This window comes from Aedes aegypti, chromosome 3 (genome assembly GCF_002204515.2).
Source record: "Aedes aegypti strain LVP_AGWG chromosome 3, AaegL5.0 Primary Assembly, whole genome shotgun sequence".
Taxonomy (NCBI): Eukaryota; Metazoa; Arthropoda; class Insecta; order Diptera; family Culicidae; genus Aedes; species Aedes aegypti.
Genome location: NC_035109.1, coordinates 235,026,778 through 235,098,866, shown reverse-complemented (window position 1 = coordinate 235,098,866; position 72,089 = coordinate 235,026,778). Strand labels below are relative to the sequence as shown.

The 72,089-nt window shown below is 39.5% G+C and overlaps 1 protein-coding gene and 2 long non-coding RNA genes across 4 annotated transcripts; 2 read left to right on the top strand and 1 right to left on the bottom strand.

The window, feature by feature from the left end:
- Window positions 1-22,782: 22,782 nt before the first annotated feature.
- LOC110678670 lies at window positions 22,783-23,366 on the top strand. Its single transcript, XR_002501822.1, has 2 exons — window positions 22,783-22,830; window positions 22,892-23,366. It is a non-coding gene; the product is annotated as an uncharacterized LOC110678670 (long non-coding RNA).
- A 4,734-nt stretch (window positions 23,367-28,100) lies between these two features.
- LOC110679557 lies at window positions 28,101-42,981 on the bottom strand. Its single transcript, XR_002502585.1, has 3 exons — window positions 42,872-42,981; window positions 36,217-36,220; window positions 28,101-28,110 (listed from the first exon to the last, which is right to left on the bottom strand). It is a non-coding gene; the product is annotated as an uncharacterized LOC110679557 (long non-coding RNA).
- Window positions 35,831-71,015, top strand: LOC5576220 (inositol-3-phosphate synthase). 2 transcript variants are annotated; one of them, XM_001655947.2, is made up of 7 exons: window positions 35,831-36,139; window positions 58,425-59,123; window positions 59,194-59,436; window positions 59,498-59,606; window positions 69,066-69,424; window positions 70,246-70,407; window positions 70,469-71,015. In XM_001655947.2, exons 1-6 carry the CDS (start codon window positions 36,023-36,025, stop codon window positions 70,390-70,392), a joined length of 1,674 nt encoding a protein of 557 aa, XP_001655997.2. In that variant the 5' UTR covers window positions 35,831-36,022; the 3' UTR covers window positions 70,393-70,407; window positions 70,469-71,015. The 2 variants fall into 2 exon arrangements, with proteins under 2 accessions (XP_001655997.2, XP_001655998.2); XM_001655948.2 differs by having other exon boundaries at window positions 70,246-71,015.
- Window positions 71,016-72,089: the final 1,074 nt, after the last annotated feature.

Below are 72,089 nucleotides of genomic sequence, written 5' to 3'. Positions count from 1 at the left end.
AGACATCTGTACAAAACTTTCCCAAACTAATCAAGTGTGTTCATTCTACGAGTTGGGTGTGGTGAGAGTTCTCGGGACCGCTCGAGGTGATAATAGAGTTCGAGGCACTCGACTAGAATAAGGTGAGGCTCCATCTGATTTACACGGCGAATCACTTCATTCAGTCGGGTGTTGTCACCTCGCTATACGAGACCGAGATTTCTCTCCCCACTCCAAAGAAATTGAGCGGAATCGCATTTGAATTCGTTAGAATCCAATTTTTTTTTCACCGTGAGCTATAATATGCTGAAACAAGAACAGAGGGTCTCAGGAATTTCGGGACAACAATTCCGGGAAATCCAAAGCGTTTTTCTAAAAGTTTCTGTGGGGATTCTTCGTAACGTTACGTCAAAAATGTCTACATGTGTTTATTGATTTTCTTCAGAAATCTCATCAGAATGTTATTCAAGTAAATAATTAAAGTTCCTTTCAACTAACTTTAAGTCGAAGGCTTCATTCAGCGGAGTTTCTTGAGCGATGTGTTCACAAACTGTCCAAGGCAATTAGCCGAGGATTTTCGTTCGGGATACCTTGAAGAATTCAACTAGATGTTTTTCTAAACATATTTTTTTTTCAAAGATATCCTCAGAAAATTTCACAAGAAGTCCTCAATTAATTTCCTCTAAGATTTCTCTAAGAATTTGTCCAAGAAGATTTTTTTCAGAAATGATTGACGTGAATTCCTGAAAAAAAAAATCTGGAAGATATTCCTAAACGAAATATTAAAGATGTCATTGATGATTTACAGGATAAATTCCTACAAGAGAGAAGTTTTTTCAAGGATCACAAGTTCTCCTAAAATAATTATTGGGAAATTTACCAAACGATAATCCTGCAAAAATTTTCCGCAGGATTTTCTAGAGGAAATTCATGAAAAATCTCGTATGGAACTCTTGGAGAAATTATAGGAACAATTTCTGTAGCATTTTATGGGTTTAAACCCTGAATTCAAGGAATCTTTGAAACACAGTATTTTTTTTTTCTGGTAAAGCTCACTAAATTTTTAGGCTGTAAAAGATAGAACTATAAATATAAATGATTTGACATTATATTGTTGGTAATAACTATCCCACATAGTTGTTGAAAACTGTATATTCACTGTGTTTATTGACGAAAAATCTTTAAAATGTAACACGAAAAATATTTGTGTGGTGAAATGTATCTAACAAATTATTTCTCAAAATTGAGAACTATAGTCAACTCTCCCTAACTCGATATTGAAGCGACCATAGAGTTAGGAAGGTATCTAGATACAGAAAACATATTTTTTAATCTTTTGAAATTTTCATTATTTTGACAAAGTACATTCAGAATAGTATTTTAAATGTGAAAAATAGTGAAATTTCAGTACATTTATCAATGTGACACTTTTTAAAAACCCTTGTCAACCTTTATTTCACTATCAGTTTAATGGGGCGATTCATTAATTACGTAAGACAATTTTGGCGGGTTTTAGACCCCCCTTCCCCCATAGTAAGATTTTTTGTATGAAAATTAAAAATAATTTGTATGGCGCGTAAGAAATCTCAAACCCCCCCTCCCCCCATAAACCCTTACCTTATTAATATACGACCCTCAATCATAAATACAAAATTTATAAAATTAAATTACATTTGGAGGATATTTTAAAAATTTCAGGGAAATCTCGAGAGAGGTAAACTTGCATAGGAAATCGAAACAGATCGCATCCAGTTAGGGAACATCGAGTTAGAGAGGTAGATTGAAGGGACCACGCATTCCATCGAGCTAAGGGAAATATTGAGATACAGAATATCGAGTAAGGGAGATTTGACTGGATTTTCGAAAATTTGGTATCTGTTATGCGTAATGATGGTAATACCAAATATTTTTTCGATTGAAGCTTTCATTTACGAGAAATTTGCAGTTAGATGCCTTTCCCCATGCAAAATGAAATGAGATAACTTCTGCTGATCAACTGTGGACATGAGCAAAGCTGGTAATCCATTCAGTATAAAATGTTTGCAATGCTTAAGCAGCAGTTTGTTCTATTTATCAACGTATCTGAAAAGATTCGTTGCTGCTATATACACCTAAAAACCCATTTGTTGAGAGCAGCAAATATTGTCCATGAACACATACACTTAAAACAAAACCACAGTTATTATACCCTCAGATTATCCCTAAGATCAGTCGAATAAAAGCCATCGTGAAGTGAAGTGCGCGTTTTACACTCTCTCGAAGTCTCACGGTCCGAGAACCAAGTTCTCACCAGTTTTTCGCGGTCAAGCCAAGCTTGTCCGTAGTCGAAGCTCTCCCACACGTGTCCGAAAGTGTCGAAGGCCAGAGTCCGGTCGATTTTCGTCGTATTTAGCAATCTTTTCCCGTAACATTTTGGTGCCGAAACCCGGGATTGAGGTTGCAAGATAAGTGAACCTAACCTCACCACCACGTGGCTCGAAGGTTATCTCGTGTTCCATTGTTCCAACGATCAGGATCTGGTTCATTGGCTGATCGAATCGTCATCGCATCATCTCGTCGTCATCGTCGTCGTAGCCGCTGACTGGTCATCACCATCAGCGTGCTGGCTGTGCTCCTCATCGGTAGCACACCATCCTCATCATCATCTTCGTCGTCGCCGTCGTCATCTCGTTGCCGATTGCTCCAGTAGCAGCAGTGTGCCCTATCGGCATAATCATCATCGCTTCGTCGTCATTATCAAGAGTGTGTCTCCGTGCAGCGTGCGCCGGACGAGAGGTACTCAGCGCCCAAAGGGGAGATTGTGGTAAGGTAGCAGCAGTAGCGGAAAACACAGGTACTTGATTCATTTTTTCTGTGAACGGTGCGATAAAATGATGCCTACTGAGAAGGCGACCGCCAAGCAAACGAAGTTAAAACTTCTTTACCGTCGGCGGACAAACATTTTGGGTTCCGCAAATGTCATCAAAAAGTTTAACGACGAGTTTGATGCAACCAAGCAAGATCAATTGCCAATACGCGTTCAACACCTTGATGCGTTGTGGCGTGAATTTGAGGAAACTCAAGAAGAAATTGAGGTTCTGGAGGATGCACAAGAAGGGTTTTTGCAAGAGCGGGAAGATTTCCAAACCCTTTACTGCGAGTTGAAAGCGTCGTTGCAAAGTAAAATGCCCACGCAACAACCTGTAGCACCCCCCATTCCTGTACAACCAATCTCTTCGTCAGTACCGATCTCGTCGTGCGTTCGTCTGCCAGAGATCAAACTGAATGAGTTCTCTGGGAATCTCGATGATTGGGTTTCATTTCGCGATCTGTTTGTCTCGCTCATTCATACGAGCGTGCAGCTTACGCAAGTACAGAAAATGCACTATTTGCGTGCTGCGCTTTCTGGCGAAGCAGCTCGCATCATTTCTTCGCTCGAGATATCAGCCAACAACTACCTCGTAGCATGGAATTTGTTGAAGGAACGTTTCGAAAATCCATGCTTATTAGTGAAGCGACACATGTCTGCATTGCTTTCGATTCCTTCACTGAGGAAAGAATCTGCGCAGGGTCTTGCAGATCTTGCCGACGAATTCAATCGTCACGTACAGCTGCTGGATAAACTCGAAGGGGCTGAGAACCACTGGAATTCTTTTCTGGTCGAGCGTTTGAGCCAATGTCTCGACCCCGTTACACTCCGTGAGTGGGAAACACTGGTTTCCGAAGATGGTGAATACCCGAAGTTTCAAGAACTTCTAGAGTTTATCCACAGAAGATCGCGTGTTATTCAAACCCTTAAGCTCTCCCATTCGGCAAATACCCAATCCGAGATAAAACATCCTAAATCACGAATCGTTTCCCACGTTACTTCGGACAATGTTCCCAAATGTGTCAGCTGCAAGCAGGCACATTTCCTGTTCCAGTGTGAACAATTTCGAACGCTCTCTCCCCAACAACGGTTCGAAGTAGCGAAGAAGCACGGCCTGTGTCTTAACTGTCTGAAGGGAACACATCAAGCGAAGAATTGCTCCAGCGGTTCCTGTAAAAGTTGTGCAAGGAAACATCATTCGTTACTACATCTGCCACCGTTTTCGTCAGTTCCTGGTTCTCAACCAGCAACAACATCAAGTAGATCCGCTGAAGCAAGCAATTCGCAATCGTGTCAAATGTCGCATTCCGTTCCGAACGTTGTCGAAAGCTCTCCGTCGGTAGAGCTCGCCGTTGCCTCACCACCTGTCTCGTCGTCGTTTCGTTCAAAGTCGTCGCGCGGTAATCCTTTCCCAAGTTCGTCGGTTGATTTCGTTGCCAATTCTCCATCCACTTCCTGCCAAAGTGCAGATGTTACTACCCAACCTCGTCAGTCAACGGTCATTCTGTCAACAGCAGTGATAAAAGTGAAAAATGCAGATAACCAGTATGTTTGCGCCAGAGCCCTATTGGATAGTGGATCACAGCCAAGTTTCATCTCTGAATCACTGTGTCAAAAACTCCGTTTGAAGCGAACAAAGCTGAATTCACCGGTCAGTGGGATCGGACAATCCGTCGTTAATGCGCGTTATGCTGTGACACTATCGCTAAAATCTCGTTTCGAAACCTACACTGCTCAATTAGACTGCCTAGTATTGCCGAAGTTAACCGTTACATTGCCCAGTCACCACATCGACGTCTCACGCTGGAGAATCCCGAAGAATCTTCCTCTCGCTGATCCACAGTTCAACATCAGTCAAGGTGTGGACATCATCATCGGAGCTGCCCTGTTCTTCGATCTTCTAGAGCACGATCAAATCTCGCTCGCCTCGGGGTATCCGACGTTGCAGAAAACGGCTCTTGGATACATCGTCTGTGGGAAAGTAGAGCAGCAAACGCCCGATATCACTAACATGCAGTCCTGTAACATCTGCGTTGAAGATCGGCTCGATACCCAGCTTCAGCGATTTTGGGAAATCGAGAACTTCGATACAGGTAAAGCATACACTCCAGATGAACAATACTGCGAAGATCACTTCCAAAGCACTGTCGCCCGTGACAATTCAGGTCGCTATGTTGTTCGTCTTCCTCTCAAGGAAGAAAAACTGTCGATGCTTGGAGATTCGCACACCACTGCGCTCCGAAGATTCCAACAAATGGAAAAAAGGTTTGCCGTCGATGAAGGTCTGCGTCACAGTTATACGGAGTTCATGGAGGAGTATGAGAGGTTGGGTCACATGGAGTTGGCTCCCGTCGCGTCGCGTAACCCACAGTTTTTCCTCCCACACCATGCCATCCAGCGTCCAGAGAGTTCGACCACCAAAACCCGTGTGGTATTCGACGGTTCCTGTCGTGGAGCTGCCTCACTATCGCTGAACGAGGCTCTATATGTCGGACCTACTGTTCAGCCTGCGCTCTTTTCAACTGTCGTTAATTTTCGTCTGCCTCGCTTCGTCATAACAGCCGACGCAGAGAAAATGTTCCGGCAGATTTGGGTCCACCCAGATGACCGTAAATTTCAACAAATCCTCTGGCGTGGAAGTTCAACTGAACCGATCCGCACGTATCAGTTAAAAACCGTCACCTACGGTCTTGCAAGTTCGCCGTTTCATGCTGCTCGAGTCTTAATCCAGTTAGCCAACGATGAAGGTCATCGCTTCCCGCTGGCGGTGCCAGTGATACTGAAAGGCACCTTCGTAGACGACGTTATTACCGGACACGACGATCACGACAAAATGGCTGAAACTTGTAAGCAGCTTAGTGAGATGATGAAATCCGGCGGTTTCGTACTCCGTAACTGGGCTTCGAACTACAAAACAGTTCTCATCCACATTCCTGAAGAACTTTGGGAAACCTCTGCAGAATTGGAGCTCGATCGCTCGGAAGCTATCAAAACCTTGGGATTGTTATGGTTCCCCCAACGGGACGTTTTCAAGTTCAAGGTCCCTACTCTACCAGATCTTCCCGTCGTGACTAAAAGGATTGTCGTCTCAGAGATGTCCCAACTTTTCGACCCACTCGGACTTCTTGGACCAGTGGTCGTAAACGCCAAGATGTTCATTCAGTCTCTCTGGGCAGCTAACTTGTCGTGGGATTCTGAGCTTGCAGAAGAGTCAGCGACCTGGTGGAGAAATTACCGTGCTGATATCAAACAGCTTCAACAGCTGGTAGTCCCGAGGAGGGTACTGTGGAACACTCAACACAAATATACGATCCACTGCTTCTGCGATGCTTCACAGAAAGGCTATGGATGTTGTGTGTACATCGTATCGCCGGATGAGCTAGGCCAGCTCCATTCGCATCTACTCACATCGAAGTCGCGTGTCGCACCTCTACGTGGACAGTCAATTCCACGCTTGGAGCTTTGTGCAGCTCTCCTCGGAAGTCAATTGGTGGATAATCTCCTGGCTAATACTAATATCGATGCGTCAGTCACGTTTTGGACCGACTCGTCTATCGCACTTCACTGGATCAAATCCAGATCGAATTCCTGGAAGGTCTTTGTTTCAAACCGAGTCGCGGAGATTCAGCGGCTGTCGAAGAATTCAACGTGGATGCACGTACCGACTGATTTGAACCCTGCTGACCACATCTCCCGAGGAATGCTTGCAAGCCAGATCCTTACAGACAAGCTGTGGTGGCATGGTCCAGCGTTTCTCACATCCCCCGTCGAACAGTGGCCAAATTGTGCGGTTTTGATGCCGACCAAGTCGGAAGTGGAAGAAGAGATGCGTCCGTTGGTATCCCTACCTTTGATGAGCGAAGATGCATCCATCTTCAGCGAATTCTCTGAACTAGCCAAGCTAATAAGAATCGTCGCTTACTGCTTCCGATTCCGAAACAACTGCAAATTTCCCAAGAATCAACGAGTTTTTTCATCACTGTCGCCTGAAGAAGTGGATTTTGCACTGAAGTCAATGATTCGTCTTGCCCAGCGCCAGGAATTTCCGACAGAAATAGGCTTGTATAGCCGCAATAAGTCAGACAGTACTGCTAATATCGCATCGAAATCTCCACTCAAGAATCTCAATATTTTCATAGACGAATTCGGACTTCTTCGGATTGATGGACGGCTGAAGAAGCTGAATGCCCCTTTCGACACACGTCATCCGATTCTGTTACCAGCAAACCATAAACTTAGCTGGTTGATTGCAAGGTCCGTACATCTGCAGACTCTTCACGGTGGACCTTCGCTGTTACTCGCTACAATTCGTCAACGCTTTTGGCCACTTCGGGGTAGAGACTTGGCTCGTAAGGTTGTTCGTCAATGCGTTACCTGTTTCCGATGCAATCCAACACCCGCAAGTCAGATTATGGCACCGTTGCCATCAGTTCGCCTCAGACCGGCCCGAGCCTTCACTTACGCTGGGATGGATTACTGTGGGCCGTTTTACGTTCGTCCGCTAATTGGGAAAGGTACGTCGGTAAAGGTTTACGTCGCGTTGTTCGTCTGTTTGGTGGTGAAGGCCGTACACCTTGAAGTTGTGCCGGATCTGTCGTCCGTCGCTTGCATCGCCGCAGTCAAACGCTTCGTGGCGCGTCGCGGTCGTGTTCTCGAGTTGCATTGTGACAACGCGACTACGTTCGTCGGTGCCGATCGCGAGCTCCGACAACTACGAAAGGAGTTCCAGCTGCTGTTCAAGTCACCGGAATGGGGCGATTACTGCTCCGGAAATGGAATCACCTTCCGCTTCATTCCTGCACGCTCTCCACACTTTGGAGGCATTTGGGAAGCTTGAGTGAAATCATTTAAGTATCACTTTCGTCGTATTATGGGACAGAAGGCTTTCTCCATGGACTAGCTCCTAACTGTCGTAGCCCAGATTGAATCTGTCCTTAACTCCCGTCCCCTCGTTCCCATTTCCGATTCTCCCGATGATCTGTCCACCCTAACTCCTGGGCATTTCCTGATTGGAGAGCCTCTTGTCTCCATTCCCGAACCGGATTTGCTTCAGAAGTCGCCTAATCGCATCACCCGTTTTCAGGAGATGCAACGCTCGGTCCAAGACCTGTGGCGCTGCTGGTCACGGGACTACGTTAGCCAGCTACATCAACGCAGCAAGTGGAGACGCCCATCCGTAGACGTTCGGAAGGGTCAACTGGTACTACTGAAACAAGACAACTACCCTCCGCTACAGTGGCCTCTCGGCCGCATCGTAGAAACCGTCGCCGGTTCTGATGGACGAGTGCGTGTCGTTGTAGTCAAGACGGCTTCGCGAGAATATAAGAGGGCTATCACAGAGATCGCTGTTCTACCAATCGACTCCGAAGATGAACATAAGGAATCCTCGCTAATGCCATCAACGAGCGACGTGGTGGATGGTTGAAACGGACGGTTTCAACGGTGGCCGGCATGTTGAGAGCAGCAAATATTGTCCATGAACACATACACTTAAAACAAAACCACAGTTATTATACCCTCAGATTATCCCTAAGATCAGTCGAATAAAAGCCATCGTGAAGTGAAGTGCGCGTTTTACACTCTCTCGAAGTCTCACGGTCCGAGAACCAAGTTCTCACCAGTTTTTCGCGGTCAAGCCAAGCTTGTCCGTAGTCGAAGCTCTCCCACACGTGTCCGAAAGTGTCGAAGGCCAGAGTCCGGTCGATTTTCGTCGTATTTAGCAATCTTTTCCCGTAACACCATTGCAAAAATCAAAACAAAGTATCGGCAAACTTGATATGTGGTCCCCGCGTGAAAGCCGGTTGTCTTATCACACACTATTCCTCGCAAGTTATAAGTAAGTAGCTGCGCATGATTTGATATCTAGGGATGTAATTTTATTTTGGATAGTGGTAATTCTCCAAATTATAATTAATACATCCAAATTATAATTAAAGTACAAGTGAATAGCTGAACCAATAAAGTTCGTGTATTTAATTTGACGTTAATTAAGTGTTGGCGTGAGTTAATTTTACTCCAAAACAAATATTTTAGCGTAAGTAAAAGTAATCAACAGGGTTGCAATAAACATAAAGAAATTCTTCTGCTTGAAGAACTTGAAATTTTAAGAGAAATTTATAAGGAAAACTTGGGTGAATTTATTGTGCAATGCGTGGAAGAATTCCTAAGAGATTTCGAGAAAAATCCATGGAATAGTGTTGTTGAGCGATAAACGAATCTTGATGTTTGTGAATTTATTTCGTCGGGAGGTGTTAAATTACAAAATTCCTGTGGAGATTTCAAATAACTTATTAGTTAAAGTTATTAGTGGATAGTCATAACGATTCTTACTTTTGGTGATTCGTTTTCGCATCTGAGGATACACTGAAGTGTTTGATTGAACTTCAAGTTTTGCGCTTAACACCTAGATTTAGAATAAAGTTTGATTGAGTTCAGTTTATGTTGAAACAGATTTCATGTCCTCACCTTAAGATTAATAAGATTGAAAATAATGATGATCACATCAAAACTTAACAGCAATCTTTCAATTAAGCAACTAGACTAAGAAAAATGATATTGAGCTTCAGTTATAAGTGAAATATGTCGCTTAAGCTCACCTTAGCAGTAGATAAATTAGGTTAACAATCGATGATATTGTTGTTATAATGATATAGGTGATAATTCAATTTTGGCTGTAAGCGTTTATAGGAGAGTAAGCATTATTTAACCATAATCTTATTGCACGAATTAGCTTCCATGAATCATGAAGCATTCGTACCTGTTACGCCACTTTTAGATACTAATTGTAAATATAGGATAAGATAAATTTAAGATAGAATATAAGCTCAATTCAAAGAATAATATTTCGCTCCACAGTACTTCTGATCAGTATTGAATGTTTACAATCCTTGCCTTTTAGTCTACCTTCCTACTACTGGTTATGCCTATTAAAAACTTTTTTTTTCTCTTATAAGCAGGTGAAATCAACTCACCTGTAAAAAATCTGAACTGCTACGGCAAATGAAATGTAATATGTTGTTAACAAAATGTTAATAAAATCTTAGATTTGTTTTACCAAATTAGGATGATAGTGTTGTCTAATAACACAGAACACCTAGATATAAGAATTAATGAATGTAATGTTTGGAATGATACTAATAAAGAAATTAAAAAAAAAAAAAAAAAAAAAAAAAAAAAAAAAAAAAAAAAAAAAAAAAAAAACTACTGGTTATGCCTAACAATCCCTCTTTCGGGTATATGGGTGTGGTAATGCTTGGCCACCGGGGCTTAAAGCAGAGGGATCGTAGGGCTAGACGGGTTTGTTGACGTGGCGGGAATAACACTCCCCCCCGGAATACGCCGATGGTCATCATGAGGTGTATCCTTACGAACGCCTACGTCAAGCACGGTGAGTCTTACGGCTGGGCGCTCATAGATTCCGCTGCTAGTCTGCACTGTAGCCCACCTTACCTGGCCATCAGCTCCGGGTTTCGTGGCAATAACTCGACCTTTCGGCCAGCAGTTTCTTGGTGAACTCGGATCTACGATGATAACGATATCCTCTACTTCAATTGGTTTTGCTCGAGAGAACCACTTAGTACGGCGTGTAATTGTTGGTAGATAGTCTCGAACCCATTGCTTCCAGAATTGGTTTGCCAACGTTTGCGAAAGTTGCCAACAGTTTCTAAGCACCTTGGAATTATCATCGTAGGGTACCCATGGTCTTAATCCATTAGAGGATCCCAACAAAAAATGATTTGGCGTCAGAACTGGAGATTCATCGTCGTCTAATGGAATACTTGTCAGTGGACGCGAGTTGATTACGTTCTCTACTTCAATCAGTACATTTTCCAAAACTTCGTAGGACGGTGTAACGGTAGGCAACAACTTGTTGAGATTTTGCTTGACCGTGCGTATCAGGCGCTCCCACGCACCCCCCATATGCGGAGAGGCGGGGGGATTGAAGCTCCACCTGGTATGGGGAGTGGTGAATTCAGTCATTAAGCGTTCCTTCTCTAGACTCTCCACCGCTACCTTCAGTTCCCGGTTAGCACCTCGGAAATTTGTGCCTTGGTCACTGTATATCATTGTTGGTGTACCTCTTCTAGCCATGACGTTGCGAAGCGCTATGATACAAGAATCGGTGCTGAGATTGTGAGCAATTTGCAAATGTACTGCACGGATTGTCAGGCAAGTAGCTATCAATACCCAGCGTTTCTCGGTTCGACGTCCGATCGATATCGTGATAGGTCCAAAGTAATCCACTCCCATGTGCGTGAATGGACGTGTGTAGGCAGCTAAACGAGCTTGAGGCAGATCACTCATGGCCGGTGGTTGCGGAGTTGCTCCATCATTCTTACATTCTTGACAAAGTTTACGAACTTTGTAGTAAACTGATTTGAGGCGTGGAATTCTGTAACGCTGACGAATTTCATTTAGGACAGTGTTGTGATTTTGGTGATGATAGAGACGGTGATAATGAAGCACTATCAGGCTAGTAATGTGGTGATTTCTGGGAAGAATTATAGGGTTAGCCGCATCAAAGTCGATTAGCGTACAAGCACCAGTCCTGCCGCGTACTCTTAGCACATCGTTTTCATCAATAAAAGGACAGAGGTAGGCGATATGGCTACTTTTCGGAATTCGCCTTTTCTCCGTCTGACCGGAGCGATTGCTGACAAGCACTGCCAGCTCTTCGACGTATTCAGAAATCTGAGCGGAGCGATAGAGGTAGTTCTCAGCTCTTGCCAACTCTTGCTGTGAAAGCGGACCACTTATTCGTTGCTTCATTTTAATCATCTGTTTTGAGTTGCTAATGTAACGAAAAACGTATGCTGTACTACGTAACATCGTTTTCCATTTGGAGAAGTTTTCGGGTGTCACGATTGGTTCGGTTGTGCAAGTGTGAGTCAAAAGATGCGCACGAAGCTCAGTATCCGTCGATCCACACAGTTGCATAGAAGGCCATTGGTCCTTTGGATGTAGAAGGAAATCTGGTCCTTTGAACCAACGACTCGAAGCGCTGAAATCTGGTAAACGTGTCCATTTGGTTCCTTCGTCGGCCACATTCAATTTTGTTGGGACCCATCGCCACTCTTTCCTTTCAGTAGTCTCTAATATCTCACTAACGCGGAACGCTACAAACTGACTATATCGTCGATGGTCAGCGTTCAGCCAGCAGAGAACATCTCTGGAATCAGTCCAGAAGAAACGGTCTACCACGTTTACGGAAAGTGACTGGGCTACACTGTTTGCTAAACGAACGCCGAGTATACCAGCTTGTAGCTCCGAGCGAGGAATGGAGAGAAATTTCAGTGGAGCGACCCTCGTTTTTGCACTAACGAACGATGTTTCTACCACGTCATCTTGTTCGAACCTTAGATAAACCACCGCTGCAAATCCGTTCTCGCTGGCGTCGACGAAAGTATGCATTTGAACGTTGTAGCCGTATTCTAGCGAAACAAGTTTTCGGTAACAACGTGGAATTTGGATGTTTGCTACTTCGGGCAGGACCTTCAGCCATAATAACCACTTGTCAAACTGTGACTCTTCAATGGGACTATCCCAGTCAATCGAGGACTGTAACCTCTCAAAACGGTTACATTTGTTATTTTGTAAATATTACCTTAATTTTTTTCATTACTATTCTTCATACTTATTATTATTTTCCTCATCATACTTATTTTTATTATTGCTTCCTTCATTACGATTACTTGAAATATTGAAATAAAGAATACACACTGAAATTGAAATAAAAGAATTTATATCGAAATTATCCCACCTGAACATCCCCATCCCGATTTCCATAACGCCGACTACACACCGCCGCTACCAACGACAAATGTCACAGACATTGGTAGCCGTTCGAGATCAGCGATGACATAAAACTGCTTGTCACCGGAGAGAAATCCTCTAATAGGCCTATTCACATGACGTCTCAAATCAGCTGATCGGGAAGCACTTTGACAGTTCTTCTATGAAAATGACAGGCCCGTGTTAGCACCGGTCCTCCCGGTCCTCCACCGATGTAAACAAATGCATAGACGGATCTGTCACATGAAAAGGCCTATAGGTGAACCACCGTCAACACCGATAGTGCGGTTATTTTTATCCGTTCTTTTCTTGTTAAATAGTGAACCGAATTTGCGAACGGGATCGGCCATTGTGCTGAGGAAGACCGCGTTGTGAAACACCCATCGAGGAAAGTGTACCTGAAGCTGGAGTCAGCCGGCCAAACGGCGTTGAAGTGTTGCGAATAGACCCGCGAAGGCGAAGGGCCAATCGGTGTTCAAAGAGTGAGATTCGTGGAAGACCCAGTCACCCGTCCGGGCCGCTTCTGAGTGTGCTGGTCGTTCGGGCCGAGTTTGGTGTACAGGAAGCCACCTACGCCTGAAGAATTCAACCAAGTCCGGGTCATCACAGCTTGCCCAAAATGGTCGTCGGAAACGTCCTCCAAAAGGAACGGATTTGGCGCCCAACTAAAAAGTAAAAGAAAAGGTTTCCATTTTATTCTTAAAGTGGAACCCTTTTCAAGAAAGCTCTGGGAGGAATTGGAATCCTTTATTCCCAATTGTTCTTAAAATAATAGAGATTGAATTGTATCGAAATAGTATTGTTTTCAGTGAAAGTGAAATTCTATTGGAAGTGTTCGGATGATGAGAATTTCTGGTATTGCTATTATAGTTCGTTCTTTTGAATCCGCTTTAGAATTTTAACCTTTTGTTCTAGATTAAATGCCTGAATCAAATTAGTGAATTAGCAGATTAAAACAAATATTTAGTGACTTAGTTTCATTTTTCATTACACAGTGCTTCAATATTTTTTTTTTCACAATTATTTATTTTCGTGATTTATTTATTTTTATATTATAGTGTTTAATTTAGTGGATGTTAGAATAAGCTAGTTCTTGTTCTCTTTCCATTCCTTGTTGCATTTATTTTTTTTTGTAAATTTATGAATACCTAATTTTAGCTACTTTTCCGCATAATTTAAAGTGAATATTGGCTTTTTAGTTTAATTAGGTGTTATTTGGGTGAACTTTAAAATTTTTATTATGCTTTTTTTCCTATTTTAGCATATTTTTAAGGAATAAAAGCTCTCTTATATAATTTAGTTAATACTTTAGATAATTATCTTTATCTTTCATTATTTTTTTTAAATTTATTTGTTTTTGTTATTTTTTATATTTATATTACAGTTTATTTCTTCAGTTGATATATTTTTTTGGATATTTTTCTTGTTTTTTCTATTTTAATAACTTTTTTGTTTGAAAATGGCTGAAGCACGTAGCGATGAGTACACACGCGCAGTAGAACGAATTCGTGAATGGTATCACCATTTAAGGGTGGACCATCTTCCAACCGATGAGCTTGATTTTGAGCTCAACATCCGCTCAATTATAATTAGGGAAGATCCAACCTATTCGCGAAGACGGAGGAGCCTACGTGAGCATTTAAAGGCTGAAAAATCGCAAAAAGCGATTATTGAGGTAGAACTTGAGGTTGATTGGGAGGAAACACTTCGGTTTTGTCGACAAAATTACGAGGAAATTTATGCGGGCCTCCAGCAGAATGAACGTAACCTAAAAACAAGAGGTCAAGCAAAATTGTTACATTTCGGTCATCGGATTGTTCTTTTGTTGAAGCGTGCAGAAGGGGAAGCAGAAAGTTTTTTGAAGGCGATGCTCATTGATGTGGTGAGACTATTAGATCACTATTTTTATTCAGAACCTGAGGCATCGGGAGCGGGTCTTCGAGAGATACTGGGGGATCAAGACTTATTAGTTCTGTTTCGCCCTGAAGATGACGCAGTGGACCCAATGCACCAAAATGTGGCAAGTGGGAACCAAGCAGCGAATACGGAGCGCCCAGAAAGCACTACTTCGGTGTTAGAAGCTTTGCTGTCTCGTATCAACGAGCTTGCAGTGGAATTGTCAAAACGGGACAAGCCCATCGGAGAGTCCCAGAATAGAGAATCCGTGCTTCCAAGTGGAAGCCAACAGCCGTTGGCGAACTCACAGCTTTATAATGAGCTCTCTTCATTTGTTCCCATTTCTCTCCCCTCAAGTTCACTGCAATCTCAAACGATCAGCTCGGCTAGCATGGGTATCCCTTCAAGGCCGGTCACTAGCGTGACTTTTTCACTACCGCAGAGCAACTCAACGTCACAGCCTCAAACTTCTTCATCGTTTCAAAATCACTTTTTGAAAAATCCCTCGTTTCAACCGTCTAGCAGTGCACACACTTGCAACCCTGGATGGGGAGTTCCATCTTCAGGAAGTGTACCGCCTCTAGGTCAATGGCATGGTGCTTCCGCAGTTTACAATGCGCCGAATTCTAATCCTTGGCAAGGAAACCTAGCTCCAGGCTTTCAACAGGCGTTCCATCCATGGGCCGGAACTGCGATTCCATTTTCTAATCCTAGTTCTAATCCATCATTCACTCCCTTCAATTCCGTTCGTCCAGGTAATCAGGTGCGCCACACCTTACCTGTGTCTAAGTGGACGATAACGAAGTATGATGGTGAAGACCAGGGTTTGAAGTTGAATCAGTTCTTGGGAATGGTTCATGCTATGTCGGTGGCTGAACAGGTTTCAGAGCACGAATTATTCGAATCCGCGATTCACCTTTTTAAAGGGCCGGCCATGCAATGGTATATGACCATGCGCGCCTCGAATCGTCTCATGAACTGGCAGCATCTAGTATTCGAGCTCAGGAGGACATTCATGCATCCGGATTTAGATACACTGATAAAAATGAAAGTTTATCAGCGCCACCAGTCTCGAAACGAAACTTTCCTCCAATACTACCATGCCATGGAGGAACTTTTTGGAACTATGAGTGTTCCATTGCCAGAATATGAAAAAGTGCAAATTCTGCTGCAAAATTTGAGGCTTGACTATAAGAGACAGCTCAACTTTCTCCCGATATCCGACCTCCCGACCCTCGTGTCCGCCGGTCAGAAAATCGATGCTGTGAATTTCTCGGTTTACAACAAGGTTTTTGGACCAGAAAGGTCGGTGAACACTGTTGAGACAGTAGATTCCGACACAAAGTCGAAGAAGGGTTTTTCGAAAGATAAGCAAAATAAACCTTCGTCGACAGCACAGCAGTTCCCACCTAGAAGCAACACCAATACCAATCCTCCTCAATCTCGTCAGCATCAGAACAGTTCCCAAACCGGAATCAACCCCTCTCGTGTCCCAACGCGTCCACCAATCACTTTGGAAGAAATGATCGATTCCCATCAGCCCCTATCCGGCAGACACTGCTTTAATTGCGGTAAGTTCGGGCATCGAATGGATCGTTGTGAACTTCCAAAGGGGGTCCTTTGCGCGAACTGTGGATTTCGAGGGTATCCAACCAACAACTGCCCCTATTGCATAAAAAACGCAATGGCAGCGAGCCAAAACCGCCGCCCGCTGAATCCGAACTTCTAGGCGTATTTCCCCCACCGTGTTTTGAACCGGCTACGAGAAATCTCTATCCGGTGTCTCCCGCTTCATTTACGATTTCATATCCATTTCCTAACGATAATCGTCCCTACACGTCAGTGAAAGTGTACGGTGTCAACTTTCGGGCTCTTCTTGACAGTGGAAGCAACCTCACCCTGATCAATGAATCCGTTTACAATTCCATTAAACCAAAGCGCATATTTCCGCTTCAAAACCCAATCAATCTGCGCACTGCGAGCGGAGAGAGACTCAGTGTTCTCGGGCAGGTTTATTTGCCATTTTTGTGGAATGGCATGGTCAAGATCGTCCCCACTCTAGTGGTTCCCAACCTGGCAATCAACTGTATCTGTGGAATGGACTTTTGGAAAGCCTTCCACATCCAACCTACCATTACCGGTTGCGCTATGGTTGAAAACATAGGAGACGATTCAAATCTTGAATTGCCATCCTCATCTTCTGTGCTAACGGCTTCTGAGCAGCAAACGATCGATCATGTTAAAACTCTGTTCATCGCAGCTCGCCCCGGCAAATTGTCCACTACTCCAGTGGCGGAGCACAAAATAGAAATCGCCGAGGAATGGCGGAAGAAGCCTCCAGTGCGACAATTCCCATATGTAATGTCCCCTAAAACGCAAGGATTAGTGTCGGTGGAGCTTCAGAGATTGCTCGATGCTGGGATAATCGAGCCCAGTAACTCGGACTGGTCGTTGAACTGCGTGCCAGTTATAAAACCTCATAAGGTTAGGCTCTGTTTAGATGCGCGTAAGATTAACGAACGTACTGTTCGTGATGCTTACCCCTTGCCGCACCCCTGCCGTATACTTGGCCAACTTCCGAAGGCAAAATATCTTTCGACAATAGATTTGTCGGAAGCCTTCCTACAAGTTCCGTTGGAAAAATCATCACGGAAATACACGGCCTTCAGCGTGCAGGGCAAGGGGTTGTTCCAGTACACAAGGATGCCATTTGGTCTAGTGAACAGTCCCGCTACTCTAGCGAGATTAATGGATCGGGTACTTGGCCATGGTGTACTGGAACCCTATGTCTTCGTCTATCTCGACGATATCGTCGTGGTGACGGAGACGTTTGAGCATCACGTACAGTTGCTACGGGAAATTGCGCGTAGACTGAACAGAGCCAACCTGATGATCAACATTGACAAGTCTCAGTTCGGGGTGCCGGAAATTCACTTCCTAGGATATCTTCTTAGTCCAGAGGGCCTTCGTGGAAATCCCGATAAAATTCGACCAATAGTCGAGTACGAGAGGCCCACTACGATTACCAAGCTAAGAAGATTCCTAGGAATGGCGAACTATTACCGGCGGTTCATCCCGAACTTTAGCAAGACTTGCGAACCCCTGTCGGATCTCCTCAAATCCAAAACCAAAATAATTGGTTGGAACGAGGCCGCGGAAAGAGCTTTCTGCTTGATAAAGGAGCAGCTGATCAGCACTCCTATTCTAGGGTTCCCTGACTTCACCAAAGAGTTCGTCATTCAGACGGACGCAAGCGACGTGGCGGTTGCTGGAGTTCTCACGCAGCAACAAGAGGATGGTGAGAGGGTTATTTCTTATTTTTCCCGAAAGCTCACCACTCCTCAGAAGAATTACCACGCCGCGGAGAAGGAGGCCCTAGCCGCACTGCTCTCAATCGAAGCTTTCCGGGGGTATATTGAAGGATACCACTTCACTTTAGTGACGGATTCGTCGGCATTGACCCACATCCTCAAAACAAAGTGGAAAGTAGGATCACGATGCAGTCGATGGAGCTTGGACTTTCAGCAATACGACATGACAGTAGTACATCGGAAAGGCAAAGAAAATGTCGTCCCGGATGCTCTGTCACGGAGCATTGCTGTGGTTCAAGGTTCATCGACTTCACCGTGGTATACCTCCCTGATGGAGAAGGTAAAGAACAATCCCGACGACTACGTCGACTTCAAAGTCGAAGATGGTAGGCTTTTTAAATTCATAGTGGCCAAAAATATACCATTTGACTCGCAGTTCGAATGGAAGCAAGTTCTTTCCACCGACGAGATTCCCGAAGTCTTGAAATCGGTTCACGATGACCAATTTCATCCTGGCTACGAAAAAACGCTAGCTCGCGTTCGTCAACGCTACTATTGGCCAAAAATGGCCAATGACATTAAAGTCTACATACAGGCTTGCTCCACCTGCAAAGAGGTCAAGCCGTCGTATGTGCAGACGACCCCAGAAATGGGCAAAATGCGCTGTGCATCTCGACCGTGGCAGATAATTTCCCTGGACTTTGTGGGTCCTCTGCCACGTAGTCGGAGGGGAAACCAGCATATTCTGGTAATATGCGATTATTTTTCCAAATGGGTAATGATCCATCCGATGAAGAAGCTGGATAGTTCAACCATGTGTGTGATTTTGAAAAATCAGTGGTTCTACAGGAACTCTGTCCCTGAAACGATAATCACAGACAATGGTAGCACATTCGTTTCCAAAGAGTTCAAAGAACTGTTGGACCACTTCAAAATCACACACTGGTTGAACTCCCGCTATCATTCCCAATCAAACCCAGTGGAGCGTGTCAATAGGACAATAAATGCGGCAATCCGCACATACGTCCAAGAGGACCAGCGCGCATGGGACACCAAAATCCCTGAAATTGAGCTGATGCTTAATACAAGTGTCCATTCCTCCACTGGGTTCACACCCTATTTCATTACTCACGGCGCGGAGCTAGCGGAGCAGGGATCCGATCATCGCCTCGCCCGTCATGGCAAAGAGCTGTCTGTGGAAGAGAGGGAAGAAAGACAGAAGCAAATGTTCACCAAGATTCACGAAATTGTCCGGCGAAACCTCGAAAAAGCCCATAACGTGTCTCGGGACCGTTACAATTTGCGGAACCGAACGTTCGCAAAATCTTTCTCGGTAGGGCAACTAATCTACCGAAAGAACATGAAACAATCGTCGGCTGTCGACAACTACAATGCAAAGTTGGGGCGACAATACTTACCGTGCAAAATTAAAGCAAAGATAGGTTCTTCTTCATACGAGTTGGAGGATCTCAACGGGAAAAATTTGGGCATTTGGCCAGCGGTTCACCTGAAACCCGGGTGATAAGGACAACACAAAATCTTGGAGAACATTTGCACTGCTCCCTCTCTTCACCGCTTCTGCATCAAATCACCTGAAAAGACAATTACTACCGAAGAACATTCAATGTTTACCCGTTTATTTACATTCTTCCATTCTCAATCTGTTTCATTCATGCCTGCCTTGCCCTCGTCGTCGTCAGATAAACTGTTGTTGTTTTGATTTCTCCTCCTCATTCTCATCATTTTCATCAGCTCCTTTTTCTCACTCTCTGTTTACATTTTCTGGGAGATTTTACCAGAGTCAAATTCAGGGGGTTGTTTACCAGCAAAATAAAAGCTGCCCAAGGTAGTTAAATTCCTACCTCCGGAATCGTAACGCTCGAGGGGTCTATTGCGACGAAACTAGACTCCCAAAAATAATTAGAATAGGGATCCCTAAAATTACAAATAATATGTAGTAGTGTAAATAATAAATTGCGTGTGTACGTGATATAATGTTGTTCCTGGTGGATCTTGTTTTTAACCAGGCAACTTTATGAATGTAACGAGTGAATGAATGATTTTGTATGAATGTTGGGGGGAATAAATGGATGTATGAGTGGAGAATATTTTTTTTACCGAATCAATTTTTCGGCGATTTTTGAAAACAAAATGAAGAGGTTCTAAAATGTTTATTTTCTCTTCTAATTGTAAGCTAGTTTTAAGGGTAGTAGTAGCTAGTTTTAAAAATAAAGTTTAATTTCTAATGTTGATGGAAAGAGGATGGACAAGATCCGATTTATTCTGACGAACCATTTTTCCATAAGGCTGAATTTTCCTATTTCATATACTATTTCGATACAACTCAAACATTTAGCTCCTATTTCCGCTTATGATAATTAGGGAGTATAGTGGTCAGGCTCGCGCTGCAGTTTCATGTAATTTGAAGGAAAAGAGCCTCCACTAGTGATCAATCATTGCTTCAAATTATAACTTAAACTGCAGGGGTAGAGAGCCACTGTAGGAGAACTAACTTTCAGGGAATCTATTACGAAAATGAGAACTGATTCGTCCATTTCTTCATTTCGATCATGGATCGTGAAAGTTAGCCTCTCCCGGTAATTCCTTCAATCTTGGAGATGACAACTAATCTCGAAAAGAAGAGCTCCCATTGAGGAAACAATCACTTTTCCAGATTGGGTGTCACCTACAAGAGAAAAAGGTTTACCGCTACCTAATTATCTTAATATGAGGTGGGAATCTTCTGGCAGCCAGACTCTATGGCTGAAAGTTACGTGATTTGGTGGGAAAGAGCTCCTCTCTACACGGAAAAATCATCCAATTAAATCAAATTAACAGTCAGCTAAAAGAGAGCTGCCAAGACAAGAACTCCTAACTCGACCCTCTCCTAGTGGACAGACTCTATTATTAAGTGTTACGTGATTTTGTGAAATAGAGCTCCTCTCCATGGAAAAATCATTTCACAAAATCAATCTATCGCTTAACAAGAGGAGGGCCACACTTACCCCATACTTCCTGAACGTCTTCCTTCCCAGTGGACAGTCTCTATTATTAAGTGTTACGTGATTTTGTGGAAAAGAGCTCCTCTCCTTGGACAAATCATTGCACAAAATCAATCTAACACTTCCCAAGTAACCACAAGCATTATACCATTGCATTAATTTGGTCGAAAGTCAACATTGTTTGCATTAATAATGTTATCATGCATTTATTCAATAACTGTCAAGCAATGATGCATTTGATTAACATTGTAAATGCGTTGTAGCATTATTTTAATATAGCATTATGCTAAGCGTTTAGAGTGAATATACAGTTATGCTGTCATACAAGATTACATAACCTCATTAAGGGGGCAGGATCCGTCATTGATTTTGGAATTTTAAAAAGAAGTTTTTTCTTTCAAAATCGAGAAAATTTTCAGGAAAATGTGTTCACTGTATTGTATTCTCCAAATGAAACACAGTGAACACATTTTCATCGAATAATTTTCTGTTTTGAACAGAAAAACTGCTTTTAAAGTTTCGATGATTACGATGACGGAGCGTTGAGCGTTAAACGCACTCGAATCTGTAATAAATAAGTAAGACGATCGAGCACGTTCGCACTCGCTCATTACGTTTTGTGGGATATGGAAGAATAATGAAATGACTTTCTTTCATCTCGAACCCCCATTTCATGATCTAAGGGTATATGTATTCAATCAGAATTGTTGTATTTTATCTATGAGACTCTTTTACTCATAAGGAGCGAGAAGAAATGTCGATCAATTTCTCTCCCCTGAAATCTTTTTAATGCGCTAGGGATTTGTTTTGTGGGTTAAGTTTTGTTATTTCCTCTACGAGAAAGAATGGTGATCAAATTCTTTCTATTGGTGTTTCATTTGGTGAGGAAAGGAAATCAATCGCCGAAGAGAATTCTTTCTATTCGCAATAACTGGGCGAATAGTAATGTTAACACCCACAGTGGCTTCGTTTATAAGGAACTTTTATCCTACCTTATTACATCAGCAGCTTTAGCACAGGACACCAACGCGCCAGGCATCCAGCACACCATCATCCTAGTTGTGGGTCCGAATCCTGATTCCAACAAAAAAAATCACTAAGCTGGTAAAGAAAACCATTGAAAGGTAGTCAATGAATTCATTGTTTTGTTTATTTTTAACGCAAGCCCTAAACATACATTATTTTAAGCTAATATACATCATGAACCCTAAATATGCAAACATAAATGCTTTAGTAGGGCTTCTGCATTAAAACTGCTTTACCAAGTATTGCATTAATTTGGTTGTTGTGGGGCCCTTTCCCACTTTAATTATACTTTATAAAGCTCTTAAAGGTTATGTCACTTTAAAACAAAATCTGATAGCACACTATAGAGCAAACATAAAGTATGCATATATAGCTTCGTGGTTACTTGGGTTAACAAGAGGAGGGCCACACTGACCTTTTTCCCTAACCTATTTCCTTTTCAGTGGACAGTCTCTATCATTGAGTGTTGAGTGATTTCGTGAAAAAGAGCTCCTCTTCATGGAAAAATCATTTCGCGAAATCAAATTACACTCAATGACAGGAGGGCCACAAAAGTCCTTGTACCTAAATTCCCATTCCCAACTTCTCTTTAAAAAAAAAAAAACTACGTTTTTTTATCCTGGAGTGGGGGATGAATGTAACCTCTCAAAACGGTTACATTTGTTATTTTGTAAATATTACCTTAATTTTTTTTCATTACTATTCTTCATACTTATTATTATTTTCCTCATCATACTTATTTTTATTATTGCTTCCTTCATTACGATTACTTGAAATATTGAAATAAAGAATACACACTGAAATTGAAATAAAAGAATTTATATCGAAATTATCCCACCTGAACATCCCCATCCCGATTTCCATAACGCCGACTACACACCGCCGCTACCAACGACAAATGTCACAGACATTGGTAGCCGTTCGAGATCAGCGATGACATAAAACTGCTTGTCACCGGAGAGAAATCCTCTAATAGGTGAACCACCGTCAACACCGATAGTGCGGTTATTTTTATCCGTTCTTTTCTTGTTAAATAGTGAACCGAATTTGCGAACGGGATCGGCCATTGTGCTGAGGAAGACCGCGTTGTGAAACACCCATCGAGGAAAGTGTACCAGAAGCTGGAGTCAGCCGGCCAAACGGCGTTGAAGTGTTGCGAATAGACCCGCGAAGGCGAAGGGCCAATCGGTGTTCAAAGAGTGAGATTCGTGGAAGACCCAGTCACCCGTCCGGGCCGCTTCTGAGTGTGCTGGTCGTTCGGGCCGAGTTTGGTGTACAGGAAGCCACCTACGCCTGAAGAATTCAACCAAGTCCGGGTCATCACAGCTTGCCCAAAATGGTCGTCGGAAACGTCCTCCAAAAGGAACGGATTTGGAGCCCGACCAAGCCGCATCGAGCGTCGATCGAAGCAACGCCCCGACGATGATCCAGTAACAGGTGTGTCCTTATCCTTCTTTCCTAAAATTTCGATTTTGTACCGTGAAATGGAATTATAACGTAATTGAAATGTAATGAACGCTCTTTTTATAGTTTATTTAAACGCTGAGCCCTGCTTCTCTCTCTCTTCTAATCGTTGGGTCCACCTTGGCCACATTCGGCGTAGGACTACGTCTAAGTTTTTAAGGGAAGTTTTTCCGCCTCCGCCGCCTCCATTTTCTCACCGGAGTAATTTAGAACGACCCTGAGTCCCCAAAAAGGCCACATTAGGCTGGCCCAAAAAAAAGTAACTCCAACAGGACCTCCAAATTTCTTGGAGCAGGACCTTGACGTACATTAAAAAATGGGCGATAAAACCCAACGGATCGAACATCATCATAAGTGTTCTAAGCACTTCGCGTTTGGTAGGTCGACGGATTCCGTCCTGGTCGTATCGTGAGGATACTTTAAATATAAAACAATCTGTCGATGTATTCCACCAAAGACCTAACACTTTTTCCGTAATATCTTCTCCAATGCCATGATTCTTCTCGTCGATTGTTACTTCCTTTAAGGACGCCGACACTTTTGGTGAGTTGGATAACCAGTTTCGCATTTCGAAACCCCCTGCGGCATGGATTCGCTTCACTGCATGCGCTAGTTCCACTGCCTCTTCCTCCGTTTCCACACTGACAAGCATATCGTCAACGTAATGTTTTTTCTCAATGGCGTTGACTGCTTGTGGACATTCTTGCTCGAATCGTTTCGCGTTTATATTTTTGACATATTGAGCTGTTGTGGGTGAGCAACATGCCCCAAAGGTCATAACCTTCATGACATACACATTTGGTTCATGGTTCTCCATATGTTCCTTCCAATAGAATCGAAGGCAATGTTGATCATCTTCTTTCATCAGGACCTGATGGAACATCTCCCGTATGTCCCCACATATTGCAATTCGATACTCACGAAATTGAATCAGGATGGAGAGTAATGACGTGATCAGATCGGGCCCTTTAAGTAATACTGAGTTTAAAGAGATTCCTTGGGATGTTGCTGCTGCATCCCAAACTAATCTTAATTTTCCAGGTTTGTTGGGATTATAAACCGGAAATACTGGCAGGTACCATTCTCGCCCATGACGGACCTTGAGCTCATCCTCAGTCAGTTTTCGCACGTATCCTTTATCAATGTACTCGTTCATTTTCGCCTGCAGAGTTTCTGATAGTTTTCCGTCCTTCCTCATCCGCCTTTCCAAACATTCCCACCTTCTACGAGCCATCGCTTTACTGTCGGGGAGCCTTACATTATCGTACTTCCACAAGAGTCCTGACTCGAAGCGACCATCTTTAATACGAGTTACTGTTTCAAGAATATCCATGGCACGTTGGTCCTCCACTGAGAGTGACAGTTTGGATGGCTGACTTATACCAAGGCTGTCGATGGCAAAGTAACTTTTCATTGCTGCATGCAGATTGTCATCAGTAACTCCATTGCACTCACAGGCTTGCAGACCATGAAAGTTAACATGATACTTAGAGTGGCGATTTGGCGAACAGCTCCCGTAGATGATCCATCCTAAGCGGGTTTTCACGGCTATTGGCTCAAATGGTTTCCCTTCTCTGCTCTTGAATGCATAGCCCAGCTGCGCATTGTCCAGCCCAATTAGAATTTGTGGACTTGCGTTGACATACGATTCAACTGGAATTCCAGCTAGGTGACGGTACCGGATCTGCAATTCAGAAGCTAGCAACCACAGACAAACAGACGTCACACTCTCATCGATGTCCATCGACCACCTTTTTAACGGTCGATTCAAATATATGTTAGGTGGCCAATCCACCACCCGCAGCGCTCGCATCGTTTTTGTTCGTGTTTGACGTTTACGCACTACCGCCACCTGTTGGCCCATCGGCCAAACACAGTGATTTTAGCATTGGGCGTACATGTTCTCGCGACTATGATTTTGATCGCGATTTGTTCTAAGTGTTACGTCTGTTTGTCTGTGTAGCAACGTTTGTGGTCGGAGCTTAAGCTTCTGTACGGTGCGGACGTTAGTCAGCTTATATCGTTGAGAAATGTTTCCCGTCGAAGAAATATCCATTTCTACTTGTTGAGACTCGTTCTCCATCCTTCTAAAATCACCAGTCCATTTTAGGCATAGGGCTTTTTGGGATCCTCGCAATCCGAGCTCAGTCGCAAGGGAGTTTTCCATAAGGGTGAGTTCGGATCCTTCATCGATGAACGCGTATGTTTGAATTGTCTTCGATGGACCATGCAGCAATACTGGTACGATCCGAAATAGTACACCGTTAGTTTGCGCTTGGTGAATATTACAGCTTGTGTTTGTGGTAGCTTCTCTTTGGCGGGAAATATTTGCAGTCATCTCTTGTTTCTCAGCGTGAAGCAGAGGATGGTGCAAGTATGTGCAGCCATTGATTCCGCATTCTGTTTGTTGTCTGCATGATCCGTTATGCTTGCGCAGGCACTTGCGGCACATTTTGGCTTCACGGATTGCTGCCCACTTAGATTCATAACTCAACTCAATAAAGCGTTTACATTTAGCGAAATACGGACAAGGCCCCTTGCACACAAAGCACTCTTTGATCACGTCTCGGTTGCTTCTAGACTCTTGCGTTAGGGCAGGTAGCTCGTTTCGATCGTCGTCGGTTTCGGAGTGGACGTTCAGAACTGCATCCTTTTTGTTGCCTTTGACACGTGATGCATTGGTTGTTGTTTGCATAACCGCAGCTGCATCTTCTGCCAGGGAATACAGCCAGGAACTGAAATCTAACAGATTTGGAGCTTGATTGCCTCTGGAGTATTTGGCCCAGTCTAATTTCAAAGTCGACGGTAGTCGATCTATCAACTCGTACTTTAGCGAGGCGTTGTACACAAAGTCTTGGACCCCACATACTTCTATCGTAGACACCAGGTTTTCGACGGTTAATGCGAAATTAACTAGGCTCTCCAGTCGATCGATGTCCGGAGGAGGCAGTGACCGAATCTTCCTAATTGCAGCTTGCACAATTGCTTCCGGCCTGCCGTAAAGCATTTTCAAAGTGGCAAGCACTCCACTGACATTGGATGGGTGTAGCAATCTACACCTAACGGCTTCTAATGCTCTTCCTCTAAGGCATTTCCGGAGTCGCAACATATTCTCTTCATTTGAAAAGCCACACATCTGCGTTGATGAGGAATACATCGAGAAAAACAAAGGCCAGTCCTCGGGATTACCATCGAACTCGGGCAGATCCTTCGACACCGCTTGTCGTGCGGCTAGCTGGCTGCGGTTGAGACAAATCGTGTCTTCCGCTGGACTCAAACCGGTTTCTTGTGTCGGGCGTAGAGCTGAGGTCAATAAAGGTCGAGACGGATGCGGTACTCTAGACATGGTCGCCGAATGCTCCCTCGCATGTCCAAATGTGGGTCTCGACGGCTGAGGGGTTGAACGTTGTTCCGGGACAAAACTTGGTAATGTTTGACGATAGGCTTCAAACACACTCTGTTGTTGGTTTACCTCCGGATCATCGTGCGCTATTGATTGTGTAACGCGATCAGGAATTACCCTAGGCTCTTCGAGCAGATCCTCTGCTACGACGCCGGAATCTTCAACTGCCCCAACACGGTCTGTGCTTCTGATCCATTCCGAAATTTTGGACATCTTTTCTAGTTCAATTTCGCTGATATCCGTCGCGGTATCGCTATCCAGCTCCTCCAGGATTTTGTATTTTTCTTCCAGGAACCTTTGTTCTAGCTGCTTCTGTTCTTCCAGTTTCTGAAGCCTAAGCTCAATTTTTCGTTGCTCACTCCGTTTGCTACTTTTCTTACCACGGGACTTCATGGAATCGGAATCCTTAGTGGGCGTATTGCATTTTATACTCTCGATTGGTGTATTTCGTTGTTCCTTGGGCGGACAGAGAGGGCAGTTCCAGCTAACATCGGCTATTCCATCGGTGACTTCTACGCAGCAGAAATGAAACCATCTTTCACAGCTGTCACACTGCACCATTCTACTCGTATCCCTTTCGGCACACAACTCGCAGTGACTATACCGATCAGGACGCGCGTCACGTTTCGGATTACGTCTGACTACGACAGGTCCACGATTATGCGAAGAGACTGCTTTGAGATAATGTTTAGCGCCAGTAGCCGTTTGCTTAGAAACTGCGCCTTTATGGGAATTGGTCGTACGACTGGGAACGTTTGTGGCAGCGCAAGTTGCGCCTGCTACCTCTGCATCCATTATGCCGCTTCTGACGGCCGCTGCATCAATCGCGCTTGCTGCACTTGCAGTTACAATGGGGCTGTTAGCGGTAGCGACTACTACTGTTTCGGTTGTTGTAACGACAATTTCACTTTCAAATCTCTCAGCTGTCTTCGTCGCGCTCGCACTCGATACCTTTCGACCGGTGAGCAAAGATGCAGCAGAGTTCTTGCCTGATCCAGAGTTCGATCTTTTGCTAGACATTTTAGAGCGAGCAAAAGAATTTTGTAAGATGTTGTTGAGCGATAAACGAATCTTGATGTTTGTGAATTTATTTCGTCGGGAGGTGTTAAATTACAAAATTCCTGTGGAGATTTCAAATAACTTATTAGTTAAAGTTATTAGTGGATAGTCATAACGATTCTTACTTTTGGTGATTCGTTTTCGCATCTGAGGATACACTGAAGTGTTTGATTGAACTTCAAGTTTTGCGCTTAACACCTAGATTTAGAATAAAGTTTGATTGAGTTCAGTTTATGTTGAAACAGATTTCATATCCTCACCTTAAGATTAATAAGATTGAAAATAATGATGATCACATCAAAACTTAACAGCAATCTTTCAATTAAGCAACTAGACTAAGAAAAATGATATTGAGCTTCAGTTATAAGTGAAATATGTCGCTTAAGCTCACCTTAGCAGTAGATAAATTAGGTTAACAATCGATGATATTGTTGTTATAATGATATAGGTGATAATTCAATTTTGGCTGTAAGCATTTATAGGAGAGTAAGCATTATTTAACCATAATCTTATTGCACGAATTAGCTTCCATGAATCATGAAGCATTCGTACCTGTTACGCCACTTTTAGATACTAATTGTAAATATAGGATAAGATAAATTTAAGATAGAATATAAGCTCAATTCAAAGAATAATATTTCGCTCCACAGTACTTCTGATCAGTATTGAATGTTTACAATCCTTGCCTTTTAGTCTACCTTCCTACTACTGGTTATGCCTAACAATCCCTCTTTCGGGTATATGGGTGTGGTAATGCTTGGCCACCGGGGCTTAAAGCAGAGGGATCGTAGGGCTAGACGGGTTTGTTGACGTGGCGGGAATAACAGCAGGGAGCAATCCCTGGAATAATCTGTGTGGTAATAGAGCGCTGCATATGACGAGCCTAACCTCACTTATTTGACAGCTGCTGGTCCTGTTGTTTACGTTTCGGACTTAGTCGTTTTTTCCATCATTTTTTCATCTTCGCATTTCTATCATCAGCATGCTGATGGTGACGATTTTCCACGGTAGGAAGACAGAATAATACGATCCGTGGGTATCTGCAGTGGATTTGACCTCTCCTCGCAGCAAACTTTCACGAAATTAAGAATGATTCGAAAAAAGTACTAAGTCCAAACTGTAAACAACAGGACCAGTACCTGTCAAAATTGATGCGTGACGTCACAGTGCAGTGCAGTATTGCTGAACGATTGGTTCTGAAAACAACTGGAAGTGTATCTGAAAAATTGCAATGAGAGCTTCAATCCTAGAATAAATCTTTGTTAATTCCCCAGGAAGAATTTTTGTAGGATTTTTTTTAAGGTAACTCAGAGTAATACATAAAGCAATCAATGCATATTAGGGTGCGGCTTATTTTTCGAAAGTTCTCAAAACCAAAATTTCGTGTGCTCTTCTGAATTCAAATCACATGAATAGGCAAACCTCAAATTTTGATACAAAAATATTAAGATTTAGAGGTGGTGCAAGCGACTTGAAGGGGAAGTTTCAAGTTATGAAATATGACTTTCAGTAAAGTCATTACAACTGTATTGTTTTCTAACCGATTTTGAAGCTCCTAGCATTATTCTCTTCACAAATAAATTTATAAAAAGTTTGTAGTATATCAAATTTGTCTAAAAACAAAAAATAAGCCTTAGTTAAAAGCAGCTTTCTTTAAATCTTTCCTTTTTTTACTGAAAATACATTTTTGTTTGACCATAACTTCATGAATACTAATCTGATTCCTGATCTTTTTACATGCTTTTGAAGCTAATTCTCAAACTGTGTATACATTAAATTTAATTTAAAAATTGTATTGACTTAGTTGTTTAACAAAAATTTCCCAAAAACATGATTTTTTGATAAAAAAAAAATCAAATTTATTAGAATAGATGATTTTTTTTCGCCGGAAATTACAGTTTTACTGTTAATTTGAAGTTTGTGAAGCATCTGATTATAACTACGAGTTGAATAGAATACATTTTTTAAGTTTAAATTGTTACAAAATTTATAACAAAATGCTTTTAAGACATTTTTGAAGATTTAAAAATTTCGAAAACCCGGTTTCAGCTCAAATTTTACGAGTGTCACTTAAACGATACAAATTTGAAAAATGTAGCATTTTCCTTTGAAAATCCATGCTTGAGCTGTTTTTGTAAAAGAACTAAGTCAAAACAATTTTTTGAATGATTTTGTTGTATACACAATTGAAAAACTACTAAAATTTCTTTACAAGCATATAAAAAGATTTGGGATCGGTTAAGTGTTTTTGAAATTATGGGCAAACAAAAATGATTTTTTTAGTAAGAAGAGGGAAAAATTGAAGAAAACTACTTTTAACTTAAAGAAGTTTTGTTTTTAGACAACTCTACAGTCAACTCGATATTGAAAGGTCCATTAAAGGGAGGTATCGAGTTGCAAAACACAAAACCAGTGCAACTGCGATCCAAGGAACCTTCGAGGTAGCCCTGAAAACCAGATTTTACTATGGTTCTCTAACTCGATATCGAGTAAGGGAGGGTTAACCGCATAAAACTTTTTATAAATTCAATTTTGAAGGTAATGGTGCTAAGAGCTTCAAAATTGGTTAGAAAACAACAAAGTTATGAAAACATCATTGAAAGTCATATTTCATAACTTGAACATTCCCCTTCAAGTCGCTTGCGCCACCTCTAAATCTTAATATTTTTGGCTCAAAATTTGAGGTTTGCCTAATTATGTGATTTGAATTCAGAAGAGCATTCGAATTTTCGGTTTTGAGAACTTACGAAAAATAAGCCGCACCCTAATGCACATTTCTAATATAAACTTTCTAGGAAATGCTGTTAAAATTATTTATGACGTTACGTCCCAACTGGGACAGTTTCTACTTCTCAGCTTCTTCTTCTTCTTTTGGGACTTCCACAGTTGTCAACTGAAAGTTTTTTTTGCCAATTGACCACTTTTGTATGTGTATTGTGTATACCAGTGGTTCTCAACCTTTTTGCAGCTGCGACCCCCTTTGAAGGTCTACATACATTCCGCGGACCCCTGAAATGGATGGTCTCGATATGAAAGTTTATGAAAGCCTTCCAAAGTTTTTTTTTATGAACCAGCAGATACCCTTGGCAGGCACACTTAAAAATCACGTTAGTAATTCATAAAAAATAGTATTAAAACTAAGCAATTCGTAAGTGGTAGGGGGAGATCCCCCAGTACCGGACACTTAAGCCACTAAATTCATAATTCGAAAAATATTGGTTACATGTGCTCGTGTTACCCATTTATGATACATATTGTCATTTTTATAGTGTACAAAAATAAATTTGGTGATATAAATATGAATTTTGACATTGCATTTTGATGATGTATTTTAGTACCAAATTGATCGATCTTGAAAGGTGGCACCCAACACCGGACACGATCTGGAAATGCCTCGAATTATGTGAATTTGAACATCATTGAATGTGTACACTATAGGAATAGTACATAATTGCCAATTCAATGCATTTGCAACATTTACAAGAACAATTTGAGTTTTTCTTAGTTTGCAAGATGTCCATCAAAAACCTCTTTCATATATGATGAAAAATAGCACATTTCACGATGTTTTTCTGAATGTTCATTCTTCTTAATTTTATTGCATGTTTGATACCATGATCGACGGAATCCACGAAAAATGAATGTATTTTGAGACACTGGTGCAATAATTACAAAGACGTCATATAACAAATCAAGCTGTCCGAAACTGGGGGACAGGAAGCGCTAAACCAAAATTGTAATTTGTCCATATTTAGTTCAATTTTGGTACAAAATACATTCATACTATCAAATGAGGATCATGTTCGAACATGCTTGTGTGATCCAAATTATTTTTTCATATCTGAAATAATTACTAAATAGGCTCAAAATTAAGGCAAAACGTTATTTTTTTTTAAATTTTCAAACTTTTGTGCTTTTTTTAAAAAGGCATGCATATATCAAGGATGGGTTATTCTACGCAAACATTAGTCTCCATAATAGCTTCCTTTTCTACTAACACACAATCTTAATTGGACCATGATTTCTCAATTTTTCGACTTTGTCCGGTATTGGGTGCTGTCCGGCACTGGGGGATCTCCCCCTACATTTTTGAACTGATGTATGAAACATGCCCCTTTCCATCCGCTACTTTGGGACTAACCCCTGACTCTCACACAAGATTGACACATCAACTGGCAACGTCCTTACATAAGCTGAGGAATATGCAGATGTGTTTAAGTGATCACCTACTTAAAAGAGATTCAGAGAACTTTACAAATTTTCAAACATGTGTACAAACAGATAATGCAATACTTCTGCTAAAATCATCAGGAGTACACTAGATTTACGAAGAATCTTGCCAAGAGTGTAGTAAACATCTTTTTAAGAGTCCGATAATAAACTTCTGAGAAGGATATTGTGAAAATCAACAGAAAATCAGGTTGTTGACATACTTCCAATAAAAGTTCTTGCTGACTTGTTAAAAATATTAACAATAGTACGATGAAGTTCTGATCGAAATGCAAAAGATTTTCACTAGATTTGAATGATGTCTTTGGGTATTCCCAAGCTTTCATCATAACATTTGAAATCTTCTCCGGGAATTTCCCAAAGAAAATTTAGGTGACCTCCATGCATGCTGCTTAGTATAATTTCATAAACTTGCTATAAGCTTTTAAGAAGCCTTACTGAAGGCCGTTGCAGGAGTTCGTTAAGGTGAATATGAATCGAAGCCAAACTTCAAATTTTCAAGAGCACAAATCTGGAGAACCGAACATCCGTTTGTCAGACCAAGAATAATTGCAGAAATCTTTATTAGATCACTACGGCAGATATTAGTCAAAAATCTCACTAAAATTAGGCTTATAAATTCGAGAAGATTGCTTTGATTATTTATAAACAGAGAATAATTTCAAATTTCTTCCATTCCCTCAATAGTTCGCTAAAAAACTTTCCGGGGGTCTCCCCAGGATGCTAGAAAAACTTGTCAATCACTAAGGCAAAATTATGCCACGAATTCCCTTTGAATAACTCTAGGAACGAGTTTAGGTTCGTTGTCACACTTGAAAAAAAAATATCATACGTAGTCAGTTAAATTGAGATTGTAATTTCAAATTGGCAGAAAAACACTGCAAGTATTGACCTATCATTGTGTAGATCAAAATTGAACAAGTTCATTTTTCAATATTTGAAATAGAAAAAAATCTGAACGCCACTACCAATGCTTTATGCAAAACAAACAATGTTGTATGTTGATTCCTTGTATTTATTTTTCAATCATAAAAAATCACACATTAACAATGGCTTTGCGGACCCCCTGAGAAGTCGTCACGGCCCCCTGGGGGTCCGCGGACCACCGGTTGAGAAACCCTGGTGTATACCGTGTGGTAGGTACTAAAGAGTCTAAATTATAAAGAGACGAAATCTGATCATATTCAAAATAAATCAGCTAGCAACTATGTCAAATCTATTACGCAGCACTGCCAATGTTGAATCCCACGCTAAAAGTGAGTCACAGGTTTTGTGTGTTGAATTTTCACAGGTTTGGGTAACGAATGAAAAATTGACTGAATGTGTGGAAAACCAATGTAATGAGTAGAGCATTATATATGCAAAGCATGAAAATTGCAACCGACACTCATGTATACAGAAAATATGCTGCTTCAGAAGAAGCAAAATTTTCGTGGGCGGTAACATTTTTGTGTGAGCCGTTTTCAGCTTGTGTGAAAAAGTGTTTAACAAGTCTCCTGCTCGATTGGAGTAGGCCTTTTCATGTGACAGGTCCGTCTATGCATTTGTTTACATCGGTGGAAGACCGGTGCTAACACGAGGCTGCCATTTTCATAGAAGAACTGTCAAAGAGCTTCCCGATCAGCTGATTTGGAACGTCATGTGAATAGGCCTATGACATTGACAGTAAACTTGGAATTCCAATAAGCCATTTTATGAGACGTTTCGAATCATATGGTTTCCTTTTGTTTACCAGATTTGAAAGTTTCTGGTGGGCCGATTTATTTACGTTTCTTCTAGCGCTACATTTGAAAGGAACATATTCATCAATGGCGCTGGTGGCAATGAAACAAAGTTTTTGATTTTCGCATGTAAAATATAAATCAGTGGGCAGGGAAGATATTTTTCATCTACGTTACCTGTAATTCATGTAAACCGGGTAGAAACATGCGCTGAAAGAGACGGGGACGTCATCGCCAACAAAAATGTGACCAGCGCCATTCAGATATCATGCTAGTTTTTTGGACAACAACAATGAGCGGCCCGCCAGAAAACGTCACTAGAACGTCTCGTAAAATGGCTTATTGGAACATTTCGCTTCTTTGCTTATAGTTTCTTTAGTAGGTACGAATATAGGGAGTCGATGCCGGTTATGGACCCTTTGCGTAGTATGGACCCCCTACAGAAAAACATAAAATTAACACTCAAAGCAACCTTATTCCTATGAAAATCCACCGGGGGAACTTCGATTGCATTGTTAGTCAGCAGTTTCAGGCAAAATATTTGGTTTGAGGCGCATGAATACAGATATTTGAACAGTTTTGTAAATGAAACCACACAAGAGGGTCCATAATACGCATTTCCAGGTGGGTCCATAATAGGCTCGTCCATAATACGCAACGTCAAATTTGTAAACAATCCTATTATGAACCCCGGGAGGGTCCATAATAGGCATTCGGAGAACAGTTTTTCAAATGTATATTTCTCTGGGAAAATCGTATGATTTTGTATGTTGCATGGGTGTACTGTGAAGTAAAGACATTGAACTTGTTATTAGACTCTACAAAACGTATATCTACCTGATATATAATTGCGGAAAGGCGTCGAGAATGAATTTCAGCTACTAAGGGGTCCATTACTAGCATTGACACCCTACTATATACCCTGGGAAGTCGTGAAAATTACTTTTACGAAAAGATCCTCAATGGACGGAATCCTAATCCACGACCCTCAGCTTGGTCTTGCTGAATAACTGTACATATACCGCTACGGCTATCTGGGCCTATTAGAATTATTGAGACAATTTATGTTGTAGTCCCATTATTTGACTGACGAAGGATTTTCTGGAGCAAACTTCAAAGGAGTTCCTTTTAGTACATCTTAAAAAAATATTTGAAAAAAAATCAAGACGAATTCCTGGGATAATAGCTTGAGCAATCTTCATACAGTGAAACTTTCATGAGTCGATATCGACTCATGGAACCATACTAAAAACAAAATTTCATGATTATTTTGATGGTCCCACAAACAGCTCTCCAATGCAATCCTGTTCCATGACTCGATATTTCCATGAGTCGATGGTCCCTTCAGAAATCGACTCATAGAGGTTTGACTGTAACAATTTCTGCCCGGTGCGGACCGCACCCACAGCACGCTACTGTGCACGAGAGTGAAAAAAAATAATACACTTTGTTTAAAAATGTTGTAGAAAAATATGAAAATATTAGTCCCATATTAAAAAGTAAAGGTCTGTTAGTCTCCATATGAACTTTTAGGCCAAATATTCACTGAAAAAGGAAATTGCGTTCAAGTTTATATTTCTTGCTAATCAATAGTTATCTGGGTGGTGATGCTGAATGAATATGGCATGTTGAAATGTACTAGAGAAGACAAACTTCAAATTTTGACCATTATTATCTCAATGTCTACTTCATGCAAAATTTTGAAATATGTAACTATACAAGCACGATGCCAGAAGATGTCAAAAACTGTGATTTGTGAGAAATTAGTGTTTCATGTATCTTGAGGTCGTTGGCCCCGAGCCTCATGGAAATCCTGACTACGCCCTTGTCTACCGGTGCGACTTGCCGTGCCCGTTGGATCTCATCTGTTGCTATAATATAGTACATAGGACCTGAATCAGGCTGAGATACCTGTATACGTAACCGAACCGGTCAACCGTAGCGCCTTCTTCCATCCAGTTTTCGTTCCCTACACCCGGCATTCATATCATCGATATCACCATACGAAGTCGGGATATTCTATATGTAGGTATATCACGAGTGGAACCTATGTAAACTTGCTTTGCCGGGCCAGCCTGGAAAGCGACGAGTTGAGCTTTGCTATCCACGTTGAGCAGTGCTTTACCAACTCGCGTGCTTGTCAGTCGTGTTCTCCTTTCTTGCTGTGGAGCCAGTTTTGGGAGTTATACCCTTGCTATCTTGTACCGTTCCGAAACCCGGAGGATACTGAAGTGTTGCGCCATTTGAAAGTGTGTCGTGAAAATATTGTGCTCAAATAAACCAATTAAACAATGGCTTCCGCGTTGAATGTAGTATCGCCAAATGTGCACTATAGTGACAAATATATCGAAGTGGATTACCAGTATCAAACGACATCAGTTCTCAACGAAGGACCATCAGGTTACACTGTAAGTACCCTGATAGTTCAAAGTAACTGTGAACGAAACCGGTGTGGGCTGGCCACATTATCATTAAAGAAGTGCACAAACCTTTATCACGCTCACGGTCAAGGGCAGGATGGAGTGGATAAAAAAATCGATGATTATACTGCTCCGCACCGGAGAAAGAATATGCGAGCTTGGTTCATTTTCCTCGGTTCTACTACTGTCTTGTGTTCACTGATGACCAGAAATAGCATCAGATTATTGATTTTCATTTAACTGTGCGCCCACGTAAGAACACGTGTATCAATAGTACTGTAAATATGCAGTGGCAGCAAGTGAATGAATTTGGAATTTTCCAGATAAGTGCATCCTAGATGAAAATAGAATACATGCAAATTTTTCACTTATAGGAAAACCTAACAGGATAGGATCAGCAGTTTCGATTCACTTCGTCATGAAAGGTTTTGCATTTGCTATTTGACTCTATAGGTATTAACAAAAGTGCATCTTATAGCAGAATCTCGAATCAATTGACCGTCAAAACTTCCGAGATACAGTCAGTTATAAAAGCGCTCGAGTTGTACTTTACCCTAGTAGGATAAAACGAATTAGAAAATCAAGGATCAATAAACATTTGTTTGATCTCTTGTTTATAATGAATTTACTTTTTCATTTTCATTAGTACTCACATAATATTATTATCATTGGTCTGAGCCAAGTCTTTTTTTATTTGAAACTACTACAAATTAGTGCAATGCAGAGATGATTTGTAAATTGTACATCATCTTTTTCTGTTTTTTCTGCCGTTACGTTCCAATGGGGAAAAAGCCCCCTTTGCTTTGAGTTCTATAAGCACGTCCTCAGCACTATGGTCAGAAATAAGAATTTCGTTATAAAAGTCATTTTTCTAATAAAATTGATGAAGATATTTTTTAAATAAATTATAATGTCACTCAATATTTTTTCTATTTCATCATTTTATTGTTTGTCATTTTATTATTTAAGAAAATTTCAAATTTTACTTCTGGGTTTGAACTGTACCAGTACTTAGTTTTAACTATTTTGTCATGAAGGCAACTGATGTGAGGTTCAATATTTTTTTAGGAGTTTCAGAACCAACCCTCTGAAAAAAGTAAGTAACCGGGAAATTTTTCGATTTAATTAAAAACGGTGAGTTGGTGGTGGTCGGTGTGCTCTGCAAGTTTGTTTAATTTCCGGAAGTGAACAACTTTGCCGAAGAAACTAACAAACCAAAACTTACCGTTTTTTTAATTAAATCGAAAAATGTAACGGTTACTTATTTTTTTCTTTGAAAAATAAATGAAACCTCTCTGAAAATGACTGGAACTTAGTGAGCTAAGTATATACAAAACTTCAGATTATTTGTAGTTCGTCATCCAAATTTCAGCCCATTCTGACTACCAGAATCTGAGATACAGATCCCCAAGATCAGATGAAAAAAAAAAAACGAATTTAGTACTATACCATATAATTCAACTAGAGTTTGTATCCTTTGACAGATACGCGTATTTCGACCTCAACTGTAAGGCCGTCTTCAGTCGAGTCTAGTACAGGACACAATCACCATACAAAATGCCAAGATCACCATTCATAAGCTAATTAATTAATAGGGATTCTTGTAGGAATTTCCTTTTACGAATTATTAAATATTTTCTGGGATGTTTATTTTGATAAATAAATCCAGAAATTATTTCAATCTACGATTTTTTTTCTAGGGACTGTTTCTTTAGGCACACATTTATTAAATATGTATCTCCAGAAAGTCCAGAAAGTGGGTCACGCATTTTGGCGCACCCTGAAAGCTGGCGCCCTTGGTGGGGCTCAACCTAGCCGTCCGCACACTACGGCACTGCTACAAGGATTCCTGAGCGGATCATTTGGCATAAGATCATGCTGCATAAGGTCATTTTGCATAACCAGCATTATATTATATTAATTCCATCTTCTAAAAGATGCCGGCCAAATGACTGTTATGCCAAAAAGTTTTATTCCAAATTATACAGGTCACAAGGATTCTTCCAAAGGTTTCCTGCGAGAATGTCTTTAGGAACTTTTTCTATATTTCGCCATGGGTTGTTCCAGGAATAGTATTCTACCAGGTATGCTTTCAAGACTCCCTACAGGGATTGCCCTAAAATTTCACTAGGTAAATTTGCATCCAGATATACTTCTATACATACCTCTAAGAATTCCTTCAAAAATGGTTTCAGAAATTCAACCAGGCATTTTCCAAAGATTCCTTCATTAATAAAAAAATTCTTCTAAGTTTCTTTCAAGAATTCATTTAGAGATTTTGTCAATATTCAATACTGAGTATTGAAATTATGGAATATCTCAAGCAGGGATGCATTTTGAACTGAACGCGAGCCAAAAAAGAACGGATCCCGAGCCAAATTTGCACGAGTACGCAGTCACCACCAGCGACTGACCAATCGATTAAGTTTTCAGCTTAAACGGATGTTTTGTTCTCCAGATCCGTGCTCTTGAAAATTTGAAGTTTGGCTTCGATTCATCATCACTGTTACGGCGATAAATGAGGTTTTTAGGGGCTCTTTGTCGACTTCTATATAGCATTTCGCAAACTCCGTTTCTCTGGGTGCGAGACAGCTTTGAGCTGGAATTTTATTAGTTCATCAATTTAGTTTGTCGAATCTTAATTTAACTGTAGACCCGTAACATTTCCTTTGTACAACTGTGATAATAGGTTTAAGGTTAGAATAATGATTTGCATGAACTTCATAAACTTACTGGGATCAATTCTGTGATAATTATCGTGTTTTACCCATTATGCTATTGAATTTTAACTGTTAGCTGTAAGTAAATTCAGATTTTCAGTAAGAGTTCAAATATTATACTAAATTATTGAAAGTTGTACTTGTACGCTATTAGACTGCACTATTCTGGACACACATTTGAAAAGGGCCCAAGAGGTCTTGAGCCTTTTTTCAGAAACGTTGCTTGTGAGCCCTTTTTAGCCCGCCCACGCAAACTAACCCCACTATCAGAGAGATTGGTGTTAGTTCTTTCTGATAGTGGTATTGGTGAGCGTGATCGAGTTGAATTGGGCTCAACAACGGCTTGCAAAGCCAATGTTTACCAATGTCGATGTGCCCTTTTGAAATGTTTGTCCAGTATTCTGAACTTATGTTTACATTTAACCCCCGGCTGACATGTTACTTGACTTATTGTTCTGCAGATTCAATCATTTCTAACTCAATGATGTTGCGAAGCAGTGTTGGCAGCAACATTCTCCCACGTATTCTCCACATATTTTCAAGACTATTCAATGCCCGAAAATTGTTTTAATAATTGCTTTTTAAAGCGCAATAATGCTCGGCATCACGATCGCATGCATCACCTCCTCTACTATTTCGATTTCGTTTACAAATTCGGTGATCTAAGACAATCCTTTGGTAATCCAATCAATGAACTTAATGATGTCAACGGAGAACAGCAGTGGTTAAACGGAGATGGTCTTCATGTTCGTCGGTGATAATCCAGCAAGCATTTCATTATCATTTTCAAACACTTCGAATATGCCACCTGGTGTTGTTGAAATTGTGGTTCTGCCACATTCATAAGCTCTGATAAAGATTATGCTTATACCCAGGCCAAGTTGATTGAGTGGTCCCATCACACGGTCTTGAACAAACATACCATCTTATCATATTGTACGTCTCAACCTTTCTCTTCACGAACCTGTTTGCATTCTTGTCGTTAACCCGTTGCGCTGTCTTCAGTAGCATCAACTTACTCTGCAAGATGATTTTCTCGTCCAAGCTCCCAAAAGACACATTTCGCTCCTGCTTGAAACTCGAAACATTCGCGCTCTCTACTTGAATGTACCCAAAACGTTTTGTAATTCTGTTTTGTAATCACATTTAGTGCTAGCCCACACAACAATTCGTTTATACACCATGTCGCCCCTCTGGATTTGCAATCCTATTGTGCTCTGCAAGATAAATCCACGTAATGCGATTATCTGAAAATGTCGATATACCGTCGCAGTGATAATGAAAATCACCAAATGTTTCAGATTTAGCAAATTTGAAACATTTGTGTCCTTGAAGGACGAAAAAATCCAAGCCTACTTGAATTTTGACGTTGCGTTTGAATTGCGCGCATATCTTCTGCGCGTTACCGCCACCGCTGGATGTGGATTTAATATAAGCGCCGCAATACTATGTACGTATAAGTATCGTCAAGCCAAAGGGTAACCGAGTAAGCACTTCCATACACCGTCTTTATCTTCCTCATACCACGCTTCTTGCACATTCTGTCGTCGTTAGTATTGTACGCTCTTGTTTTTCGGATGGTGTGATCCCATGGAAATACTTGTCCTTCACATTCGCGAAAACACAACTGGATTTGAGCGTAGCAACTACGAGGGTGGAGACGACGAATCCAACGTCGCAAATAAAATGAAACAGCGTAGTGATCCGCAGCATAACCAAAATACCCCCGATTCTGTTTTTGCACGGGGGATGCGTACCGTGCAAAAAAAGTTTTCGGTTAAAATTTTCAAAAACCGTGCAAAAAAAGTTACACCATTTCTCGACGTTTCATGCAAACATAAAGTTTTGGTGGAAAAAAAAATGTATGGAAACTTTTTTTGCACGGCCGTGTAAAAAAAATCCGTGCAAAAACAGAATTGGGTGCAGTCTTGGGAACTGTGACCACAATTCACCACAGTTCATCGATTCTGCCATTCCACCAAAACACAAAGCAGCAGCAGCATCAATACCATCAGGCGTTGCGCTGCCAACGGTTCACACACTGCTTGACTGTTTTTGTCTCTCCACTATGACCATTTTCGGGCAGCCATTCCAAGCAGAAAAAAGTGTTAAATCATTCAATCGCTAATATTTCGCTTGTGTTTTCAACTAATTGAAATCTATTAGCTCTAACAGAAAGACCACAATCATTCCGTTACGTTACATATAAACAAGTTCAATTTCATACTGCCTTTATCGAGCAAAAATGCAAAACCCCGAAAACCGCAAAAATCGTGTCACCACTGTGCTCGAGTCATTTCGCATTCGGGGTTGAAAAACGTTAGGAAGAAGAAGATTACATTTTTTGAAGAGCCGTGACATTTTTTGTTTTGAACCGTCATGGTTTGCTTTGGATTTTGATGGTCGTGTAGGAAGATGTAAATGTAGAGGCGGTAAATGTTTGCTCCAGTACTTTTCTCATCCCTGATTGGGTGTACTTTCCGATTGTTTGCTTGCCGGAATTGTAGCCTTTGAGAGCACAGTATCTACTGCCAAACCGTAAACAAACATTGTTTTTCTGATGATCGACGATAGAAAACCTATACCAATCTCGAACATGATGCAAACGATCTGCACATACACATTCAGTTCCAATATTCTTTCGAAACTTTAGTTTGCTCATATTGACGCTCATCGGCCACTCAGCACTCATCGGCAGCACTGTGGAATCTCCTATATCATTCAGCAGACAGTCAATTGACGGCTGTTGGCTGATTACTTCAGAATGATCCTCCTCGACGTTATCCGTGGATGTATTCAATGCTGGTTGAACATTGGTCTTCAGTGTGTTTATCAATATCGGCTTTTCGTCATACAAACTCTCCTTACTGTTGAAGTTCTCGCTGCTCAACGTCGGTCACTTTAGGACATATAGGAAGGAATCCCTGTCATGGCAGTGAAAATGGCTTCCTCACATATACAAACACATTTCTGGAAGTCCACATTATTTCTCAAAATATTTCACTAACCTACACTAAGTTCACTCCCAAATTGCTAACGAGACATCAGAACACTATTACCTTACGATTTCCGTAGTTTCAACACTAGTAGCTGATGGAAATTTAATGAACCGTGCTAATTTTCAACACGGACGTTTAACTTTGCTACAATTGTTTACACTTATCCGCCTGCGAACGAAGAACACTTTTCGTCGAATTTTTCCACTTTTGCTGAACGCAGAACCTCCAACACTGTTTACTTTCACTACTTGTTAGTTAAAGAACAATTACTAGTTGATTTCTGATGAAAACAACTTAAAATTTTACCAAACCGTGCTAAAAACAATCACTTGATCACAGTATTTTGCTTTTTTTATTTTTCTAATTTTACGCCGGCTGCTCGCTTGCAGGGCTGTCAGATACGTTGATGGTTACTTACGACATCAAGCAATCTTATTTAGTCGAAGGGGAAAAGACTCAAATTGAAGTAGCTATTACTGGCAACAACGTCTTATCAATTATAATTTCACTATTACCAACATATAGGAGAATATTTTTTGTATACCACTACTTTTATACAGTTATTAGTGGATTCAAAGGAGTTTCACCTTAAGAGAGGTATTAGCCAAATTAAATACAGCTCGCGCAGGGGGTGGTGCTGGACCAGGAACATTAGGGGCTACAAAGTTGGGTGGCGCATTTGGGTGCATACACGCAAAAAAATTGTGCGGTAAAAACTACTATTTTAGGGGGTTAACTTAAGCGCTCGCACCGGCAATTTTCAGCAGACTAAAAATACGCTTGATTTTACCATGTCTGTAGTCGATATCAGATTGTTGTAAATTATTTCTTTCAAATGTACCAGTAACGTGGTGAGATGTGCCGTAAACATGGTAAAATGATCTGAAATTCCATGGTAGTTTCAAGAATGGGCGTAGTCAGCTAAAATAGTAATTTTTACCACAGAATTTTTTCCCGTGTACTAGCGAAACCGTGAACTGTTGCTACTATCTGGGCTGAACTAGTGATCCTATATAGAGAGATACGCGGAAGAAAAATGGAAATATTTGGCAACAGACCAGCAGTGCTGATTTTGCTCGGCGTCGAGAACAATATTGTAACACGGACATGACTTCCTCATCGCTAAAAATATTATTTTTTTTCGTTATAGATCTTTGAGCTACACATTCAAACTAATAAATAGCCCAAAAAATCAACAACTAAAAATCGCATTGAAAAAAAATTAAAAAAGAAAAATATTTCATTTATTTCGCTTCATGCAAAATTACTTTTACCGAAATAATTTCAAGTGGATAACATTACTCCTCAAGAAAAGTTCAAAACAAACATAACGCATGTTCGTTTGGCTCACACTTTGACAGCTCTCGCTGCTCGATTGGCTCACACTTTGACAGAAATGTCAGCTTCCGCGTATCTCTCTTATAAAGGATTTCTAGGCTGAACTACCTTCGCTTACTTCGGGAAAATGTTTCAATCCTGGTGGTGAGGGTGAGTTACAGACAGATGTACCACCGACAATGATTGAAATAATTTACAACAATCTGATTTCGACTACAGACATGGTAAAATCAAGCGTATTTTTGGTCTGCTGAAAATTTCGTTCTTTTGGAACAGTTTTGAGAAACGCGCTGCTATTGCTACTTCGTTGCTGAATCTCATTTAGTGTTAGTGTTCGATCAGCTCTGGGATCCATTTCTGTCAGCTGCAACGACAGATTTAGATGCATTCCTGATCGTACAGCCCAATTATGTTGCTCCGACGAAGATACACCTGAAGTGGCTTTATCAGTTGGGTGTTCAACCCTATCGGTGTTATTGTGTGCAGCATCGGCAGAGATCTTCCTGCCATTAAACGACTTTCTCCGCTCTGTTAATTGAGCTTCGAGCAATTTATATTTTATCTGGACGACTGCTCTCTCTTGTTCAAGAGCTCTTTTTTCCGCTGCCCACTCGCGCTGCTGAATTGCGCGCTCTTCTTCTAACCGTTTCAAACGGAGGGCTACATGGGCAGAACAGTTGTTGGATGTCGCTACTTTTCCTGGAATGCAACTACGATCGGTCAGTGACTTGTTGACGTTCGAATCGGGGCGCGAATTGTTGACGCAGCTTCCCGCTCGGATTACATTCGTGGGTTTGGGTATACCTTTTATTCTCTCGGGGCGCGAGATATCGACGCTGCTTCCCAGTTCAATTGCATTCGTTGGTTCGATTTGCATTCTATCGGAGAAATATAGACGCAGAATCGCGAAATATAGACGCAGCTTCCCGTGCGATTTATCTTAAAGTATGTTACGGCGATAAATGAGGTTTTTAGGGGCTCTTTGTCGACTTCTATATAGCATATCGCAAACTCCGTTTCTCTGGGTGCGAGACAGCTTTAAGCTGGAATTTTATTAGTTCATTAATTTAGTTTGTCGAATCTTAATTTAACTGTAGACTATTCACATAACTCGGTGTAAGCTCTCTTTAGAAAGGCGTTGGAATCGCCCGTAACATTTCCTTTGTACAACTGTGATAATAGGTTTAACGTTAGAATAATGATTTGCATGAACTTCATAAACTTACTGGGATCAATTCTGTGATAATTATACTAATCGTGTTTTACCCATTATGCTATTGAATTTTAACTGTTAGCTGTAAGTAAATTCAGATTTTCAGTAAGAGTTCAAATATTATACTAGATTATTGAAAGTTGTACTTGTACGCTATTAGACTGCACTATTCTGAACTTATGTTTACATTTAATCCCCGGCTGACATGTCACTTGACTTATTGTTCTGCAGATTCAATCATTTCTAACTCAATGATGTTGCGAAGCAGTGTTGGCAGCAACAATCACCTTAAGAATGCCCCTTTCAGTTGTCAATTATGATCGGAGCTCTTGCTTGGGAAATAGATGAATGCATCGCCGTAAACTTTCATTGAGGAAAAAACATACAGCCCTTGTATATTGCATATCAAAAACAAAGCTTTGGTATAGATTTTCGTCGTAAATCAGACAACATTTATTGGATTAAATACCAGCGCTCCAGAACGTGCCGAATTGTTACAACATGACATCCTAATCAATTAAAATACCACATCAAACATTAAAATTAAACCTAGATTGAAAAGCCCCTAGGCCGACCACATTAGTTGTGATTTTATTGTAAAATGAAACAAAAATGGTAAATATATACGAATTAGAACCGAAAAAAAATTAGAACCGAACATTTATTGGATTCAATTTTCGGCTCACACGAGTTCATATTTTTAAAATGCTCAATGTTCAAGCCTACTTGATCGCTGCGTTCAGCAAATTGAACTGAAACGTGACCTGAACGCGTTCAAATGCATCATTGATCTCAAGGATGCTTTGAGTAATTTTATCATGAATTTCTTCAAAGGTTCAAGTATTCTTACAGTTTATCAGGGGTTCCTAAAACAATTTTTGCTTAGATTATATCCAGGAACTGTTTTCAAGAAATTATCTTTAAGGGTTGTGTATTTCTCCAGTAATTTCTTGCCAATATATCTAACAATAAGAATTCTACTGGCTGAAAATCTCCCTAATAAAGCTAATAATAATAATAAGAATTCTACTGAACGTGTTTTGGGAGACATCTTTGTACGGACGAAACACCTATTGATAGGTAGCAGCTTTTCCGTTTGAGCAGCTTCAATGTTGCAAAATTCATTAATTGATTAAATCATGAACTATTCTAAATAATATGTAATTTACATATTAGTGTGTATACCCGTAGCTTACAAAAGTTTAAACTCCCCACGACAGATACTATTTGCTACAAATTCGTCACCTCCACTATCTGCACATTATTGAAGCCAGTTACACTGAAATTCCCACCCCAACAGGGCGTTAAATTAAATATTTGATCAAGTTTTTTTTCAGAATTTTAAATGAATTCCACTTTGAATTCTTTCAGGAATTCCTACTACGATACCTTCATAATTTCCCCCGAGTTTCTCTGTGAGTTTATCTAGAGATTACTTCATAAATTATTTCGGGGATACATTAATGAATGTTTGCCGGTCTAGCGTACACGGAGTCGTGAGTTCGAGTCTCACTAGAACGCGTATTTTTTTTTCGCAAATTCATGTCCCAATTTGTCAAACAAACACACTGTGTCTTCTGATTACAAGTTCCCAAAAGTATATTTCAGCGATTTTTACATGAATTCTTTCAACGTGTCTTATCAAAAACAGTCCAGTAATTATTGGGGTAATATCTCGATTAACTACTTCAAACATTCGCGCATGGATTCGTCCAAAAGCCTCTAAGAATATCTCCAGAAATTTCATTATGAATTTCTCCAAGAACTAATCCAAGCACCATTCCAAACATAACTTGAATTTATGCAACGAAGGAAATTCTTCTTTTTTGTACATAGGTCCTTTAGTGATGTTCCGCGAGAATTCTTCTTTTTTTACTCGATTACTTCCAGGATTACAAAAATATCTTCTCATTTTTTTTTCACAAGAATTTTACTGTAAATTCTGGAGGAAATCCCCTATAGGGGTCCTTTTAAACTGTGCAGTGATTAAAAAGCTCTACAGATGAGAAAAACATAGGGGTCCTTTATAATAACAATTTACAGTAAGGACAGATCCCCCAGTACCGGACATCTAAATAGCTAAATTCAGAATTCAAAAACTATTGATTTTATTCGGTCGTGGTGTCCATTTATGATAAATATTAATATTTTTGTAGCGTACAAAAATTAAAATATAAATATGAATTTCGACAATGCATTTTGATGATTTTTTAGCACCAAATTGACCAATCTTAAAAGGTAGCACCCAATACCGGACACGAGCTGGAAATGCCTCGAATCCTGTAAGTTTGTAGATTGTTGAATGTGTTTACTCTATGAATAGTATTTTATTGCCAAATCAATACATTTGTAACATTCACAAGAGTGATTCGAGTTTTACTTAACCTGCAAATCGCCCATCAAAAAACCTATTTCATGTATGATGAAAAATAACACGTTTTAGGGTGCAGAGCTACTTAGGCACTTCCATGATTCACTTTGGCATGGGGGGTTTTTTTCGGCCTATTTGCCTGAAACTTTGCAATAAGAAGCATTTCAACACGACGCATATTGTGGCCAAATATGAGCTTTGTAGCTTTCAAAAAAACCCACTGCCGAAGTGAATCAAAAGTGCCAAGAATAGGATCCGGCTTCCTACGTGTTGTTCTGAATTTTAATACTTCTTACTTGGATCGCATCTTGGATACCAAGATCGATAAAATCCATGAAATATTAATGTACCTATTTGGAGACATTGGTGCAAAAATTACAAAGATATCATGTAACAAATCAAGCTGTCCAAAACTAGGGGACAGAAGGTGCTAGGGCATTCTAACTTTCAATTTATGATGGTTGTCCATTATGCTTGCGAGTTCCAAATTATTTTTCCATGTTTGAAATCATTTTTTAAGGCAATACGTCAACTTTGCATCGGCTTTTAAACATCTTTGCTTTTTCAAGAAAAGCGTACAAATTTTAAGGATGTGTTGTTATACGTAAGCATTGCTCTCTAAAATAGCTTCCTTTTATTCATTGGACCATGATTTCTCATATTTTCGACGGTATTAGGTGCCGTTCGGTAGAGGGGGATCTCCTCCTATTCCTGTAGCAATAGACTGGCCCAGCTCAGTATGGGATTTCCAGCTCAAACATATGGGAAAATTATTGATCACGTTCAATTGAACCCAGAATGTTGAAAACATGGTAATCAATATTGTAGAAGATTGTATCATGATTTAAATTGATAAAGTTGGTGTTTTAACTATCTGAAGTAGTAATGCAATCATGCTTTGTATTTCTTCAAAATAGCTTGGTGGCCACTAAGCGAAACGAAACAGTGACATAGGGCCAATTCTAAATATGTTTGAAACGAATATCTCATACAAACTTTGAGTTGAAAGCGCCAGCTGGCGGAGCAACCAATCGAGTTGGAATTTTGAAAGAGTTTTTTTCTTATCCTAAGACACAAATCTAATCTAGGGTGTGCCCAGTTAAGTTTTAGAACTTTTTTTGTTTCAGGGCCAGTCTACTGTAGCAATTAATCTACAGATCCAGTCAAAAAAGTTTCTATAAGCATTTCTTTGAAGCTTCCTCTAAGGACATTTTTCTAAATCTATTTCAGCACATGTCTTCAATGAGTACCGTAAATTCGGGTGAAATTGATCAGTAGGGTGAAATTGATCACTGTGTCACACGATTTTATTTCCTTCTAATAGAGCAGAGAAACCATTGCAACCTATGTTAATGAACGTTGTTTGTCTTAACTATTGTCAAATTGCATGTTGTGAAGCTTTTTGTGTTAAGGAATGTTTATTTATATTAAAATAATAGGAAATTCCATCATCGTGTTCTGTGTGGTATTGGCAGACATCAATAAACTTATAGTTTTAAACAAGGATTTAGGCATGGTGTCAATCTGAAAATTTGTAAGGATGCTTGAAATATATCCCCAAAACGAATTTTATCATCAAAATTCGTACCAATTTGTTCATTTTGTTGTAATAATTGATTTTTTGTATAGATATCAGTTCGGTTTGTTACTCCGCCACGAGCAGACGTCTCCGTTGTTCTCTCCGCAAGTGATTGTCACCGTTTAGCCAATTCTTGGACCGAGTTTGAGGAATTTGTGATTGGTGTGGAAAAGTGTTATGAATCGGGGAGCATTTTATGAATCATACTTTGATGTTGTTGAAGTGCCGTTTTTTCCTAAATGAAAATATGAATTTTCATGTTGCATCCGCGTGGTTAGTTGTGAAGTAATTTAGCTTCTCCTCCGTTATTTTCAAAGTGTGAGTGAAAGTCAAACTGAACAGAATTCGAAAGAAGAAATATTATTGTGTTAGTGATACGGCGAAAGTGAGAAGGGTGACGTGGTGTTGCATCACGTTGTAGTATAGGTGCAAAAACGAAGACGGCGAGCGCTCTCCTTGATAGGGAGGAATTGCAGGCGAATCCGGTGAGTTTGTTCTGGTTTGAAAACTTTTTTTGCATGTGTGTTGGTCTTTGCCAGCAGCAGACGAAAAAGCCTCCCTGTGAAATATGCGAGTGCAGTAATGAAAGCGGAGGATTTGCGTATGAGTTCGTTCCGTCAATTGAATTTGTTCGATCTGCTGATATACGCTGAGCTCACTTTCAATGAAGTGCAGTGCGTACGCTGGCGATGCATGTAAATTTGTATGCGTCCCAATTACGATATTTTATCATCAAGAACATATGTCATGGGATGAAGTGAGTCAAGAATCGACGAAAGTTTTCGAGCTCTTACCAACCTACCACCCCACCCGTCGTTAAAAAAAAATAAGTCATAACGCTTCAATCTACCCCACCTTCCTCACTTCCATCTCAACGTCATGTAATTTAAGGACGGTGCCTAACAGTGTTGATGTTCTTTTAGTGTGTTAGCTTACGATCTGAGACGAGACTCGCGTAGACGGTCTTCTATTTCTGCGATTGCTGAGTTTTTTTTTTTTTTTTTTTTTTTTTTTTTTTTTTTTTTTTTTTTTTTTTTTTTTTTTTTTTTTTTTTCTTATACCTACTGTGACGTGATGCCAATGAGTGTGTGGTGGTAAGTTTGAAAGCTCATATGAACGTGAATATAACAGGCATGTCACAGATATGTCACGTTGCGTAGAGAATTCTGATACGCGGAAAATAACTAAATTTTTGTTCCATACATTTTGTTTCTTGTAGCTTTGGTTGAGCTACCCACAGGGCACAAGTGGATACACCATACATATTTTTTTCATCGCAAATACAGTGTTTAGTTGCTTCATAATAGTGTACAACTCAATATCTTCCCCCCCTCTCCTATATAATAACCCCACACATTAGATCTTGGTATTTTCAGGTTTGCTGGGGCGTTTCATTTTATTTTTAATACAGAGCACAAGGTTGCAGGGTTGCTGAACAATTGCTGATAACAGGTTAGCTACTACACGAATAGTTGCGTTCTCTCAAGATTTTCAGTTTGTTCTTTTATAATATATTCAATTATATTATATTATGTTATTTTATATTATATTGTAGTATATTATGTTATATTTTATTATATTATATTATATTATATTGTATTATATTATATTATACAGTGTTATATAATACTATATTATATTGTATTATTATGTTATATATAATGATGCATTTGTTGAATTTGATGCTCTGTAATCGCGAACATAATGTGATAAGTCATTCTATATTTCCTTAACATTCATTTAATAAACACAGGCCGATTAGAATCCTGGACTAAAGCAACAACAATAATTATGATCTTCGGTTTAATATTTTATGATACTGGAGTTATATAACCTCAGACCAAATTCTATTCTCCTCTTGTTTTCTTCCTTTTTTGAGATTTCCGCAGGTCGATGGGACAAAAAGAAAAAAACATGTATACATATTGCAGCCGCCTTGTATTATATTTTTTTCATTGCATAATACTCTTCATCATTACACTACATCGTATCATATTATATCGTATTAAATTGTTGTTTTTTTATGTATTGTATTGTACTTTATATTTTATTATCAAATTCAATTTACATAGTGTGCAAGCTGAACCAGATATTCAACATCGCTTTCAGCGTTTGATTGACTTGCTTTTTCGTCTGTTCCAAGAAGCGATCCTGTACATAATCTATAAGTGAAGTTGTCAATTATATTTTACAGGACACTTAATTTAATTACCATACAAGCTTGAAACCCTGGAAGAAAGCAGCAGTGAAATTCTCTTGCAGGATTCTGAGACCAAATTATGATTTTTATTTATGATTCCATTTTTTTTAAAGAATAGAAAATTGCATTGTGTTCACCATATTTTGTATAATGCCTTACTATAACATCATTTACAGTATTATGTTCTACTATACATATAAAATTTAAACACAATTCTATATAACATATAATAGGAAGAAAGAGAGCATCATGGCATGAAATGGCAACTAGACAATGACGTGGAGTGACAATAGAAATCAGGAGAGATTTTGTTGGCTATTCGCTTTTATTCCCTTATCTCCAACAGTAGCAGTGGAATTGATTCCTTTATTTATTACAAATATATTTATAATCAATAACAACATACATTACACTGCCTCAATGTTTATATCATGCAACTATTTTGTTTTAGGCGCGCAAATTCCTTGTTTTTGGATTATTATCATATTCCATAAGTTCAGGAGATCGCAGCAAGCTGTGCGCGCGAGTGGGTGCAATTTCGAATTAGCTGTCACGATTTATTTCGGTTCCGTGTTTTTTTTTTTTTTTTATTCGATTTGGCAAATGAAGTGTTGGAAATGATGATGGTGCTATGCCACCCGGCAAGTGATTCGAAAGAAATAGTTTGTTTTTTGTAATTGCGGATATTTTAAAAGCATATCTTTGTCAGGAAAGGTAAGAGAAATGTGAATTTAAACGTGATCGAAAGTGTTTTGTGATGGGTGTTTTCAAGTTCCTGCTTCCACTTTTCTGTGGAAATTTGGGGGGTGATGTCAGACGGTGCATTTAACTTCTCGTGTAACACGTGGGTGCTGTGTTCGAAACGGGAAGTCGAGGATCTATGTCCAAAACATTGTGAAATGGTTTGGGATTGTTTGAAAAAGATTGTTTCAGACAGAATCTGTATGACGCGTGGTCATTTGATGACTGGTTGCTTGTTAAACAAAGATATCATGTGAATAAAGCTCAGTGAATTGTTGAATGGTAGTTTCCAACGTGAAAAATTTTCTCAATCGTGTTTTGCTCGTCGTTGTTGAGCTGTTGGAATCTGATGTCATCGAAAACAGTGGAAAAGCCAATTTTGAATGCGGTCATTCTACAACTCACCTACACGAGGAGTTATTTTGGCAACATACAACAATAACGTTATTTGGTGAGTTCGTTCCTACTTATCTTTAGTTTTCCTTTTTTCTTTTGACAAATAAGCCCTCGAGTCTCCTCAATTTTTTGTAACACTAAAAACTTGTCAGCTACACTTGATTGAAAATAATTCTTTAAATATATTACAATAATATTTGCTGTTCTTCAGAAACTAAATGTACTTACTTTTGCATGATTTTCCCTATTTATTCGTTTTTATTTAAGTTCTCTATTTTTGTTACATTATAAACATTCCCATGACATTAAAAAATCTATTTTTAAGTAATTAAAAATATAGGAAACGTTCACCGTAAACAATGCTATTTCTTTAATTATCTATGACTGCTGCGGGAGAGGTCAGAATGAGTTTTATCTCGTTTCAGAGAGCGAGTAATGGCGCTGTAGCCTAGGCTTTACAGCCAGGGCATGAGGGAGAAATACCCATGTCCCATCCCAGGAAACGGAAAAGGACCACAAACGGAGTGTGCAATAACATTCTTAGCAAAGCCACTCCCAACGATTGTATCTTTTTCCCTAAAATGGAACGGTTGGTACGGTTGTCCTCGTTTCTTCTTGTAAAAATTGGAAAATTTTCGTCTATTATGTTATTCATACGTGAATAATCTGATCGCCGCAAAATTTTCAAATTACCTTCAAACCCAAGTCTGCACAGTGGGCCTGGCCATTTTAATATTTGTATCATATCACTGATATGCTGCAAATATTAATACTGACAAGAAAATATCAGGAGACGTCCCGATATTTCCAGGATGCTTTTCATTATTGGCTGTGCAAGCACTTAGAATAGAATAGAATTATCATATTCCATAAGTTCAACTTTCAGGAGCATCATGGAGTCTACATACCTGAGATACTAACTTAATCACTGCTATTTATCTTTCAGCATCTCAATGTTTTTCGTCCACATTTTGGAGTGTACTTCATGAGGTTGAAATAATCACATCCATTTAATTAATTCAATTTGATCATCTATATAATTAATATATGAACATAATTACCATATTTATATATTCCATTGTATTTATTTCACATGTTGGGAATTTGGAGGGTGCATCAGGGCATCATTGAAGTTGCAGCTGGACGATGGAGTGGAGTGCCAACCGGAGTCTAGGAGAATGCGCCGTAACATCCTTGTAGATGGGTGCATATCTCTAACAGTTGCAATGGATTTGACGCGCCCTTCTTATAACAAACCATCTCGTGGAAAGCTGGACAAGAACTGCGATTCTCATTATTATATTTGTTGGATTATACTGTTGGAAGGAGATTCTCTTTTTCCCGCGGGTTTCGCGTAAGTGTGTCTGCTTACGGGTCCGCCACACCCCCTTTTGGCCCTTCATACAACGGTATTATGAAATCAAATTAATAATAAAAATTGACTGTGCTATCCTGTGGAACCGCATGCAGAGCAAGACTCAAGCTAGGGATGGTGGCTATCTACATACATACATACATAATTGATTTTTTGTATAGATATCATCAAATTCCATCGGAAATTGCCTACATTTAGGCGTTTTCTGCGGTATTGCTGAAAATTAATTGTTAATTATTTACATAAATTTTGCATTGTTAACAATTTGGCAAGCATATTTGGATTTAGGAGGCTCAAATTAAATAAGTAAAGTTGTTTTCAAAACTAACAATAATTGTTTTAACACGTGATCAATTTCACCCCGAAATGGAATTCCTTGATTTTTTATTTTGGAGACGATTTTCAGCACTAAAATCACAACTGTATGAAAATTCGAGTATATAAACCAATGAAGCTCACCGTCGTACTTGTTTTCCTGCATAAAGTTGTTTGGAATTGGCAACATCATAGAAAACAGACATGGAAAACAGTGAAAAGTGATCAATTTCACCCGAAATTACGGTACTCCAGTAATCAGTATCTCTGTGCGTTCGTCCAGGAATTCTTCCATAGAATGCTCCACCAATTCCACCAAAAATTATTCTAATCTATGCTTTTAGGATTCATCTCTGGACTTCTTCAATCATACTTTCAATTTTGCTGGCAAGGTAATGTCATAAATTTCAAGGATTTTTCCAGAGGTTCATCTAGGGTATTTTTTACGTTTTTGAAAGAATTGAATTTGTTCAGTGCAAACATGTAAAGCATTCATCAAAATTTTCTCCAGCTGTTTCTTAAAGAATTTCAACAGTAAATCCGCTTCAGATTTATGGAACAGAGCGCATATCTCAGCTTATTCTTCTATGAGTACTTCCACACTTATTTACCTACTGAGAGCTTTTTTCTGTAGGTACTGCACCTGAAAAGAAAAGTAATCGCCTATCTTGATGCGTGGAAAATTTCTTGCAAGGCATGCTCAAGAAAAGCATTTTTCTCTGTGTCATGTCTACCTATCTCAACCGATATTCCTTATGACTATGGTACCTTTTACTTGTTCGTACCTACGGGATTTCTGAGCTATAAATACTGGCTGCCGTAAGGCAGATGGGGGACTTCCCGGACTGTGGACTGATTAACATATTATTTTATTCTTTATTTACAGGATATAAAAGTGGCGACGAGGATCATGGAAACGTGTGTTGGAGATTTGAGGTGGCGAGTTAGCCAATTTTATTTATTGGAGTATGGTGAAATTGCCAATTTGAGTTGAACTAAATTGTTCTTTAGAGCTGACGAAATTGTCGTATATTGTGAACATAGTTGTTCTTTTGTGAAGTGAGATATTATATTGAGATGAACGAAATTGTTCTTTAGTGTTGACGAAGTTGTCAAATTTAATGTTGAGCAATATAAATCCAATGTTTTGTTGTAGTCATGAAATAAGTATTATGAACATACAATTGTGGAAAGGTATATTTTCGATTGTATCTTGTATGAGTTGTTATAACGTGAAAGTGGCTTTTTAAAGAGTTATTGGAAAGTTTCTAAAGGGGAAAGGACTGTCATGTCTACCTATCTCAACCGATATTCCTTATGACTATGGTACCTTTTACTTGTTCGTACCTACGGGATTTCTGAGCTATAAATACTGGCTGCCGTAAGGCAGATGGGTGACTTCCCGGACTGTGGACTGATTAACATATTATTTTATTCTTTATTTACAGGATATAAAACTCTGATCGCAGTACGCTGTTAAGCCTGATTCGCTGCTGACAAGTAATTTCTTGGCCTATCTTGATGCATGGGAAATTCCAGCAAGGAATCGATCAAGGAAGCGCTTTTTTCTGATCGCAGTACGCAGTTGAAAAGAGATGTCAGTTCAAACGGGAGTCGCTGTAGAAAATTTCTGCAAGGAATCGACGAGAAATTTCTTAAGCGATTCCTGTTCAGCAGCAAATCAGGCTTTAAACAGAAATAATTCAAATCATTGTATACAATTTGTTTGGTTTTCTATGCAATATGTAATTATCTCGATAAACTAATAACTTTAAATGGATTCGTCGTTCGTTTTTAGTCAATGAGCTTAAAGCTTACCTAAAGATAAATATTGCATTTTTCTATGAAGAAAAAAATAAATAAATCAATGTGAGCTGACTCATTTAGTTCCGTGCAAAATATCACGGGACCCGGTGATACAGCAAAGTGTTAACTGAGATTTCACTTGAGTTTGTGAACTTTTCCATAGAATATTATAATGCAGAGATAGAAAGCTAAACACAAAGTTTGGGCTTTTACATAGTATGTTTCACATAAACTTGAATTCGCATGTGTATAACCATATTTCTTCTTCATCATTTCAATCCTTAGAATGATGATTTTTTTCCATAATTTAAATCATTTAGGTGAGCAAATACATTAAAATTTTCATCACTCTCATGAGGAAGCAAGGCTTCCTAGCTAAATAGTTATATTTCATGATACGTAATAGTTTTTTTTCCAAACTCATGCTTGCTCCAAATGCCAAGAACTGATGGCCTGGGAAAATTTGTATTCAACACGTGTTTCGGTTTTCACTTATAGCACTTATATGGCTCTCAAAATCAATGAATCGTCTTCATCGCAAATTTATGCAAATTGAAAACCGGATCGCATCACCTACTCCGCATGATCACCGGTTAAACTGGTTTTTTGACAAGTTCTCAAGAATGACTAGTAAGTTTTTTTTTTATCCCTAAAGCCGTCGCGGCATTTTATAGCCACTTTCTAAAACAGAGTAAATCTTAAATACATATTATCAATCCTTATGTTTTATTTACATAGTTACATTTCCTCCATATGATTCGAAAAATGGAAGCAGCTCGAGAATAAGATGAAAAATCAAAAGCAATATATGAAGAATTCAACATTTCAGTGCATGTGCAAGAACATCTTGAGTCAATATTTATCGTTTGCGATAACGAGTTTCTATCGACTGGAATAGATATTCCTCATCCACTTCCACCTTTCGTCGTTGGGCTATATCATATCTATATCAATCATCACACCGATAATAAGTCAATGTCAAGGAATGTGTTCCAGTCTGTCACGAGCTCAAATGTCGGTAGACTCTTCTCACCACCCACCTTAGCGACTATATGATTTGAAATTTAAATTAACACCAGCGTGGCTTGGGGTGGCGGCATGGTGATGGAGGAGTGTCACCGACCGGCTTGGCTACTAATTCCTCTCATCGTATGATCCTGTTAAGTTGGATCAGAGTTATTGTTACGCTGCTGACGCCGGCCGGCATCGTACATTGGCACCAGTCGTCACAATATCGTACGATGGCAACACATCGAACGGACTTTCCCCGTCAACTGTATCAGCTGTACCTTTTTCGTCGTCTCATCAGCGATGGAAATTTTGATATCGTATCAGCCAAATCATCTAAATCATATCAATAAACGTGACAAAGGTATATACCTAATGAGTTTGTACATTTTTCGTTTGTAAAACCTAATCTTGTCTTATCGCAACTAGTACTTCCTGCTGCCCATATATGACTAACATATACCCTAGGGTGGTTCAAAAAATCGTTTTTGCTCCACATCGCTTATTTGATTCTAGATTCAATTCTGAGCGACTTTCCAAAATTTCAGCTCATTTGAATGAAAACCTGAGACTACACAATCCCTTCAAAGTTTGTATGGGAACTACCATGGGTGGGTGTCCTTGAAATGTTACAGCCCTTAAAAAAAATGGAGAATAATCATACAAAAAACGCTACGATGGGGTGGTTGGGTGTCAAAAATTGCTATTTTCCGCGTTATGAAATTAGTGAATGAACCCAAAGGGGAATTCCCCATAAATTTCCCAGTATATTTTTGCAAGAATTCGTGGAGCGATTCATCAAACAATTCATAGCGTTTTTGAAGAAAGCCCGTTTGTAGCACGTGTAACTGAGGAAACGCTGGAGAAATTCCAAGTACTTCTTCTTATTTATGGCGTTACGTCACAACTTTGACAGAACTGCTTCTCATACAGTTATTAACTGAGAGAATGCTTTGTCATTTGACAAATTTTGTATGTGTAGGGGCATCTGGGGTAAAACGATTTTTGTGGGTTTATTTGAACATTTTAGGAAAAAATGAAACATTTTTCATAGAGTTTGTATTGTCAAATGTTAGGAATCCTGGTTATCAGCTCCAGGTGGAAAATTGTTCACAATTACTTCGCAAATATGCTAAAATAGCACGGTAGGTCGTTTTCCTTCAAGGGTGCATATTACCCCAGATTCCCTTACATCGTGTGAAAAGTACGAAGATTTTTTTACTTCTGTTTCTGTTCGGGATGAATCACTGCGACCAGTTTTCTTTAAGGTGATTATAAAACGAAGCCAAACTTTGAATTTTCAAGTGCACAAGACGAGAGAATCTGACAACAGTTCGCGTTAAAAAACCAATCAAATTTCTTGCTTGCTGGTGGTGACCAATGGGATAAATTTTCAACGCGGAGTGCTGTTTGGTTCTCAAGTCTTGTGCTCTTGAAAATTTGAAGTGTGGCTTTGTTTTATAATCACCTTAATCTTTTGTGATATACACGTGCCCTTTGTTTAGTGCATGTCGTTCTACTCCACTACTATTGAGAAATAATGAAGTCTTTTAATACAATTATCATTCTTTACCATTTTGCATAGAGCCTCGAGGCTCTCTCTAGAAAAAGATACCGCTATTTATACCTTTTGGAGAAAACAGTTTGTCACTCTCTTATACTCTTCCGACCGTAACTTATAAGTATTAACAAAAACAGCTACAACAAGTGTACAATATGGTAGATCTTACCTTGTAACGCACCTCGAAAAAGTGATCTACCCGCGTTACGGGTGGAGTACGAAGATGTACGGGAAAATCTCGAACCTAAAAAGATCCTCAACCGGTGGGAATTGGACCAACGCTGCGCATTTTTTTCGAAGGCTATATGAGCTTCAAGTACATACTACTAGGAACAATTATTTCCTGGAATTCCTGGACTATTTTTTGGATAAATTTGATCATGAATCTCAAGTAAAATATGTAGATTCACAAGATTCTTGGCAAAACTTCAAAGTTTCTAAGAGTTTCGTTCCGTACTCATGCAACCTAAAATACCTCGAGCACTAGAATGATCTGTCCGGACTTTCATCCATGCAGTTTTGGAACAGGAAAGCGTATTTTATCGTAGGCAGCCGAAAAATTCAGCAATGGATTTGTAAAGCACATAATATTTCCAATATTATTATGTCTGACTTTGTACCATGAGATTCTAACAATCTTCTTTTTTGCAGGTGCGCCCAGAAACCACTGAACTGAGCATTCGAACGGAACGCCAGGTACCCCGATTGGGTCTCATGCTCGTTGGATGGGGCGGAAACAATGGATCCACCATCACAGCTGCTCTGGAAGCCAACAAACGAGGCTTGGAATGGAGAACCCGTACCGGAGTGCAAAAGGCCAACTGGTTCGGTTCAATCACTCAGGCATCCACCGTCCTGCTGGGAACGGATGCTAAGGGGCAGGATGTTCACATTCCCATGAATAAGTTGGTCCCCATGGTCAACCCGGACGATATCGTTGTTGATGGGTGGGATATCAGTTCGATGAACATTGGCGAGGCTATGATCCGTGCTGGTGTATTGGAGGTCGGTTTACAGGATCAAGTTCATAAGAAGTTATCGCTTATGAAACCCAGGCCTTCCATATACGATCCCGACTTTATAGCAGCCAATCAGGCCGATCGGGCTGACAACACCATCCCTGGAACTCGATACGAGCAGTACCAGCAGATCGTTAAGGACATTCGTGAGTTCAAGCGAACGTCTGGCGTCGATAAGGTGGTAGTCTTATGGACGGCCAACACGGAGCGGTTTGCAGATGTTAAGAAGGGATTGAATACGACAATGACCGAGTTGGAGAAGTCACTGAAGGAGAATGAATCGGAGATCTCGCCGTCGACCATTTTCGCAATGGCCGCTATTGCTGAGGGTGTAAGTTGGATAGTTGTGAGAGTAGACTCATTGAAACGGTTCTAAAAATTATGTATTTCATATTCTACAGTGCATCTACATCAATGGATCACCGCAGAATACGTTTGTGCCTGGAGTTGTCGAGCTAGCTGAACATCATGGTGCATTCATCGCTGGCGATGATTTCAAGTCCGGTCAAACGAAGTTGAAATCCGTGCTGGTCGATTTTCTGGTTTCGGCCGGTATCAAGCCGGTGTCGATCGTAAGCTACAACCATTTGGGAAACAACGATGGAAAGAATCTTTCCGCCCCACAGCAGTTCCGTTCGAAAGAGGTTTGTTGAAGTAATCATGGTCTCAACAAGTCGTATAAATGTGCGTTGTTTCTGCTTTCAGATATCCAAGAGTAATGTAGTTGACGATATGGTTGCTTCTAACAACATCTTGTACAAACCTGATGAACATCCTGATCATTGTGTCGTCATCAAGTATGTGCCCTATGTCGGTAAGTATTGGTCATTGGAAATTGTGCTGAGTACAGAGTTCAGGGAGTTCAGAGGGAAGCGTCAATACACGCTTAGAATCAGTTACACAGCGCTTGTGTCAATTTTTTGCAGTTATCGAAAATTAGTTTCTTTTTGCGCAATAAGGCTATCCATGAGGACTTTTCGTGATAGGACTGACAGCTAAAAGTGTGAATGCAACCGAAATGAAAGAGTAATGTCGAATTCGTTTTTGAACCTAGGTTGGAACTGGCGCAACCCGTTCTGAATCACAGTTTCAACCCCAACCCGATTCAGGTTCGACCGAACTACAATTTGCTTGACGTTTGTTTGTTTATGTGTTGATCACCGACCCAGTTCCTAAAAACGAAAACGACATAAACAAATCATGCGAGTGTTATAGGAGTTTTACATTTTCCTTTGTAATCAAAAGTCATTCCGATCGCGAAACGTCAAAACCACATGGTAAACAATAAAAAACAGCTGATCACAGCTGTCTCATGGATTGCCTTATTTTGCGTAAAGGTAGCTCTATATACATGGGCACTGTACATGGGCGTAGCCAGAGGTGGCGTTGCACTTTGCTAACGGAAAACAAATTAAAAATGAACGGGTTAGATGTGAAGAATGATATTTTTTCTTTCTGGCGTTACGTCACCACTGGCACAGAACATGCTTCTCAGCTTAGTGTTCTTATGAGCACTTTAATAGGCGGCACCCATTTATTACGTAATGCTAAAATTTGTGTTTTTTGGCCCCCTCTCCCCTCCGTAACGCATTTTGTATGAACATTTTTAAATTTTTATATAAGCCATAACGCTTGAGCCCAGGCCCATGACAACCATATATCGATACACAGTGTTCTTCGTAAACACACTGAAAATAATCCACACGTTGGATCCTAATTATTTTCAACGTGGATTTCTCGTGTCAAATGGCAAGGTGAATTGACGTGTAAAACTTGTGATTCTGTTAAGGATTGGCTTTGGTTCGATAGCAAAGTATTTTATACATGGTTTGATCGTGTTTCACAATGGTGATATCCTGGGAGGGAGGCACCGATACTACACACGAAATATGACACAACACTTTTCCAAATTGCAAGATAACTCCCGTTCACCAACGACAATCAAGGCAGGCTTGGGAAAAATCGCTAGTTTTCTTTTATTGTGTACTTTAGATCTTTCTGGACAAACTTGGAAAAGGGGCCATAGTTTTATGTGCATTCAATTTTAATGATGATTAAAAAACAGTAAAAAGATGCGTGTTTCAATACTTTATATTCGATCAAATTAAAAGGTACTATCATCGTGGCATTGCTTTTGGGTGTTGCAGGAATTGATTTTCAACTGACTGTTGTCAACTTTGTTGGAATGCAAAAATTTGTTTTGATCAATTACGCGCTATTATCAAGTTTGTCCATTCTTCAAGATCTGGGCTCACAGTGACAGTTCGTGACAGCAGAATCTCGGCTCACTATGACGTACAGGGGATAGGCAAAATGATTGAGATAGGCAAAATTTTGCCCAAATTCAAATGCTTATAACTTTATGAAAAATGAATGAAATTGGATACATCTGGAAGCAGTCGACGGCAAATTTGGTCCAGTTTTAGGAACTTTCTTGGCCATGCATATTGGCCACTGGACACTGGAGATGTTCCGGATTTTCTGAGGTCATGTCCAAATGTCATTTTTTCTGTCGCTTGTATTTTTGTGCGGTGTAAAGTTAGATAGATGTTTGCAATTTTCCTAGAAACTAGAACTAATAGGAAGTTGAATGCCACCAGACGCATTAAGATTGGTTGGAAATCTTCAGAAATATGACCATTTCCGTAAAACTGGTTCCGGAAAGCATGGTCAGTCATGTTTGTATTTCCAATCATGTAAATATTATCCAGAGCTATATCCAAGTGGACATCAACCTTTAAAATGATGTTTCCTGCAGCGTATTCAGAACCATTAGATGCACAGACCACTCTATAGAAGGTTCCAGGTGCCCTGGGGGAAGTGGTCAATTAGGAACATATCTGGAACCATATCAATATGGGCATCAAACTTCATGATTTTCAAAGGTTATGCTTTCCGAAGCATTTCCAGCACCACCGGCTGCCATGACCACTTTATAGTAGATTCCAGGTGCCCCGGGGATGTGGCCAATTCAAAACATGTCCGAAAACACATCAATATGGGTAAAACATCAAGATATTTGAAGGTGATGCTAATAGAAGTATTTACAGCGCAACTTATTTATATGACCACTGTATAGTAGGTTCCATGGGCCCTGGGGGATGAGGTTATGTTTCGAGTTGGCCACATCTCTAGGAGCCCCTGGAATATACTATAGAGTGATTATTATATCTTGTGGTTCTGAAAATGCTCGCCATTTTCCAAGTCACATGGATCTTACTGTTTATGGTAGAATGTGATTCTAAACAGATGAACGGACATGTTCCGAATTGGCCACATCCCCCGGGGCACCTGGAACCTACTATAAAGTGGTTATGGCAGCCGGTGGTGCTGGAAATGCTTCGGAAAGCATAACCTTTGAAAATAATGAAGTTTGATGCCCATATTGATATGGTTCCGGATATGTTCCTAATTGACCACTTCCCCCAGGGCACCTGGAACGTTCTATAGAGTAGTCTGTGCATCTAATGGTTCTGAATACGCTGCAGGAAACATCATTTTTAAGGTTGATGTCCACTTGGATATAGCTCCGGATAATATTTACATGATTGGAAATACAAACATGACTGAAATGGTCATATTTCTGAAGATTTCCAACCAATCTTAATGCGTCCGGTGGCATTCAACTTCCTATTAGTTCTAGTTTCTAGGAAAATTGCAAACATCTATCTAACTTTACACCGCACAAAAATACAAGCGACAGAAAAAAATGACATTTGCACATGACCTCAGAAAATCCGGAACATCTCCGGTGTCCAGTGGCCAATATGCATGGCCAAGGAAGTTCCTAAAACTGGACCAAATTTGCCGTCGACTGCTTCCAGATGCATCCAATTTCATTCATTTTTCATAAAGTTATAAGCATTTGAATTTGGGCAAAATTTTGCCTATCTCAATCATTTTGCCTATCCCCTGTACATAAATTTTGTATCGGTTTCTCCCTCTCAGGTGATATCCATTACTAGTACACTCAGGCAAATGGACTATCGATAAACATACTGCCCATACTCGCATAAGAGTCCCATTTGTATAGGCAATCCCATAGAATATGGGACTGTTATGCGAGTATGGGCAGCATAGGAACCCCTTATGAAAATTCGCCACAAGAAATCGGATCGAAATTCATAAATCTGCCTTATGAAACCAGAATCTGAAAACAAAAAACGTTTTCGCGGCAACCTGGAATCGAATCAAGAACCTTGCGATCGATAGGCCCAAGCGTACACCACGCGCCTATCGACGCCTTGATGTGAAGTGATGCTAAAACGATACATAAAGCGTTGGTATTGCAATAATCGTTCCACCTTTCATAAGGCAAAATGTATGAAATTCGATAGTCCAGTTCGCTGCGTGTAGAGCTAGTTTACCGATCATGACAAGGACTCATATTTGCCATTAACGCGAGACATGTTAAACAACATGTTATTTTTGGGGAAACTGGGCGCCCGGGTGCCTGGAAACAGAACATCATTCAATCGCTAATAAATCATTCAGCAAAGTTTTCGATAATTTGTAAATTGACGTGTTTTACATTTGATTTGCATTGCCGATAGCGACCAATTAGAATTACAATTAGAGAAATTTCACGTGTGAAACACATTGATCGAGCTTGTAGAATGTTTTCAGTGCAATCAAATCACTGATTGCTTGCTTGGAGGCTCGCAGGATGCCTTTTAATGTTTGCTCTCCTTCCAAAATCATCGAAATGTTGAATGTGCTTCAACTTTTTGGCACATTATTAGCTGATTTAACAATATCAAAAATTGATCAAGCTATAGCAAACAATTAAACAAAACAAATTATTCACTTAGGGTTTGTACACAAATTTCATAACGCTAAAAATGGCAATTTTCGACACCCACCCACCCCGTCGTAACGCTTTTTGTATGAATATTTTACAAATTTTGTATGATCCGTAACAGCACGAGGACACCTACCCACCCCCTTCAGCGTTATGAAATTTGTGAATGGGTCCTTATCGCCCGGGACATCCTGGCTACGAAGAACACTGTGTATCGATATATGGTTGTCATGGAAAGAAACCCGTTTTTGAATTTCTTCAAAAATTCCTCCAAGTATTTTACAGCAATTTCTCAAAGAATGCTTCCAAAAAATCTTTCTTGATTTTTTTAGAGAATTTTTGGGAAATATTCCCAAAACATCATCATTGAAATTATTAAAAAACTCTTCCACAAATCAATTCAGGAAGTCTTGTTTGTTCTTTAATTGTTTCTACCGTAGTATTTTTGCAATGATTCGTTCAAAACACATTAGGATTTGTTCAATGATTCCTCCAAGTATTGCGTCAAGCAATTGCACAACTAACACTTCCAAGCATTTGTGTTGCATATTTGTTAGGAAAGTTCCTAATGCATTCATTCTCGAACTCATACAGGCATTATTTCTGATATCTGAGGATTATATCGGAAGTAAGTTGGTGCATGATCTCGTATTTGAACAAGTCTTTTTCTTCCCATTTCTCTCAAAAATCTTCACAATTATATGAAGTTCATGATAGTCCAATACACTTTTTAAAAAGTTAATCTTCGCAAGTTGACATGGTTGACATGGTACTTTTTTTTTCGATATTGCATATTACCCCAGGCACCCCAAGGCATGATATACTGGACAAAATTAAAGCATTTTAATAAAATTGTTTCAGTTTTTTTTTTCTTAAGCATATGTTTAAGTTATTACAAATAGTGAATCTATCTGTTTTTTTTTTTCAATTTGTCGTTCAAAACGACATTTTTTCACTTGCTCCATTAGTGGGGCAAGTAAAAATAGGAGATAAGTTTTCCATAAACACGTCCTTATTCTTTTCAACTAGAAGTATTTATGATGTCAAGAACCTTAACTATACTGAGTGCAGAACTTGTCAAATGTGTTAAACTTCACGTTAATTGAGCCAAAAAAACTTAACCATACTATTTTTTATAACCACTTGCCAACGGTACCTTATATTTTTTTGTCAAGTATGTGCATAGCACTTAAAATCATCAAATTGTTTAGAGAATCACGCAAAACGTTTGAGACAATTAAATATATTTCCAACTTATTCCAGATATATTATTTATGAAGGGATCAAATGAATTTTTATTTTAATTGCTCCCTGGAACTTGAAAAATATTCCTAAAATAGTTTCTTCTTCAATTGTTTCATCGTCTTAGAAATTAATTCGTTTTCCTTTTGTTAGTTGTGAATTATGCGTTCAATGTTGCATGAAATCTCTCACCGAATAAATTCGTTCATGTATTTGGATGTGCTAGATCTTGAGGGATTAGCCTGGGATGACATCAAACTCGTGTGTGATCACAATTTACCTATCAGGCAGCGTCCATTTATTAGGGGAACATGGTCCAATTCGGACCTAGTAACAGTTTTTTGGCCATATCTTTTCAGCACGATGAACGGCATGAAAAGTTTTATGTTTTCGTGAAAGCGCAATTCAGCGCGCATATTTTTCTCTCAGAGAGTTTTGTGATAGCTCCTACCAGGACATGGCTAGACAAGTTTGAACCAACTTCTCCAAAAGGTCCGAATTCGACCAACCCTGTTCCAATTCGGACCCTCCATGTTCTAATTCGGACCACCCTATATTTCATCGTTATTTGCAATGTTAGTAACAAAATATAACTCAGATTTGTTTGGTATTAAAGCTTATTGAACTTTTTCTGCAAGCGCAAGCATAAAAAATAAACTCAATGTGTGGGAAATTTCAAACTAATTCGAATCAGAACAAGCTCAAGTAAAATATGAATTTCATTAAAAATTATATCAGAAACTTGTTCAAAATTGGGTACAGTCAACTCTTCCTGACTCGATTTTGAACAAACTATCGTGTATGGGAGCTATCGAGATGAAGTACACATGTTTTCAAATTTTAGAGCTTTTTTTTATTTATTTTGACAAAATACATTCAAAAAAGTAATTTTGAAGTTGAATATTGTAAAATTTTCCACACATTAAAACTTTGCTATGAAATATTGGGTTGAAAAGGTGAACATGTATGGGAAACTGAAACAGACAACAAACAGACTCGAAGTCTCGGAAATTCAAGTTTGAGAAGTACCTACTTATATTTATGGATTAAAGTACACTATATTGAAGGGACAGTGCTTTCCTTCAAGCTTGTGAACAAAACACAGTAAATCGGATGAGGGATAGTTGACTGAATTGTTCTTATATAGTACTCGTAAACGTTTTTTTATAGCGTATTGCCAAACTATTTTGGATAAATCTTGGCTGTGGTATTGATGGAGATGTTTTTCAAGTAGCTGATTTATTGATTCCTTTAGTTTTGGGTAATCTACCTCATTTCTTAGATTTTTTGCGAAGCCATTTTCTTGACCGCAACAGAAACAAAGGTACTATCAATCAATATTACATCTTCTGTGATTTTCGATCGAGTCGGGAAGATTTTCACGGGGTGGAGCTTTTAGAATAGACTGAGTACACGTTGAAAATCAAGAGGTCCGTATTGAACCATATCAAAAGGTCCGGATTGGACCAACACACATTTTGAGATTTTCAAACGGTGCATAGACATATCAAACCCATATGGTCAGATGAAAGCTTAGGCTAGGGTGATTCGATTATAAAGTAACATAGAGAGATTGGATAATTATTGTCGCTTATAGAAGCTTGGAAATAACGCCAACCGAGAGTACACCTGAGCACTTCAAAACAATAAACTAATATAAAAAGCAAACGTAATAACTGAAAGGCGTCAAATTTATTGTGTTAGATCTAAGCCAAACGGTGAGCAGAAAAATGGTACCCACGATCTTTACAGTAGCGCCATTATTGAGAAATGCTTGATGGTCCGAATTAGAACAGGGTCCGAATTGGACCAGGTTCCCCTACGTAACGCGAAATTTGGAAAATTTCGACCCCCTCCCCCCCGTTCGTAACGCTTTTTGTATGAAAAATTTCAAATTTTTGTATGAGCCGTAACGCTTGAACCTACTCCTCCCTCCCCCTATAGCGTTACGTAATTTGTGGACGCTCCCTCATTCAATTTTCTAAATCAGTCGGTTTAGAAAAAAAACCTTCATATTTTAAAATTGTTTCATTGTGGTTTGAGTAAGAGTATTACATTATGGAACGAAGACGAAGTGTAATTAAAATATTTGTAAAGATGAGTGATCTGAAGTATGGTCTACAAGAAACCCCTATTTTTGCAATTGTATTTTTTCTTTACCTGACCACTGTTTGCCTAGCAGATTTAAATTATTGCATAACATATATTTTGTATATGTTTGCATAACAATTGAGCCACCGAAATCTGTTTCTTGGCGATGAATATTTTTTAAAGAAATAATCCTCTAATTCAACGGAATTCTTTTAAATATAATATAAAATATTATGTACCTCAACTTATTACTGTTATGTAGTTTCATAGATCCAAACATAGATTTTCACTTTTTTTAATTGTCAGTTGTGAAATTGTTTTATAAAAACAAACAATAGCAAAACCACTACAAATTAAATGGAACCTGTATAAAACTGATTCATAAACACAAAACAAAAATAAGTAACTTAAGGCCGCACGGGATGTCATCATAATCACCCTATCCATTTCAAGAAGCAAATCTCAAGAACCACTCCATATATCGATGCGAAAATGTATCACTATGATTCTATATATGTAGTGCACAACCCGATAAATTTTCAGCTTCATCGGTTCACTAAAACTCGAGATTTGCTTCCACAAAGTTTTGATGATTATTGTTAGAGTGAGACGAAAGATAGGGAAAATAACACGGTCTCCCGTGTCCCCTTAAACATGAAAAAGTTAGTAAAAACTGTTTTTTTCAATAAATTTTAAGCGCTACGGTATATAAAACTATTTTAATAGATTTTTTTTAATAACGAGATTTTTAGCACGGGGATAGTTCATCTCGGAACCAACGGTTTTACTACCTTTCGTCACTATAACTTGTTTGTCATAAATGACTATCTCGGGGACGGGATTCGATCCCAGGTCATCGGCATGAGAGGCGTGTGTTCTAACCACTACACCTGCTCCGTCCCTTTCTCTGATTGTACAGATGTTTCAGTCAGTACGTAATAAATTACTAGCATGGTTAGAAATTTCCGAATTTCAATGTTTAGTTTTAGCCATAATACTGGAAAAATTTAAAAAAAAAATGAGGGAGGGTGGGGGGTATTTGATATGCTACGTATTTTCCAAGGGGAGGTTACAGCATTTGTGACCAAATGCTACGTGCGGGATGGGAGTGTAAAAAATCAGTGAACAAATCTACGTCATTTATGGGCGGTCCCTAAAAGGGTCCTGAAGAAAATTCTCCAAAGATTTTTTTCTTAAGTTTTCGTCTCTCAAAAAGTTCAAAAGAAAGCAATCGTTAAGTAATTACAGGCATTTCCAAAACTCATTGTGTTTGTTTTTGTGAGTTTTTTCGAGAGTGGCTCCAGAAAATGATCCAGTAATTTATTATTACTTTCTTTCATATATTTTTCCAAGTATTAAAGAGTCGTTTTTTATAATTTGTACCTATAATCTGAAGACACAATGCAGTGAAATGCAGTTTATTTTGTTATACTTTTCAGAATCCCGTGAAAGTTGACATTTAGAAAATCGTCTTAAAATACATTAGTAATAGACCCAGATAAGTAAATCCCTCGCAATATTTCTTCTTGAAATCGAAACATTTTTTTTTAAATTACTGTAAAAGATTTTTGAGTTATTCTAGAAACAGCTGGAAAAACATTCGATGGGTTGTAGGAAAAACTCTGATTCTTAGAACTTATGATGGAAGTTTGCTTTAAGAAATGACATGTTAATCTTTTTAAGACATAACTGTTAGTACTTTGGAGGAGTTTCTTTAGTTATCCATAAAGAGATTCTTGAATGATTTGTTAAAAAAAAAATATGATCAGGGAGAAGCAATCTAGATTTCTGGAATAAGTTATTCTTCAAAAGGAATCTTTGTACTAACAAATCTAACGGCCAAAAATTTTATTAAAAATCTTCTCCAAAATTCGTTAAGAAAAAGTTCCGACGAAAAATTCATGTCAAAATCTCAAAAGGATTATCAGAAAAGATGTTCAAAGAAAAATTTTGCAGATGAAATCCTATGGCAACGTTCATGGATCTACATATTGATCATGCAAGGGTAACGTAAAAAATGCGTTAGCAAGACAAAGGGGTTCTCGAAAACGGCGTAAAACTTACACATGATCTGTGTAACTAGTGTTAAAGGAATAAGATGATGTTTTATTAAAACCCCCATTCCATGTATTCCCTTAGGTGACAGCAAGCGAGCCATGGACGAATACACCAGCCAGATTATGCTCGGAGGACACAACACGTTGATCATCCACAATACCTGCGAGGATTCCCTGCTGGCGTCGCCGTTGATCCTGGATTTGGCCATCCTGGGTGAGCTCTGCTCCCGGATTCAGATCAAGAAGAAGGACGAATCCTCGGCGCAGTACGTTCCGTTCCGGTCGGTCCTGTCTCTGCTCAGTTACCTGTGCAAGGCACCGCTCGTCCCGGAAGGAACCCCCGTGGTCAACTCGCTATTCCGACAGCGTACCGCCATCGAGAACATCCTGCGAGCTTGCGTTGGACTACCGCCGCTGAGTCACATGTCTCTGGAGCATCGGGTAAGTTACTGAATATATGGTTCTTCCCCCAAAAATATCTATCAAATCTGTGTCCACCAGTCGTTTTGTATGGCTAGGCAGCATTCTGGGAAAATTTGAAAAAATCGTATGTCCCGTTTCAAAGTTACGCCCTTTGAAGGTATATGTTCGCATTTTAAAGGCAATCATAAGGACATATATTGCATATTACTGTTTTTGATATCAAATCCGGGGTGGCTCACATTGAACCGTATGTCCATATTGCCCCATTGCCCCTAGATCATGTACTGCATAATAGTAAGCGACTTATTTTCTCGAAACACTTCACATAAAACGGAAGAAGTTTTCAAAACAACTCAAAATTTTCAATGAAGATTTATAACAACATTTTTTGTTACTTTACATGTCAAAAATCAGATAGCTTTCGTCAAATCGAAGGCTTAGGACTACGTTTTCAAGTGAAGCCAATTGAACTCAAATCGGTTATGATTTTATTGAGATACAGCTGAAAAACAGTTTGATGTTTGCTAAGTTAACTACAATAATTGATAAATTCAAAACTCAAATTTTGCTGATTTTTCACACTTCAGACGCTGCCAATAATCGAAAGCAAAACTGAGCAATCTCAAAGTTTGTCAAATCGTATCTTAATGGTATAAATAAGTCTACGAAAAATATTAACAACTGATATTGAGAATATAAGTTTTTGAGGTTTTGTTCAAACATGCAACTAGGCATCGAAAACGACTGGTGGGCTCAGATTTGATAGAGATTGCTTTCTGATAATATCGGTCACCGTGGTATAAGAACATTTCTAATTCCAATCCATCTATTCCCTACAGTTCAACGTTGAGGTAGCTTCCACCGAACCGCCGATGAAGAAGGGAAAAATCTCCAACGAAACCGTGACAAAACCCGTGTCGAACGGCGTTCATACAAATGGTACCTGTACCAATGGAAACGGAGTTCACGACATTGCTGACTATTAGATCCTGTAGAAGGAGGTAGTAGAGGTATTGGTCAAGTTTAATTTGATCTGAGTACAGCAAATTGTTTCGAACGTAGGTTACTCCAAATCTGGATAGTATGGAATATTCCCAGCCAAAACAAATCAACATGTGTACAGTAGAAGATGTCCGTTCCAAAGCCTGATGGTATCGAAAATCAAGTAAAACAAAATCTCGAATCGTACAATCGTGATGGAAATTCAAGGGAAAGCTTTTCTGTTCTCTTCAAATGCAAGAAATAGTTATAGGTTTCGCAATCGTACCAAAAGAACGGAAAATTAATTTGACTGATAAAATTGAACGTGAACGGAAGTGTCAAGGTATTGATAGTTCGTATACCTTAATTAACGTTTATAGAAATAATCCCACAGCAACAAATAATAAACATTCTGAATCTATTCCTGGATGCCAACAATCGACTTTATATTGGTTTTGAGCTGCACTACAGCGATATCGATGAGTTTTGTCCAAAGCTCTGATATCGGGATAGTGTCAAGATAAGTGTAAAACAGAAATACTAAACATTTTGACGTGTAATTTAGCGAATATTATCATTTCTATACAGGATGTAAGTATATGAGAAAATATAGCCGATAAGAATAAAAGTATGGATTTCTGGAATCGAAAGATATCACACTTCACCATCTGTAATTCTAAGTTTAAAAGGGCATAGAAAAGAAGACGACAAAATTGGGGCTGACAATAAGTTGCATCATGCTGTTAGGGGGAATGTAAGTTGTTGAGTAACCCTTGATGGACTCCTGCAAGGATCTCTGGAAGCAACATTGCCAAAGTTGCCATTTCAGCATTCATATATCGTGTCGCAGGTCAGCCATTCCACATTGGGCCAGACCGCAAAATTAGGAGGAAAAAAATAGTTTGACTATGAAGATGATTTTTAGAACAAAAGTGTCTTCAGCAAAATTGTTACATATGATGAGGACTACATTTTGACATTAAGCGACATTAGGGGTGTTTAACATAATACGGAAATATTTTTGCCAACTTTTATGCTTTTCAAGTTAGCGCTTTGAAGTGTTCTAGGAAGTTGTTCTTTGTTTAATTTTGAACAACTTCGCCGAGGACGCCAACCTTGTAAGTCTACTGTAGACCTTGCTATGGCGTTTTCAATGATGCAGGGTAGGGTGGTCCATGGAAAATTGATATTTTGCCCTTAACTTTTTTATTTCAAATTCTATCCAAATTACTTCTTCTACAAAATTTTAAAACTAGTTGAAACGTGTATTTTGGTGAAAGAATTAAGTGATTCTATTCATTTGTTTATGAGATATGACCATTTTTATTAAAAAAAAAAATCATATTTTCTAAACGTCAATATCTCAAAAAGGGGGAAAACGGGGATGAAATTTGTGCAGGATCTGAAAGGTATAACTTAGGGGTTTAAACGGTATATTGTAATTCTGGAGGATATTGGAGTATTTACAGTGTAATTTTGATGTGAAAACGAGCTAGTTTAACTGAAAATTCATAATTTAAGTTGAAATATTGAACATTACGGCAAAGTCCTGAACATGATTTGCGTTGAAAACTGTTCAAATGAATATTTTTCAGCATACTATACTAATTTCTGTTTAGATTCATATTCCGAACACTTGCAGCTTACGCTGACTTGAAATGCAATAATGGGCAAAAATCAGCCGATATTTATGAAATATTAA

Bases quoted from the DNA above. Each gene is read 5' to 3' on its own strand.
- LOC5576220 (XM_001655947.2), top strand. From the start codon at position 36,023: ATGGCTTCCGCGTTGAATGTAGTATCGCCAAATGTGCACTATAGTGAC. The intron at 59,124-59,193 runs GTAAGTTGGATA...CATATTCTACAG, and splicing joins TGGCCGCTATTGCTGAGGGT to TGCATCTACATCAATGGATC. The intron at 59,437-59,497 runs GTTTGTTGAAGT...TTCTGCTTTCAG, and splicing joins AGCAGTTCCGTTCGAAAGAG to ATATCCAAGAGTAATGTAGT.